Source organism: Terrapene carolina, unplaced genomic scaffold (genome assembly GCF_002925995.2).
Source record: "Terrapene carolina triunguis isolate 2854851 unplaced genomic scaffold, T_m_triunguis-2.0 Scaffold42, whole genome shotgun sequence".
In the NCBI taxonomy this organism is placed as follows: Eukaryota; Metazoa; Chordata; order Testudines; family Emydidae; genus Terrapene; species Terrapene triunguis.
Window position 1 is genome coordinate 26146390 of NW_020664393.1, and position 58767 is coordinate 26205156.

Consider the following 58767-nt stretch of genomic DNA (forward strand, 5'->3'; position numbering starts at 1 on the left):
GGGATATGCTAGATTTTGCTGCAGCTGGCTCCTGGACATACTTTATTCAATGCCTCAGTCGGTGCTGAAGCTCCACCTAGAGCATTTCAGTGCAACTGTATTCAGAGTATTGCATTAGGTTCTGAAGAGGGTTACAGAAGTAAATCATTGCTGAGCTTCTGCTTTTTGGCAATGACGGGCTTCAAGCCTTCAATCATAAGCTCCAATGTGTCCGCTCTCCCTGGCTAATGGACTATGGGGAGATGTAATGACACCACACAGGGTTAGCAATGGCAGGTAAGGATGGAAAGATGCATTAGGTTTAGGCCCTTCCTGCCTGGCCTGCAATGTAAGAATTCAGTGGAATTAACTGAAATAACAAGCCCCAGCTGGGAGAAGACTTAGCCATGTGGGAATGTGGCTGATCTAAGGAAGCAGTAATATACAGTCAGGGTGTGTTGAGCATGCTGCACAAGTCTATCTGTATTTCAAGTATTCTATAAGATGAGTATAAATTAGCTATATGAAAAACATAACTTGGTGGGGCGGGGGTAAAAAACAACAGCAGATATATAAAGCTTTGTGGCTGTGGCTTGCCACTCTTGGGATACTTGTCCCAGACAGTAATGTTTTAAGTCCTCAAAATTGATTACCCAAAATTGGGAGGTATTACCAATATGGAGAAGTCCCAGAATACCACACAAGAAGATCTGGATAACCTTCTAAACTGAAGTAATAGAAATGGGATGAAATTTAATAGTGCAAAGTGCCAGGTCATGCACTTAGGGACTAACAACAAGAACTTTTGGTATAAGCTGGAGACGTATCAGTTGGAAGTCACAGAGGAGGAGAAAGACCAGGGTGTATTGGTTGATTACAGGATGACTATGAGCCACCACTGTGATGCAGTCATGAAAAAGGCTAATGCAATCCTAGGATGCATCAGGTATTTCCAGTAGAGACAGGGAAGTGTTATTACTATCATACAAAGCACTGGTGAGACCTCATCTGGAATACTGTGTGCAATTCTGGTCTCCCTGTTTAAGAAAGATTAATTCAAACTGGAACAGGTGTCGAGAAGGGCTACTAGGATGATCAGAGGAATGGAAAACCTACATTATGAGAGGAGACTCAAATGGCTTGGCTAAAGAGTTTGACTTTAAAGAGCTTTGGGTCCAGCCCTAAGCGACTTGTCTGATGTGCCCTCACTGATAAATATTTATTTTGTGAATAAAGTATTTTCTACTTTGGACCTTATCCAAAGTTTGCTGGACATGTTAAAATCATGTTTACTTGTTATACTTAAACAGATCATGTTTAAGATAAGTTTGTATATCCATATTTGTCAATGGATTCTTCTCTGGCTAAGTGAAATTACTGCCTAATGGCCTAATCCTGATCCTGGTGCATTCCCAGTGTGGTGACTACCAAAGCTTCACAGCCAGGCCCCACTCCTCAGATATGCAAGCCTAATGGAATCCTGGGGTGGCTGTTTAAAATTCATAGTCACACAGCTTGTCCCTCTGGCCCAGGGAAGAGCCTGACTCTTCTACAGGGTGCTAAGGATAATATCCAAGAAGTACTAAGCATATTGTGATTCTCCTACAGTCCCAAAGAGAGTATGAGCCCCTCACTGACAAAAGGATCTCACACTGAAGTAGGAGGTAGGGAGAGGATTCAGAGTCCATCAGAGAAAAGATTTTCCCTTTTCACCAATGGCTACTAGCCCACGAGGGAGTAAGATAGAGGCCATCCATAGTGATTAACCTCCCTTCCAACTACTGGCTTTTATTTTTTCATTAAAAAGTTCAGGACCATATTCTGAATTTTCTCTCCCCAAGTCCTAAAACTGCAGATCCTAAACACATCTGGGACAAAAAGAGGGGGAGAATCAGTGGAGTGTCACAGGAGGAAAAAAGCAGCTCAATACCCAATCCCTTACTCCTGTATAGTGAGCAAGAATTCCCTCCAGCCAAGCTTCTTCCCTCCCACTTGTAGGGCAGGAAGATCATTCTCATGATAGTGCAACCTAGTAAGCAGACAGCATACATGACCACATGGGCTTATATTCCCCCTTAAAACTGCATACACACAGCCCTAGGATTTGGCCCTAAGGAGGAATATCTGAAATATTTCTTCCCTGTTGTTCTCTTCTGCTGCATTCCAGTGCTGGCTCAATCAATGTCTTTGCTTTGCTTAAGACTTTACAATGATTGATCTCATTATGTAGTAGGTCCTAAAAAGGGATCGATGGTTTCAGTTACAAAAGTGGAAAGAAAAAAAAAAAACCACCCATAAAACAAGCTACATCAATCAATACACAATATAGATACATCATATAAATAAAATGTTATCTTGGCTTTTACCATTAAGACAAATACAAAGTTAAATTATTACAGTTCCTGGAAATGGGAAGATGAGGTTGCTGGCTTAATGGTGTTTAATTCTGATAGAAGATTACAATAAAGTGATGTATAGATTGTAAGGCTTTACCACTGTATGTTATTGCCTTTTGAATTGCCACGTTACTAAATTACTGGATCAAGAAATAGAATAAAGAAGATGCTGTTGCCTCTTTTGACAAGCAGCTAGCCAAAAATTTGGGGTCTAGTAGGTTGTTCCAGTTAGAAGAAACTGGTGATAGGCAGGTATTTCTTTGATGCAGTTTTGTTTATTTACAAAGAATGTACAAAGTCCTGTGTCTCTGAATGCAGAAGGATTCAAATATATTAGAACCCTGTTTAACCAAACAACTAGTGCACACAGGTCCAGAAGCGGACAATCTCTCCTGTGGCCATTAGATGGCGCTTCAGTCTTGCACTTGCCCATTCTCCAGATTATCCAAATTTTTGATTATCCCATCTGGCCCTGGTCCTAATTAGATAAGATAAATGGGGTTCTGCTCACAGCACCAAGCGTATTTCTTTTCAGCCTGCACTCCTGACCCAAAAACTTCTTCCCAGGTTTCTTCCATGGTCAGCCACTGGTTGCTTTCAGCTGCTCCTTCAGGCTCTTTCTTTCCCAAGTTTTTATTTTGTGTTTGTTTTTTGGTCTGTTCTCCCTTCTTCCTTCCATGTATACCTACCCAAAATAATACTCAGCAAAAAGCTCCTGGGTGGGTTCACATACTCCTTTTGTCTTAGGTAGGGGCTTATGCTGAAGGATGAGTTCACACCTAGCAGTCTCAATGGTGTTTTAACTCAACCCTAACAAGGTTTCACCCAGGCATAGACGCCGACTTCTGCTCCCGCCGGTGGGTGCTCAACCCCCCACTGTCCCCGGCCCAGCCCTGACTCCACCCCTTCCAGGAAGCCCTGCCCCATCCTGCCCCCTCCCGGCCCCATTCCAACCCCTTTCCCAAAGTCCCCACTCTGCTCCCTCCCTGCCCCTATACCGACTCCTACCCCAAATCCCCGGCCCTGCCTCTTCCCCGCCTCCTCTCCTGAGCACTCCCACTCTTCCCCCTCCCTCCCAGAGCTTGCTACACCACCAAACAGCTGTTTGGCAGCAGCCTGGCAGGAAGTGCTGGAAGGAAAGTGGAGGAGCGGCGATGAGGCGTGCTCAGGGGGGAGGCAGAGGAGCAGGTGGGGGGGAGGGGAGCTTGGCTGCTGGTGGGTGTAGAGCATCCACTAATTTTTCCCCATGGATGCTCTAGCCCCGGAGCACCCACGGAGTTGGCTCCTATGTGCCCAGCTCAGAGTAATACATTTAAATCTGAATAAAGAGACATTGTAATAACAGGGCAACAGAAAAGCTTTCTGCCACATAAAGGAATTGGGCCAAATTTCTCCTTGGTGTAACACCCATTGCCTTCAAAGCAATTATACCACAGATGCATTTGACATGATCTCTTTACTCCAGCCTTTACACCAGTGATTCTCAACCAGGGGTACGTGTACCCCTGAGGATACACAGAGATCTTCCAGGAGGTACATCAGCTCATTTAGATATTTGCCTAGTTTTACAACAGGTTACATTAAAAGCACTAGTGAAGTCAATATAAACTAAAATTTCATATAGACAATTTGTTTATACTGCTCTATATACAATACACTGAAATGAAAGTACAATCTTTATGTTCCAAGTGATTTATTTTATAATTAAATGATAAAAATGAGAAAGTATGCAATTTTTAGGTAATAGTGTGCTCTGACACGTTTGTATTTTTATTTCCGATTGTGTAAGCAAGTAGTTTTTAAGTGAGGTGAAAGTTGAGGGTACACAAGACAAATCAGACTCCTGAAAGGGGTACAGTAGCCTGGAAAGGTTGAGAGCCACTGCTTTATCCCACTGATTTCTACATGGACAGAGCAACATGTATTTGGTAGCTCTGCAATAGAAATGAAAAGGTAAAATTCAAAAAGAATGGATGTTCAGAAGTAACTTCCCTTGTCACTGTACTAAAGGATGCCTGTAAGCTACTTGGTCATACCACTAGCATACCTTTTAAGTTATTTTTGGCAAAGGTTGTAAATATGAATAGTTGTGAACAAAATAAGAAGCTATAGATTACACACAAAAAAGCAAAAAACAAATTCACAGAGCTGGTATGTTTGTCTTCCAAGAATGATGGTGACTTACCTGTGTAAAAGTTATCAAAGACTGCTATTAGCAAATATCCTTATCCAATAGAAGACCACCAGGAAGAACATCCTGAAGAATCTGCATGAAACATGGCTACTAGAAAAAGAACATACTTCATTCAAATGCCTCCTTCAAACAATTCTTTTTAATCAAGTTTTTGCTACCACTCACTTCCTTCAGCATCTTTTTGGTGTATGAGATCATATTTGTTTTTTTTTTAAAACTGCCCATAAAAATCTCTCTCATGCCTCCATAACTAGTACCTGGCTTTGTTCTGTATCAATATGAATCTTGATTATACACACACATATAATATGAACTGCTTACGATTCACAATTGCAGAAATGGAATAGTTGCAGTATTCTCCACCACGAAGAAGTGTTAATTCATTGGTTTCCAAATTATATTCTTGTAAATGAGCAGCACCACTCTGCTTTTTACACTCACCCAGTGTATCTCAACAATCAAGTCTAATTAGGAGTTCAAAATCAGAACAGGTGAATTAAAAGAAAGATCTTGACAAATAAGTGAAAACTGAAATTGACAAGTGGTGTGAAATATATAAATGTTTTTAAACTGTATTTAAATTTTATTTCCTCAATCTTTCAACATTACAGAGACCTGGAAAATAGCAATTATTGAAAATAAGTCAGCATGAACAATGCCAAATATGCTTCTTTTGTACATCTTCAAGTTCAGTTCAGCTCACAGAAGCCTATTCTTTGTTGCCTGTTAATGATACAAAAGGAATGTCAGTAATGCCAGTAGCAATGATAATGCCATTGCAATCTGGAGGCTGCACAAGAAAATCCTGTTGCAGAAGCTGCAAATAGCCATAGGATGAAAGTTGACAACAATGGAAAGTCTAAAGAAAAATAAATGACAAATGATAAAAGGTAAGTGGTCAAATCTGAGAGGATGACTCAGAAGCACTTGAGAAAGGAAACAATGAAGAGATTTCAGGTCATCTTAGTGGGGCATGGGAGACAAGCTTGTGAGTGACCTTGGGTTTCTCACTTCTCAGGATGGTGACCAGGTGAGTCATGGAGGGGGGGAAAACACTCTGGACTGCAGTGACAGAGTGATTTACTTGGACTAAAGAGTTTACCATTTAAAAGGAGACCACAAATAGTTCCCATTGAATCAGATTGACTTTTAAAAACTTTATTTTTATTAGTATTTAAGACACTTTTATACATAGAGGGCAGTAAAACAAACAGAAAGTGAGTGATGTTTATGATTCATTGAAATGTTTCAACCATGCCAGACAATATTTCAACATACATTTTTTAACAAAAGAACCTGGTATCTAGAAAGTCTTCATGCCCAAATACAAAACTCTTAGGGCTGGATTCACAAAAGGATTCAGGTACCTCATTGACACTGTAGGGGCCTAAATCCCAGTATCAGGTCCCATTGGGATTCACAAAACCCGCACTCAGCTGCCTCCAAACACTAGGCATCTAAACTCACTCAGCACCTATATTTTTGCAGTAAAAGTTCCGTAGGCACCTATGTTTCTACAGACTGCAGCCCCACTCCGGGTGTCAAGACGCCCAAGCCCCAGAGCAAACCACAAACTGGAAGAAGATTGTGTTCTTCTATCTAAATTGCCTCTGGGGCCCAATCTGGTAAGCATGCTCAGAGCTCACCTACCAGATTGGGCCCTATAGACAAGCTTACCCCAAATAGCAAGAGCGGGGAGAACAACCTCCCTCATAACCTTGAGCCCAGCTTAGGGTATTCTCGTGGGATATGCAAGACCCCCAGTTCAAGTCCCCTTTCTGCTTGAGGAGAAGGGATTTGAACAGGGATTTCAGTTACATGCCCTAGCCACTGAGCTACAGGATATTCTGATACGGGGCTCCTTCAGTCTCTCCTGTTGAAGTTGTTTCACTGTGAATAAATAAAAAGGTCACTGAAGCAGGGTGACTGGACCCTGGGTCTCCCACTTCCCAAGCAAATGCTCTAATCACTAGGCTACAGAGTCAGTCTCTCTCTCGCCCAGTGATTCTTTCACTATTTATCCATAATGCCAAGAGAGGTTTTTCAACTGGGAATCCCAAGCAGAGGGAGGTGCCTCCCTGCAACTGGATTTAGACGACTAGCTTTGAGAGAGTGGGTGAGTCTTAGCACATACCCCCTTAGCTTGGCATCTCCCTTAGCTATTTTAGGTGAGCATGCTGGCTTATGTGAATCCCATTCTCAGGTCTGGCTTACATCTATGTAACACCCCTATGCACCCAGTTACCTCCTGTGACTGAGTGCATCCCTGTATTCACACCCTACTGTAATAATCTTTGTTCAAAACATGCCTTGTGAGGTATCATCTGAAAACTAATAACTTGCTGGTCAATATCATGGTGAAATTTATATAGCAACATTATATGTAAAGTTATGAACATAAGCTGAATTCATGACAGAAGTGTGTTTACCAGATAAGTCTGGGGACTGGGTAAACCTGTTTCTCAAAGACAAAGGACAAGTTGACATCTCTAGCCAAGAGTCATTGAAGCTGATGGGCCATCCTGTGGCAAAGAAGTGGGGGCGGAACAACCAGATCTGCATCTGAGCAAACAGAATGGGACCTCTTTCATCACCAGACTCTAGGTCTCCAACCTCAAAGTAAGATGGAACTTTATCTAGGGGTAACCTTCCGGAAAAAGCATTTCAAATAGTGACTGAATATAAAAGGAAGTGGTAAAAACACCCCAAGTTTTCTCTCCCTAGCCATCTCTCTTTTTCACTTAAGACAACAAAATAAACAGCCTATGCACTTTGAGAGCAGATCCTCATCTGAGAATTTGGTCAGCAATGTTACTGGGAACCTCTGGCAAGAATTTCACCTTGAACTAAGTCTAGTTTGTTAAGTTTAAAAAGTGTTTTCTCTTTTTTCTCTTGTAACCATTTCTGACTTTAATGCTTTATGCTTGTACTCACTTAAAATCTCTTTGTAGTTAAATGAACTTGTTTTATTCTTTAATCAAAATTAATCCAGTTTTGTGAGCTGTGTGGGTAACTCCATTTAGGGTAGCAAACTGTTGTATATTGATCCCTTTAGAGGGGCAAAAGACCTAATATACCTGGACTGTCCAGGAGAGGGCTGGGCAGTGCAGAACACATTTTTAGGGGGAAATTCAGGACTGGGAGTATGTTGGGGTCACCCTGCAAGTGGTAACCAAGGCTGGTGGAAGCCAAAGTGTGACTAGTGTTTGCTAACAGGCTGCTGAGGTCAGAGTTGCTGGACCAGGGGTTTGGCTACAGACAGACACTTAGGGTGTGAGTCCTGTATGCTGTCTGGTTGTTTGTGAGGAGCCCAGATTGGGAGCTACAGCAGCAAAGCATTGAGAGGCACCCCAGGGTTGCAGGGCAGGGGTGACAAAGCCCCTCACTGGTCCAGATTGTACCCCAGAATATCACACCTCCATTAATGCCAATCTCCTTATGGGTTTTGATGGACAGGCCTGGATTCATCTGGATCCCACCTTCAGCTCAACAGGGTGTAACTTCCTTATTCTCTTCCTATATGAATTTACTTCCACCTCTCTCACTCCTTCCCGGCAGAAGCACCAGGACAGTTTGGAAGAAAAATTCTAACCACAGGATGACTGAGTTACTTACCAGATAGGTGGAGACTCTCAATTAATAACACAAATACACAAAATATATTCAACAGAGCAATTGTATTAAATAGGAAGTAAATATAACATAATAGGGTAAAATACTACTCTCAGGGTCACCGGTGCCCTCCCCATGCTGATAATAACCATGAATTTCCCAAGTCACATGACCTTGTAATCACTTAAAATTTATCTTTCTATAGTCAATAAACTTGTCTTATTGTTTTATCGTAACTAGTGTGTGTTTGGATTAAAATATGTGGGAAACTCCATTTGGGATAACAAGGTTGGTACATAGATTATAGTCCAATGTCCAATATCATATTCAGGGTGTACCAGCATAACTGGGATTTCATCTTGCAACTCAAACTTCCCCTTATGAAGCTTAAGCAGATCTGAGATGAATAGGATCAGGACCCAAGGATCTTTTATACAATTTCATGTCTTCTTTAACAAGTTAGAGTCCCTTGGGGAACAAAAGATAATTAAGACTACTTTGAAGGAGGTCCATCACTGGTACTTAGCTATATAAATTAATATAAGGCAATTGGCTTGTTCCCCCACCATTCACAGATGATTTGCTATACATTTCAAAGAGAGATGAATACAGAGATAGTCCGTGTTTACAATTCATTTAAATTCTAGGATGTTCTTTTGATCTCTGAATTATCAGAATATAGCACAGACAGGGACTGTTGATTACATTGTTGACCATTATCATATACATGTAAATATGCAAAAACAAACATTATCCCCCCCACGTCTTTAAGGGTTGAATTTGAGTCATTCATCCTACAGGATGTTTAACCCTTTCTGGCTGTGCGTCACAACACCACTGCTCAACAGTCCTGATTGTGCCTTGGAGAATGTCACAGCATCTCACTGAGGATCTTCCTTTTTGCTCATGCTAGCTCTTCTTCCTGGGCTTTTACTTTTCAGTCATTTGACTCTACTCCCCTCCTTTTTCTAAAACACTGCTCCTCCTTTGAGTAGACGTGCTGGTGACCATCCACGCATACTTACTATCTCTGCCCTGCATATCATAGGGCCCCTATCATAAAAATAGTGTCTCTCCTCTCTCCCTTTTGCCTAGCAGACTGAGTTGGCCCTTGACCCCCCTTCCTCCCAGGGACAGTGTGCCTGTCCCTGAATTAATAGGGCACAGAGACCCAGGAACCAAGGTAAGCTCCTTGGGGGTTACATCTAACACATTGATCAACTTAGCTATGTCACTCGGGAATGTGAAAAATTCACATCCCTGTGAGTTGTAGTTAAGCCAACCTAAGCTCGGGTGCAGACACTGCTAGGTGGACAAGAATTCTTCCATCCACCTAGTTATTGCCTCTCAAGGGGGTAGATTTTCTGCAGCAACAGAAAAACCCCTTCTGTCAATGTAATAAGTGTCTACACTGCAGTGCTTCAACGGCATAGCTGTGCCACTGTAGTGCCTGTAATGTAGGCATACCATCAGGCTCCCATCTCTCCCAATTCATTGTATAGGAAGCCTCAGTAGCCAACCCAGGCTTAGTGAATCACAGTGATTTTCTAGGTGCCTAAATTTCTTTGTGACTATCCCTTAGTAACAATTGCAGGTACACCATTATTGCATAGGAGAGGGGAAGCAACTAGTTTACTTGATACTAGAGATCATAGGCCTGGTACAGAAAGTTTGTCATGTCTGGATATAGGGTTTTGGTTTAAGCCTATGTCTCTTTAATATGACTAGCGTTCTTGGAGTTGAACAAAAGTGCTCTGTAATAATGTACATGCAGGTTACACACCGATGGTTATCACTAGTGTTACATAAGTGTCTATGTGCTTTTTTGCAATATACAATTATCAGAAATTCCTGAGTTACATCTTGTGTTCAGGAAAAGAATACTGACCCAAGAAAATGGGGAGGCAAAGGGAGACAAAAATAGTCTTCTTGCTCGTTGTTTGAGTCCTTAGTAAGATTTTTATTATCCACTGATCTTTTGCAGAAGTTAAGTAGGCAGCTTTAAAATCTCAAAAAAGCTTAATCATCATGGTTCACTCACTGCTGGGTAGTAAACAGGGGCATCATCTCTGCTCCTTCATCCATATTGTTTTTCAACTGGAAAGTCCCCAATTCTACTTAAAGTTCTGGCATTCAAACCAATAAAATGAAGATTTCCCCCCTTCAGATTCAAGGGTTGTTTTTGTTCTGGTAGCTCAAGGAATCTGTGCTTTATCCATCACATTAGATACAGTCACTATTATAGTCCCTGCTGGTGTGCCACAGTCATTCCTATTGTGCAATGGAATTCTGCACCATTTTTCTGTGCATTGGGGATCTCCTTCAATATTTAGATACAGCAATAGAATAAGCAAGGTTTCCACAAATTTTAACAATTCTGGGAGCTCTCACTGCTGGTATGCCTTGGAATCTCAGATTCTATAACACTGTCACCTGATTTGGTTTTCCAATGTTTCCATTCAACTTCCTTATAATTTTTCTTTTTTTTTTTTTATCTCCTACTTTCAATTAAGATTTGGGGTTTGGAAGTGTTCCCTTTCAATGTATTAAAACAGTCTTTACCTCCTCCTTTAGCCCTGTAATGCAGTGCTTTGTTCCAAAACCTTTCCCATCCAGGTTTTGTATGCAAGAGGTAAAGGCTTCAATCTTCCTTCTCAGGGATATCAGAGGTCTGCAAAGCATGAAGTCTTGCTAATATTTATTTAAATAACTCACGCATTAGTTTGTCCTGCTCCAGGACAGGCATCAAGTTATACATCACTTACATAAATGGCACCAACAGCTCCCTTGACAAATTATCTGTATGTTTTAGACTTAAGCATTTTCAAAACATCCTCCAAACAGTTTCTATTTCAGTGTGGCAAAATCTCTGTGTTTGTTCCAGTTCAGCAGTTGATTTAACTGCAATAAAACTGTTGTAACTGGAAAGGCTGATGGAGCAGTCTGAATACAAGTCATTCAGTAACTAATGATTAATTATTTGCTAACAAATTCACAAATAGCTAACTAATGATAATTAATCCTTATCGGAGTGAAGTTCTCTTCTACATTTCAGAGTGATAGCCGTGTTCATCTGTATCAGCAGAAAGAACAAGGAGTACTTGTGGCACTTTAGAGACTAACACATTTATTTGGGCATAAGCTTTCATGGGCTAAAACCCACTTCATCGGATGCATGCAGTGGAAAATACAGTAGGAAGGTGTGTGTGTGTGTGTGTGTGTGTGTGTATACACACCCATTTTTTCATGTTGTGTGTGTGTGCGCGCACGCATATATACACACACACCATGAAAAAATGGGTGTTGCCATACCAACTCTAACGAGACTAATCAATTAAGGTGGGCTATTATCAGCAGGAGGAAAAAAAAAACATTTGTAAGAATAATCAGGATGGCCCATTTCCAACAGTTGACATGAAGGTGTGAGTAACAGTAGGGGGAAAATTAGCATGGGGAAATAGTTTTACTTTGTGTAATGACCCATCCACTCCTAGTCTTTATTCAAGCCTAATTTAATGGTGTCCAGTTTGCAGAATTGGAATTAATTTGCAGTTTCTTGTTGGAGTCTGTTTTTAAAGATTTTTGTTGGAGAATTGTGACTTTTAGGTCTGTAATTGAGTGACCAGGGAAGTTGAAGTGTTCTCCGACTGGTTTTTGAATGTTTTAATTCTTGACGTCTGATTTGTGTCCATTTATTCTTTTGCGGAGAAACTGTCCGGTTTGGCCAATGTACATGGCAGAGGGGCATTGCTGGCATATATCATATTGGTAGATGTGCAGGTGAACGAGCCTCTGATGGTGTGGCTGATGTGATTAGGTTCTATGATGGTGCATTTGCTCCAATCCCTCAGACAGAGATAAACACCTACAAGATCTCTATCAAGCGTTCTTAAAACTACAATACCCATCTGCTGAAATGAAGAAACAGATTGACAGAGGCAGAAGAATACCCAGAAGTCACCTCCTCCAGGACAGGCCCAACCAAGAAAGTAACAGAACGCCACTAGCTGTCACCTTCAGCCCCCAACTAAAACCTCTCCAGCGCATCATCAAGGATCTACGACCTATCCTGAAGGACAAGCCCTTCCTCTGACAGGTCTTGGGAGACAGGCCAGTCCTCGCTTACAGACAGGCCCCCAACCCAAAGCAAATACTCACCAGCAACCATACACCACACAACAAAAACTACTAGTCCAGGAACCTATCCCTGCAACAAAGCCTGTTGCCAACTCTGTCCACATATCTAGTCAAGGGACACCATCATAGGACCTAATCACATCTAGGCTACCACTCTGAAATCTGTCGATTTGAATAGTCCCTCCAAGATGTGCTAACTACCTTGTGGTCGTTACCCCAGAAGCAAACATTTGAAATCCAGGTATAGAGCCATATAGATGGATTTTGTTAGGGTCACCCCGCTCTGGGGCGGCTGGGAGCCAGGCTGCCTCGCTACTGAGGGCCACTGAGTCAGGGAACTAGCTGGGTGAGGCAGGAAATAGCCAAGGGCTCAGGCAGAGGCTGAGCAAATAGTTCCAGAACAAGCCTGGTCCCTGGGTCAGGGCAGGGTGGTAAACAAGCAGGGGCTGAGCAAATAGTTCAGGAACAAAAACCCAGACTCCCAGTTCTGGCATCTGGGGCAAGGGGGAGACTGCCACCCATAAGTGGGGTGGCAAGGGGACACAGGCCCACCCACTCCACTGCATCCCAGCCCAGGGCCCTAACAGCAGCAGGCAGCCTGCTGCTGTGTCAGCGGGGATCCTGGCCACAACACACTGACATCGGCTCTGGGTGTGCCGCAGCCAGACTAGGGTCAGCTGCCCCCAAGCTACTTCCTAGCTCCCCCTCTAGCAGTACCTGCATCTGGTCGGTGTCCTCCACAGAATCAAGCACCATGGGCTCCTCAGGGTACTCAGCAAGCAGCAGGCTTGGCAGCTCCTCTGGGTCACTTCTCTCCGGTAGGCTTAACAGCTTCTCCGGGGTCTGGTCATCATCCGGCCTTGACTGGTATGGCCAGTTCTCAAGTCAGTCACAGGCTGCAGACATCTCCCCAGTGGGAGCTAGGCCCCCAACATCTGGCTTCTCCAGCAGCCAGGCAGCTTCTAAGCTCTGGGGTGGGGCTTTTGTACTTCCTGTCCTGCGCTTTGACCTTTGGGGGGCGGGTACAGGCTCCAGTGGCTCTGCCCACTTTGGCATCCAGAGGGGCTCGTACCTCTCTGGGGCGGCTGGGAGCCAGGCCACCTCACTACAAGCCAATACTCATAACTTCAAATACAAAAATGCTACATGCATACAAATAGCAGAATTATATTCATTATAATATCACATAAGGGTGGCATGATCTCGCCGCGTGAAATCTGTTATTTTCTGTGCTTTTACCCTATATCAGGGGTCGGCAACGTTCGACATGCAGCTCGCCAGGGTAAGCACCCTAGCGGGTCGGGCCAGTTTATTTACCTGTTGACGTGGCAGGTTCGGCCGATCGCGGCCCCCACTCGCCGCGGTTCGCCGTCCCGGGCCAATGGGGGCGGCGGGAAGCGGCGCGGGCCGAGGGATGTGCTGGCCGCGGCTTCCCGCCGCCCCCATTGGCCCGGGACAGCGAACCGCGGCGAGTGGGGGCCGCGATCGGCCGAACCTGCCGCGTCAGCAGATAAATAAACTGGCCCGGCCCGCTAGGGTGCTTACCCTGGCGAGCCGCGTGCCGAACGTTGCTGACCCCTGCCCTATATTATACAGATTTCACAGGGGATACCAGTGTTTTTCAAATTGGGGGTCCTGATCCAAAAGGGAGTTGCAGGGTGGGGTCACAAGGTTATTTTAGGGGGGTTGCAATATTGCCACCCTCACTTCTGTGCTGCCTTCAGAGCTGGGTAGCTGGAGAGCGGCGGCTGTTGGCTGGGCGCCCAGCTCTGAAGGCAGTGCCCCCCCTAGCAGCAGCGCAGAAGTAAGGGTGGCAATACCATACCATGCCACCCATACTAATGCGCTGCTACCTTCCAAGCTGGGCGGCCGGAGAGTGGCGGCTGCTAACTGAGGGCCCAGTTCTGCAGGCAGCAGCGCAGAAGTAAGGGTGGCATGGTATGGTATTGCCACCCTTACTTCTGAGCTGCTGCTATGGGGGGCACTGCCTTCAGAGCTGGGCGCCCAGCCAACAGCCGCTGCTCTCTGGCTGCCCAGCTCACTGCAATTGAAAGATTAAACTGCAGCTGTTAAGCTTGTAAATGTGCTTTATCTGTTCTCTAACTTTTGTGTTGTTTTTAGATGTCCATGTGACATTTTGAGTTCTGGAGGGAGTTGCTTCACAACAATGACCTGGAGATTAGTATCAGAGGTCTGGGAGTTATATGGGGAGAGGGTACTATGTTTTTGTTTTGATTTAGTTTTTGGTATTTTAGGTCCAGCTCCTGGAAGGTTTTTAGGTGCCTAAGTGGGAGTTTAAAGTTTAAAGCACCTAAGTACGAACCTGAGCCTTAGTGCTTTTGTGGTGAAGGGCCTGTGTGACATGGTGCAGGAGTCTGGACATCAAATAAGGGACAGATATTCTCTTAATATACGGGAAGACTGAGGACTCGGCATTGTGCAGGGTAGGTGCTGGGCTTTTATCCCAGAGGGGGCGGTCTGCAGGCCAGGCGGGGGCTGATCACACTGGGCAGGTCTCCACAAAAGTTGTACTGGTGGATCAGGTCTGTCAGTCTGGCTTGTCTGCGGGGCAGCCCCACAGCGTCCGGGCGGGGGGGGCTGCTGTAGCCATGGTACAGCGGGGCAAGACTGGCAGGGGGGCTCCAGGACACCGCACTCGGCGCGGCGGATCGCACTCGACTCCTGCTCCCGGCCCGGCCCCAGTTTCCCTTCCCCGGCCATGCGCCCTTTTCTGCCCCCTCCCATTAAGGCCAGAGTTCACACTTCGAGGCTCTTGCACAATAGCCAATCAGCAGCCCCCCTTGCGCAGCCTCCACAAACCCCCGGCCAATAGGAAGGGCCCCTTCCACTCGCCCCGAAGCCAATCAGGAGCAGGGACTGGCTCTGCACTGTTGATTTGGCAGGACGGGCAGTCAATGGGTAGCTTCATATCCCGCTGCCCGCCCCGCCCATTCCCCGCCTCCCTCCTTGCTCCGTTGCCCTGGAACCCGCTGTAAATATCCCGAGACGGGCGGCGGCCCCTTTAAGCGCAGCGCAGGCCAGGCCCGCCAACCGCCTGGGGGGGTCGGCTTGGGAGGGGATGCGGCGTGGAGCCGGCGGCACTAGGTACCGGGCGGGGGCTGGGCAGAGCCTCGTATGGACCCGGCTTCATTGCAAGGGGCGGGGGCTGGGATTGGGGGGGTCATAGGGGAGGGGCTGGGAGTGTGGAGAGGGAGGGGTCGGTGAATGGGGTGTGGGGGATGGGAAGGGCTGGGAGTGGGGGAAGGAGTTTGGATTGGGGATGGAGCTTGAGGGGAAGAGGTAGGGGGTTGGGAGTGGGTGTGGGGAGGGGGCTGGGAGTGGGGAGAAGGGGTAAGGGGGCTTGAGGGGAGGGCGGGGCTTGGGGGTCAAGGCATAACAACCACTTCCTTGTGTTTCACGCCTGTCTGTCCTTTGCTGTGCCTAGAACTCTTCAGGCCTAGGTCGGCATTTACTGGTCATCAACTGTTTACAGAGGGTCTCCTCACTAATTTTTGTGTCTGGCATTAGTCTTGCAGAGTGTTACTATGAAAACAAAATGCCCCAAAGCCTGTGATCCTCAACTCTGGGTCTAAATTTTAAGAATTCTGTCATCAGTTTTGTGGTCCAAATATTACCTCTTTATAACTTTTTATAATGTGGAATGCTGAAATGCTTAAATCCACCATTTCATTGTTTTGGGTGGTGGGGAAGGGTGTTTTTGTGCGCAATACCCAAAAAGGCTATTGAGCAATTCCCAGAGTGATACCTATTCCTGTTGACATAATTGACGAGGCTGATACACAGACATGTTTGGCATGAGACCGTGGGAATCCTGAATTATCTTGCCCTTTTTGGGAGGTTTTCTGTGTGAAATCTAAAAGCTGAACCACTAAAATATTCTCAGTTCCTTTTTTTTAACTGTTGTAGAAAAATGCATTATGAATGATGGCCCCTGCTTGCTAAAATGAATGCCAAGAGCTCATGTTCTGAACATGAGGATAAAAAAGATTTGGAAAGGAGTCAACAGTTTTACCTCTAACTACTAAAAAGTTCTTGCCTGCCAAAATGAACATTCTTTGAGAAAAATCTGAAGAACAACTGTGATTTGAGAAATGGGAGAAAGAACAAGGAGCTTGGATTCTGACCATGACAGAACATCGGATGGTGATAAAAATAGCAACTCCTACTATTCAGATGAAGATAATGCATCTCATGCCTCTGACCGATCACTTACACTAAGCTCTCAGTCTACAAGCCATGGGAAAAAAGATCACAAAACAGAGACTTTGAGTAGCCTTGTGAATTACCAAGGTAAGTAGATCACAAAACATGGCACCCTGAAAGAGTCTGCTAGTGTCAGCTGTATTTTAAACTTTGAGGGAAGAAAATATAAATTATTTTATGTTTGGTAAGTGGTCTGTAACTTTTATTTTGATAACTGAAATGAGCCTTTGTCTATAACATTCTGCTAAACTTAATTTTAGAATTATTTTTTTTTCTGACAAGAAATAAAAAGACGTGAATTCTGCCCTGGTCCCATCCTCTAATTGAAACAGAACTTCAGATCTGCTTATGTTCCAAAGGTTGTCATTGGATTTCTTGAAGCAAACCCTTGTTATACAGTGTATATATAATACTTAAATCCAGGGAAGAATATTTATAATTTCTTAGACAAAATGTCCCAAAGATCTTTGTTATGGATATCTGTTTTACTAGACTTTCCACTGTAGTTATATATAGTGTGTTCTTTCTCAAAAGAAATATTCATATTTCCATCCTTGGAGCTTCAAAAACAAAAGTGCTTTAACTGATTATTCTCCAAAGTTAAAATTCATTCCACTCCCATCTCCCTTACCAACACCCCCTCCCCCCACCTCAATCCCCTTGGTAAACTGCTTTGCTGACTGGGATTGTGGAGGTAATGGAACTTACTCCCCACTAGGGTGACCAGACAGTAGGTGTGAAAAATCGGGTCGGGGGTAATAGGAGCCTATATAAGAAAAAGACCCCAAAAATCGGGACTGTCCCTATAAAATTGGGACATCTGGTCACCCTACTCCCCACCCAGCAAGAAGTGAGAAGAGAATAGCTCTGCGGCTCCTAAGGTGGATAATGACTGAACAGCCTCTATGCTGAGTTTTGGCTGCTTATACTGAGCCATCGCACACAACTTCCAGTTTAAGTTATAATATATCCTGTCTTTCTAAAAGATATACTCTATCTCAACCAGAAGTTATGAGTCTCACAGTTTCTTTGACCCCTCTGGTCTGCTCAAGGAGTGCCCTCTTAAGTCTCAGGACTCTAGCCTTCACGTCTCTCTGGGCAGAGACCTGCATCCCTCTCCCTTCTGACTGGGCTTTTAGGCTGCAACCCCCTGCACTTCACTGTGATTATTCCAGCAGGCCTGACTGGAATCCAGCACCTGTGCTTTGCTTTCTCTTAAAGGGGCTATGGACAGTGTATGCAAGTGGTTGCAAATAATGAAACAACTCTTCCAAAGCAAAGTACTTTTATTTAAGGACAAAAGCAATGCAGAGAAAACACAAAATAAAAGGTCTAAACACATACTTAAGCCTGCCTCAGTCATGTGCCGACCCTTGTCTCTCCAACCTTTCAGTACGGTTTGGACAAAGGTTCATGTCTGTTGATTGGATCAAAATCTCAATTCTCCCTAGCTGTGGTACTTCTTTCAAGTTGTTTACTTGTCCCAGGATTTGTAGTAATCACCCCCACACACACTGATTTTTAGTTCCTTGCGTTCGCAGATAATTTTTTATCAGTGATACAACAGTATCACAAAGATACAGATAACATTCTTAAAGTCAATATAATAGTCCCCAAATATACTGCATGTGGTACAGTGTTTGTCACAATGTGCTTGATGCAGGAATCACTCGGTGAAATTTTGTGACCTTTGTTATGCAAGAGGTCCGACTAGATCATAATGAGGCCTCAAATCAATGAAATGCTATGGATCATGGCCTCAACCCCTCTTTCTTTGTTGACCTATTTGGTGCTGACATGATGCTCAATTCAGCTGTGCTAAGGAGTGTCAAGTCCCCCTGCCTGTTTGTATGTTAGCTTCGCATGTAGGTCTCTGGGAAACAAAATTGCCATGGGTTTGTTGCAATGTGCTGTGGAGGAAAGAGGGTGGTTGTTCAGGTTTTGTGGCAAAAACTGAATGTATCTGTTGACATGAAGGCATACATGTCAAGTGTCTTTCAGAAATGGCAGGATCACCACACCAACCTTTCGTTCCCAGATTTATACAGATGGTCAAAAGTGCAAAACCATATGTGAGACTCTGGAGTGCTTGATATGGATTGGAAAATAAGATCTATATTGGTAGATTTATCTGAACCCATTAAATAGGTTGAAGCAGGGGGGGTAGCCCTGTGGTATAATTATTACCTAACCCTTTCATAGCTGAATGTAATGTGCCAAATCCTCTCTATATGAAAGGAAAACTGAGTATTGTATATGGTCAAGCTATGGAAAACTGAGTATCAGATAGAAATATTATTGGATGTGTGTGTGAAATGCTTAGGGGAAACTAAGAAAAGATTTAAAAGCTGCTGTTTTGCCATAGAATGCTGTCTGTAGAATAGAGGAGATACAGTAAGTGCCAAAAGGAAAATAGAGGAGATAGTGCATGCTCCCTCTTAGCTAATACCTGATTTGTGTACTGTAGTGTGTTTCTGCTATATACCAGTCTCATGATTCAGAAGCTGCAATGGCAGGTATAGGATGGCATCCAATATGTTGCTTCTAAAGGCTATTCTGCATTAGTTCAGTAATAACTGCATATGTTCAGTTCTCTAAATGGCAATTTTTCTATGGGTTATTTGCCTTATGCAGTATGATTATGGTTTGAGCTATGCAAAAAGACCAAAGATAAGCTTTTATTTATATATGTGTGTGTGTGTGTGTGTGTATAAATATACTAATTGTATTTTTATATATTAAAATTATATATATACCTACACTAATCCCAAATCACTTTAAAATATTATCTGTATGTTGTATATATGAAACACACATACAAATAATATTTTAAATTAATTGGGATTAGTATCTATTAATACTAAAATGAGGATGCTCCTTGGAAAATAACATGTGACAGAACTAAAATTTATCAGGGAAGAACAAATTTTCATAGGGTTTAGAACAGTGGTTCCCAAACTGGGGTTCGCGAAATGTTACAGGGGGTTCTCGGGAAAAAATTCACTAATGGCGGTCAGAGCCGTCCCTAGGGATCCTGGGCAGCAGGGGGCCAGCAGCCTGGAGCCGCTGGACTTCCAAGAGCTAAGCAGATCAAAGCAAACATAGCTATCACACTGAGGAGATTTAAACTTCAAGACTCCTTATAAGAAATGGAAAGGAAGGTGGATATTTTTTGCTATTTTTAAAATTAAATAGGCAGCTAGTATTGTTTTTAAAATTATTATGAACAATTTTAAGCTTTGTTGTAATGTGCATTGTTTGCCTGGACTGCTCAAGACCTGAATGCTTGTGTAGGAGGAACTCTTTGAGTTGGCTTCTTAAATGCCTTCATGCTGTTTCACATCGGATACTCCTTGATGAAACATAGGAGCCTTGTCTTATAACAGGCTTATTCAAAGTGATACAAGCTACGAAAGTGAGATCTTGGAAGAGTGTTGCCGTTTTCATAATGTAATAAAAATACTGTAATGATAACTAATAATTAATAATAAATAGTATGTAATAAGCATGTCATAAAAACAAATTTTATATTTCCAAGATCACGGCTTTTATAATTTATGCCCAGGTAAAGGAGAAAATCCCTGGAAATATTCATTTTTAGGAGGGGGTTCGCGAGACTTGACATTTTAGTGACAGGGGTTCACAGGTTGTTAAAGTTTGGGAACCACTGGTTTAGAACTTTGTTTCTAACTGCAGTGAACCCATTGTTGTCATCGTCTTTATAGCAAGTACAGTAGCAGGTTTCCCAGAAATACTATATATGTACTTTTGAATGTATCTAATAAAATTGCAGCATGCTTGCTACAAAACTAGCTGAAGCTCTGGTGATCACCCATTTTAAATGTGTACAGAGATACAGTATTTCTATTTAAAACACTTATAATGAAATCTGAAATTAATGAACAAAAATATAACTACTACAGATGATTACTTTATCATTTCATTCTGATGGTTACAAGCGGCATAATTGGTTTCAAAGTCAGAGTAAGAAGAAAATCAAAGTATATAACAGCTTTGCAGTGTATCATAAGCATAAATCTCTATCTTGTAGCAATGAAAATGAGAATAAACATTTTTGTGTTTGATTTCTCTAAAGAAAACCACCATGACATAGGTACTGTAAAAAAATCTCTCAGGCAAGAAGGGCTTTATTTCAAGGAAGATGCCTGCTTAAATAGAAAAAAAATAGCAATGGGCTTTGCTGAGTTCCTTACAGTAAAATCTGCTTTTTTTTTTAAGCCACTAAGAAACCAGTTTCCAAATATGCACCAGCCAAAAGAGGGAGAAGGTGGGGTTTTCGCTCCCAGAGCCTCAATAGGGATTCTCCTGCAAAAGATATAGATCTTGTTACAAAAAGGGTTCTTTCTGCCAGACTGCTAAAAATCAATGAGCTTCGGAATGAAGTAACTGAACTCCACATCAAACTAGATGAGCTGCAGAAAGAAAACAGGGCACTGAAGAGGCTTCAGTACAGGCAGGAGAAAGCCTTGAATAAGTTTGAAGATACAGAAAATGAAATCTCTCAGCTCCTCGCTCGACATAACAATGAGATTAGAATATTAAGGGAGCGCTTACGAAAATCTCAAGAGAGAGAACGCACAACTGAGAGAAGACTGAAAGAGTCAGAGGATGAACTGTACAGGACAAAAAATTCTTTGCAAAAACTGAAAAAGCTTTCTGAAGATAAGCACTTAGCTGAACGAGATGAACTGACAAAGAAGCTAGCCTCAGCAGAGAACAGACTGGATGAGAGTGAGAAAAGAATTAAGGTGAGATAAGTTTCCTCACCTCCCCCACCCACATTTTTTTAATTTAACGATTTAACCAATTGTGTAGGAATGCTTCTTTCCAGTATGAGCGTCATACATTAACTTGTATTATCCATTTTACAGCAGTAGGGTGAATGGAAAATGGTTTCTATTGCAAATAAGTAATACCACGTAAATTGTTTGTACATGACTATGCACAATCATTTTACAATCTGTGCAGTACACTGTATGTATGTGTTTATTAATAATGTTGATTACTGGTATGTTTTATCTTATGTATTTTATATTATAGACTTGGCATTTTTAACCTAGATGTTAATCAATTTAGCAATAACTTCCAGAAAGGTATGCAGCTAATTTAATTTTTCATAATCTAGTTTATGCTGCTTGACTAGGTAGTGTGTATAAGAGGAGGATCCTCTGGGATTTTAGAGGATATTATGCTGAAGTTCTACAAAATACATTATATTTTTAAAACAAATTCTCTTGAAAACTAATACAACTCAGCATCCATGCAATGTTTGGTTATTCTGTATAGGCTGGCTGCGGAGTCAGCCTCAAAGAATTATCATAATTTTGTTCAAAGTTATCTCATGGTATAGATACATGTATAGTAGGTATTTATTTTAGGAATTTTGTGCATAATGTTTGCATCCTAGTCAGCAAAACTATATAGCCATGGGAAAGAAAAAAAAGCCCTTTTTAAGTCAAAACTACTTTATATTGGGACTGTACCATTATAAGAGTAACTTAAGTGTCTAGCAATTGTGTGTGGTGTTTGTTTTTGTCTGGTATTTATAGTCATATTTGACTGTGTTAAGATGGAGTTAAGGTTGAGTGCCTACATAGGAAATTTAAGGTAAAAAAAATTACAGAGATGGTATAATTATTTTTTAAAAATCCCAAGCATTATAAACCTAGGAAATTCAAGACAGGTTAAATTTAAGTGAAATCCAAATATGTCAAGGTATGGAAATGTAGAGTTGGGAACCCAAACAGCATTAGTTCTGCACTGTAATATTACCATACTCTAACCAGATATTTTCCAGTTCTGGGCACCACATTTCAGGAAAGATGTGGACAAATTGGAGAAAGTCCAGAGATAAAAGATCAATACAAATGATTAAACTTGACCTGTGATGGAAGATTGAAAAAACTGGGTTTGTTTAGTCTGGAGAAGAGAAAGGGGGGACATGATAACAGTTTTCAAGTACAGAAAAGGTTGTTACAAGAAGGGAGAAAAATTCTTCTCGTTAATCTCTGAGAATAGGACAAGAAGCAATGGGCTTAAATTGCAGCAAGGGAGGTTTAGGTTGGACATTAGGAAAAACTTCCTAACTGTCAGGGAAGTTAGGCAATTCATTCCAGTGCTTAGGGAGGTTGTGGAATTTCCATCATTAGAGGTTTTTAAGAGCAGGTTAGACAAACACCCAGGGCCAGCTCCAGGGTTTTGGCCGCCCCAAGCAGCCAAAAAAAAAAAAAAAGCTGCGATCTGCGGCGGCAATTCGGCTGGAGGTCCTTCGCTCCAATCAGGAGTGAGGGACCGTCCGCCGAATTACCGCCGAATAGCTGGACGTGCCGCCCCCCTCCGGAGCGGCCGCCCCAAACACCTGCTTGCCAGGCTGGTGCCTGGAGCCGGCCCTGCAAACACCTGTCGGGGTGGTCTACATAATACTTAGTTCTGCCTTGAGTGCAGGGGACTGGACAAGATGACCTCTCGAGGTCCCTACAAGTCCGACGATTCTATGGTTTACAATTAAGGCATTTTAGCACTTGCGATCCCATGTGAGATAAAAGTGATTTTTTTTCTTAAAAAGCACTCTGGATATTTTTCTACTTCCTCACAGTGTCGTCATATGCTGTTCATGTTAAACAGCTATCACAAGGACAGGGTCCCCCAAAATTAAACCTTCACTAAAAATGGTTAAAGGAAAGTTGAGAAATCATTGTGAGGATGTCTTCTCCTCCTCCCCCTCCTTATTCTTATCCCAGTTTTTCATGGGGATGTTCTTTTATTTCTAATACGCCAGTTTGAGAGCCCTCTGTTGAGTCACATGGCCTCTGTGTCCAATAGCATACAGAATCCGGGAGGTATTGTGAATGCCCAGTGCCTCCTCAGAGTTATCTCCCTGTATGTAGGTGAGGTGAGGTTGGGCACCAACCAAACCTGGTGTGGCTGGCCCCCCTGGTTAACATCTGGATTTGATCAAGTTGCTGTGGACACAAAGTCAAATGGCCTCTGTACCACAGTAGAGGCGGAGTCAGGTTTGACCCTCAACTAGTATTTGTATATATTTTGTTTGTTTATTTTAAAAAGTTGCTGCTTTTCTAAACATTCTATTATCATATGAACTGCAGGATTTGGAGAAAAATCTTGAGCTGAATAACAGCAGTTTCCAGCGACAATTGCAATCTGAGAAAAAAAAGGTACATGAGGCCCAAGAAGAAAATAAAGCTCTCCAAGAAGAGCTTCAACAACTAAATCAAAAGCTAAAGGTAAAAATCATGTACTGTAATATTAAAATCCAGCCATTTTAAGGCATTTTTAGCTGTGGGAGTACTTTATTATTGAAATATTTCAAGTTTATTTTAATCATTCCTTGCAAAATTAACTTCATTTTTCTCCATATGGGTTCACTCTCTTTTTAAATTTAATCTCCTAAACTCTGATTCTGGAATACCTGTATGAAAGGGAATGTGTTAATGTCAGTCATCCTTATTTATTATTTGCATTAGGTAGGAAAAGGATAGGTCAAATACACAATCAGAAATCCCTGCTAAACTGTAAGCTGTACAGAAAACTAAGGACTGGGTTTTTAAAATTATACCTGCAAATAAGTACATGCAATTAATATGCCTAAATTGCATATGCAATTACTGTAGCTGTGCACATAGATTGAGTAATTGCACATGCATACTGGCAATTGGCATGCATTGTTACTTTATCTGCACAAGCAATTACTTGCTCATTTTAGGCGTACAAGTTCTAAAATTAGGCTAAAAGAATCATTGTTTTAAAAATCATAATGCATGGTATTATTTAGTACTACCTTAGTCAGTACTTCCTGAAAGAGAAGCTGTCAGTTCAGATCTGGACCAAAATATAGATTGTGTAAAAAGGTTTCACGAAACCTACAGTTGATAGAAATGTTTCCATGACTTTTAGTTCCACTGGAAGAAGTTGTTTTTAAACCGCTAAACACCATGGGAGGATATAAAAGTGAAACCGATTTAAGTAATGTTAACTGCCCAATCTGAGAGAAATTCAAAGTAACTGGCATGTGCTGTGAAAAGTAAATAGGATTTTTAAAACTTTCATTTTCAGTAATCTAAAGTGCTACAAGTAAAGTTAAATAAACTTGCTAGTTTCAAATAAATGGGTCTTAAGTTGACAGTGTTCCTTTAAAGAAGACTAGGATACCTTGAAAAATACATTCATGATCAGAAGAATCCCAGCACTGTTTATTAACTAAATTCAGTATTCCTGGTTAGGCAACATTTATTTCTATGTTCTTTTTAGTAAGAGCCATGTGAGAAGAATATATCCCTGTATTGTATATGGCTCAAGGCAAAAAAAAAATGGCATTTTTCTCACAACTGCATCAATTTTAATCTCTGCATTGCTCCAAAGATATTCTTTATGGCTCCAATTCAGCAAGATATTTAAGCACTGAAGTCAAAGGGACTACTCATATACTTACTTGCATAAGCATGTACTAACTATTTTGTTGAAACAGGGCCTATATCCCCAAGGCTGACCATCACACAAATTATGGTACAGTAACTCCTCACTTAAAGTCATCCCAATTAACGTTGTTACGTTGCTGATCAATTAGAGAACATGCTCGTTTAAAGTTGTGCAATGCTCCCTTATAATGTTGTTTGGCAGCTGCCTGCTTTGTCCACTGCTTGCAGAAAGAGCAGCCCGTTGGAGCTAGCTGGTGGGGGCTTGGAACCAGGGTGGACCAACAGCCCCCCATCAGCTCCCCGTTCCTCTAAGTTCCCTGTGCGGCAGCCACCCAGCAGGCTATCAATTGCCGGCAGTTCAGGTGTCCCTCCCCCCACTGCCATGTGCTGCTCCTGCCCTCAGCCTTGGAGCTGCTCTCAGGAGCCTCCTGCTTGCTGTGCCGGGGGGGGGGGGGGGTATCAGGGGGTCCCTCCCCCCCCTGCTCCTGCCCCCTGCTTACCCCATTTCCATAGAGCGGGGGGGTGGGGGGGGGGATGGACACGACAGGGCTCAGGACGGAGGGAGCGTGCTGGCAGCAGCTGCTGTCTCCACTTCCTGGCCTACTTAAAAAGGCAATCTACCTAGAGTGGTTCAGCGTACTTAAAGGGGTAATGCGCATCGCTCTCTCTCACACACAGGGTGTGTGTCTGTCTCTGTCTGCCATGCTTCTCCCCTCCCTCCATTCGTGCTGCTTTGTAGCGTATGAGGCTACATTAACAACAATGTGTTAACCCTTGAGGGCTCAGCCGAGTTCTAGTTCATCATTTAGCAGTAAGGCAGTCCCTGGGAAATATCCCACCCTCTGACTTCACCACCTCAACCAAGCTTCACAATCATCATTGCTGTGTACAGTATTAAATTGTTTGTTTAAAACGGTGTGTGTGTGTGTGTGTGTGTGTGTGTGTATAGATAGATAGATAGATCAATAGAAAAAATATAGTCTTTTGTCTGGTGAAAAAAATTTCCCTGGAACGTAACCCCCCCATTTACATTAATTCTTATGGGGAAATTGGATTCGCTTAACATCGTTTCGCTTAAAGCCGCATTTTTCAGGAACATAACTACAAAGTTAAGCGAGGAGTTACTGTACTTGCATTTTCCATGTCCTCTGCTGTGTTCTCTTTCTGAACAATACACCCAGGGCCAATTCTGACAGTGCTGCCAAAGCTGTAATATAGCAGATCCTGCTTGTCAGAGTTACTGCCTGGTCCACTAGCAGGTAGTAATGCTAATGTTATTTTTTTTTTACTAGTATAATACAGAAAATTAACATGGTAGGCACATGCATCTATAATTTAGATTTCTAAAATTTTAAGCACCTTTGTATGAAAATTTTGATCTTCAGTTTTATCTTAGCTAAGTTCAAAGATACAATACTAAATGTGAGAGAATATTTTGGCAATCAGCTGATTTTTGAGAGGGGAGGAAACCATGTACTAGAAATGTGATTTAAAGAATTGAACATTCTCTTTAAACATTGTGCTGAATAATCAAGGACCTTATTCAATGAAGACTGAACAAAATATATATAATTTTCCTTTAAACTACATAGGTGCTTAGCCTTGCCACAATTTATTTCAATGGCTGTTAAATATAAGTTGATGTAACTTTATTAATTTAACTCTACTGTCTCTACCTCATTCATTATCAGGAAAAAGAGAGAGAACTTGATGCAAAAAATATATATGCTAACCGTATGTTGAAGCCATCACCTAAAAAAGACACAGATGTTACACAAAGAAAAAAAGGTAATTTTAAAAAAAGGATATAAACAGAAAAGCTACTACCAAATAGACTCTATTATTTTTTCAGTGTTCAAGCCATTAAGTGTTTGTTTCGTTTTGACCCTTCCAGGTCCTGTCCCAGGCTGTGGAGTTCTTCACTCTCTGTAAAACACAGCAGTCAAAACAACCAATGACATGCATTGTAATTTTTATTTGACTGTCCCCCTAATAATAGTACAATGAAACCACCATACCCCAACAAAACAACTAGGGCTGTCTGCTCTCAATTCAGCAGTTTACATTTATCCCAAATGTTCATGGGGGGAGGGGGAAAGGGCTTTGTTTAGAAATAGTTTGCTATTAAATCACAACTAGTAATCAAGCAGGTAGCTTGATTATAACTAGACCCATTGGAAATATGCACCATTGTCATTCCACATGACTGTCTGGATTTAGGGATTTCTCTGGATGTTTGTAGAGCAGAATTTAAGTATGCATTGAAAAAAGTAGTATAATCCATCTGACTGAAGATAATTTTTCAAATGCAAATCAGTGTACTGATATCTTCCTGAATCTGCAGGCAGACTGAAAACTTGTTTTACTTGTGTATATAGGGCCAGATCCAGTCATACTGAATCAGTAAGATTACTCACCAGGAGTACGGCAAGCAGTCTTTTCTGTGGCATTTTAAGCAGGCTTTGATGTCAATACTTTAAACTATTTCATGGCTGATCCCTTTAATGGAAATATCTTGCTGTTATGCATCATCCAGTGTACTTGGGTTAATTTGAAAGGTCATTCCACAGAGACAAGGTTGCAAGTCTCAAAAATCCTAGCAATAGACTATCCTATAATATTAAAGTTGGTCTTTTTGTTTCTCTAGAAGGATCACCTGTGAAGGAGGGGAAATAGACAAAATTTAGACCATTGGCAGATTGTGGGGGGAAAGTATCCAAGAGGGATATTTTTAGACAATTTAGTAGATTTAAATAACGCACTATGTGGATATATTAAAAATATCTTCAGACTTTTTCAAACACTTCCCCAGAATCTCGGGAAAGCTCCTTAGAATTTGGCAATATTTCCCACAGGTTCCCATTGGCCCTAATTATGAAGTACACCTCTACCCTGATATAACATGACCCGATATAACATGAATTCAGATATAACACGGTAAAGCAGTGCTCGGGGGGGGGGAGCGGGGCTGCGCACTCCAGTGGATCAAAGCAAGTTCAATATAACGCGGTTTCACCTATAACGCAGTAAGATTTTTTGGCTCCCGAAGACAGCGTTATATAGGGGTAGCGGTGTACTTTGACTTTAAGATACTTTCAGAAACATGTAACGCTTTGTTTTGTGTGGATTTATTTTTTGTCCTTTCAAGTAATTGTTTTTGCTCCAAAATTTCATCAAAATGGATATAGAATTTTCTTCCTTTCTTTTTTTTCTTAAATAGAGATCAGCCACAATTTAAAAAAAAACCTGCTGATCCTCACTAGATCAGGATGCTTTTATGTATTCTTCTAAGTTATAGGAATACTATTAACTCCTAGGTATAAATTCATGAGAAGCAAAGATGACAATTTTTTTTTTTTTTAAATTTTGGTGTTCTTTTTATTTGGGAATATTCTGAATTACACACAAAAATATGTGACTTGCTTTGTTTTTGTATATATTTATTACAGCCACTAGCCAGAATACTAAAAAAGGAATCCAGACTACAAAAGGAGTACAGACTAGTGGGTACTTCTCACCAATAGAATTTCCTCCACCACCAGAGTTTGTTTCTGTTTATGTAACAGATCAGAAAGAAGAGGAGACACTTCTCAGAATGGTGAGTTATTTTATAGTTCCAAATAATCCACCTAAGAAGCTAAATTTCCTAAGGACTAATTTATATTTTAGGAAAGACATCCTCATATCTTAGGGAAATGATTAGGCTCTCAGATAGACCAAATTACGGTTTTACATGACCCTGTTTAAATTTCACGTTCCTCTGAATCCTGTTGACTATCATTAACTTGCTCTGCTTCTTTTATTACCTTTTATCATTTCACTGTAATCCCTACTGATTTGACATTTTGGTTTCTTTCTCCTTCTCTATTTCTAGTCTAGATATTTGAGCAGTCTCTTGTTCTCAGTATTTTTGCTGAGCCTTAATTATGGTTTACTTTTAACTTATTCATAGATTCTAGGACTGGAAGGGACCTCGAGAGGTCATCGAGTCCAGTCCCCTGCCCCTGCCCTCTACCATCCCTGATAGACATTTATCTAACCTACTCTTAAATATCTCCAGAGATGGAGATTCCACAACCTCCCTAGACAGTTTATTCCAGTGTTTAACCACCCTGACAGTTAGGAACTTTTTCCTAATGTCCAACCTAAACCTCCCTTGCTGCAGTTTAAGCCCATTGCTTCTTGTTCTATCCTTAGAGGCTAAGGTGAACAAGTTTTCTCCCTCCTCCTTATGACACCCTTTTAGATACCTGAAAACTGCTATCATGTCCCCTCTCAGTCTTCTCTTTTCCAAACCAAACAAACCCAATTCTTTCAGCCTTCCTTCATAGGTCATGTTCTCAAGACCTTTAATCATTCTTGTTGCTCTTCTCTGGACCCTCTCCAATTTCTCCACATCTTTCTTGAAATGCGGTGCCCAGAACTGGACACAATACTCCAGTTGAGGCCTAACCAGCGCAGAGTAGAGCGGAAGAATGACTTCTCGTGTCTTGCTCACAACACACCTGTTAATACATCCCAGAATCATGTTTGCTTTTTTTTGCAACAGCATCATACTGTTGACTCATATTTAGCTTGTGGTCCACTATAACCCCTAGATCCCTTTCTGCCGTATTCCTTCCTAGACAGTCTCTTCCCATTCCGTATGTGTGAAACTGATTGTTCCTTCCTAAGTGGAGCACTTTGCATTTGTCTTTGTTAAACTTCATCCTGTTTACCTCAGACCACTTCTCCAATTTGTCCAGATCATTTTGAATTATGACCTTGTCCTCCAAAGCAGTTGCAATCCCTCCCAGTTTAGTATCATCCGCAAACTTAATAAGCGTACTTTCTATGCCAATATCTAAGTCGTTAATGAAGATATTGAACAGAGCCGGTCCCAAAACAGACCCTTGCGGAACCCCACTCGTTATGCCTTTCCAGCAGGATTGGGAACCATTAATAACAACTCTCTGAGTACGGTTATCCAGCCAGTTATGCACCCACCTTATAGTAGCCCCATCTAAATTGTATTTGCCTAGTTTATCGATAAGAATATCATGCGAGACCGTATCAAATGCCTTACTAAAGTCTATGTATACCACATCCACAGCTTCTCCCTTATCCACAAGGATCATTATCCTATCAAAGAAAGCTATCAGATTAGTTTGACATGATTTGTTCTTTACAAATCCATGCTGGCTATTCCCTATCACCTTACCACCTTCCAAGTGTTTGCAGATGATTTCCTTAATTACTTGCTCCATTATCTTCCCTGGCACAGAAGTTAAACTAACTGGTCTGTAGTTTCCTGGGTTGTTTTTAGTTCCCTTTTTATAGGTGGGCACTATATTTGCCCATTTCCAGTCTTCTGGAATCTCTCCCGTCTCCCATGATTTTCCAAAGATAATAGCTAGAGGCTCAGATACCTCCTCTATTAGCTCCTTGAGTATTCTAGGATGCATTTCATCAGGCCCTGGTGACTTGCAGGCATCTAACTTTTCTAAGTGATTTTTAACTTGTTCTTTTTTTATTTTATCTGCTAAACCTACCCCCTTCCCATTAGCATTCACTAGGATAGGCATTCCTTCAGACTTCTCGGTGAAGACCGAAACAAAGAAGTCATTAAGCATCTCTGCCATTTCCAAGTTTCCTGTTACTGTTTCTCCCTCTTCACTGAGCAATGGGCCCACCCTGTCTTTGGTCTTCCTCTTGCTTCTAATGTATTGATAAAAAGTCTTCTTGTTTCCCTTTATTCCCGTAGCTAATTTGAGCTCATTTTGTGCCTTTGCCTTTCTAATCTTGCCCCTGTATTCCTGTGTTGTTTGCCTATATTCATCCTTTGTAATCTGTCCTAGTTTCCATTTTTTATGTGACTCCTTTTTATTTTTTAGATCATGCAAGATCTCGTGGTTAAGCCAAGGTGGTCTTTTGCCACATTTTCTATCTTTCCTAACCAGCGGAATAGCTTGCTTTTGGGCCCTTAATAGTGTCCCTTTGAAAAACTGCCAGCTCTCCTCAGTTGTTTTTCCCCTCAGTCTTGATTCCCATGGGACCTTACCTATCAGCTCTCTGAGCTTACCAAAATCCGCCTTCCTGAAATCCATTGTCTCTATTTTGCTGTTCTCCCTTCTACCCTTCCTTAGAATTTCAAACTCTATGATTTCATGATCACTTTCACCCAAGCTGCCTTCTACTTTCAAATTCTCAACGAGTTCCTCCCTATTTGTTAAAATCAAGTCTAGAACAGCTTCACCCCTAGTAGCTTTTTCAACCTTCTGAAATAAAAAGTTGTCTGCAATGCAGTCCAAGAATTTGTTGGATAGTCTGTGCCCCGCTGTGTTATTTTCCCAACATATATCCGGATAGTTGAAGTCCCCCATCACCACCAAATCTTGGGCTTTGGATGATTTTGTTAGTTGTTTAAAAAAAGCCTCATCCACCTCTTCCACCTGGTTAGGTGGCCTGTAGTAGACTCCTAGCATGACATCACCCTTGTTTTTTACCCCTTTTAGCCTAACCCAGAGACTCTCAACACTTCCGTCTCCTATGTCCATCTCTACCTCAGTCCAAGTGTGTACATTTTTAATATATAAGGCAACACCTCCTCCCTTTTTCCCCTGTCTATCCTTCCTGAGCAAGCTGTATCCATCCACACCAACATTCCAATCATGTGTATTATCCCACCAAGTTTCAGTGATGCCAACAATGTCATAGTTGTATTTATTTATTAGCACTTCCAGTTCTTCCTGCTTATTACCCATACTTCTCGCATTTGTATATAGGCATCTAAGATACTGGTTTGATCTTTCCTCCCGGTTTTGTCCTGACCCTCCTTTCTCTCTGCCAATATAGCCCACACTCCCTCTCGTCTCCGACCCATCTCCCAGGTCTCCATGTTCCCCACTTACCTGCGGGCTTTGCTCACCTGTCCCCGTCGAACCTAGTTTAAAGCCCTCCTCACTAGGTTAGCCAGTCTGTGTCCAAATAGGGTCTTTCCCCTCCTCGAAAGGTGAACACCATCTCTGCCTAGCAGTCCTTCCTCAAATAGCATCCCGTGGTCTAGGAAGCCAAAGCCCTCCTGGCGACACCATCTTCGCAGCCAGGCATTCACCTCCATGATGCATCTGTCTCTGCCCGGGCCCCTACCTTTGACAGGAAGAATCGAAGAGAATACCACCTGCGCTCCAAACTCCTTCACCCGTACTCCCAGAGCCCTGTAGTCACTCTTGATCCGCTCAGTGTCACACCTCGCAGTATCATTTGTGCCCACATGGATGAGTAGCATGGGGTAGTAGTCAGAGGGCTGGATAATCCTCGACAATGCCATCGTAACATTTCAGATACGGGCCCCCGGCAGGCAGCATACCTCCCTAGATGAAATGTCAGGGCGACAGATGGGCGCCTCCGTCCCCCTCAGCAGAGAGTCTCCGACCACCACTACCCTACGTTTCCTATTCGCAGTGGTGGCAGCAGACCTCCCAGCCTTAGGGGTACGAGGCTTCTCCTCCTTTACTGTAGGGGGTGATTCCTTCTCTCCTGTCTCAAGAAGAGCATAACGGTTACCTATTACCACGGCGGGAGGGTTCGGAGCAGGGGTGGAGCACTGCCTGCTGCCAGAAGTAACCAGCTGCCAGTGTCCACCCTGAGCCATCTCCTCCTCCACCAGTGGTGTATCAGCAGTCCTGTGTACTGGGACAGCTACCTCAGCTGTCTCCACATGGACACTGTCCAGGAATTGCTCGTGGATTCGGATGCTCCTCAACCTAGCCACCTCCTCCTGTAGCTCTCCCACCTGCTGCCTGAGAGATTTCACCAGCAGGCACCTTTCACATTGGATGGTCCCCCCAGCCTGGATATCAGTAAGTGGAAATTGCAAGTTATAGTCTCTGCAAAACCACACCAGGATCTGGGTAGAAGCATCCATGCTCAGGCGCTCTGTCTTTCTACAGGCGCAGGTGGAGGAGACAGAAGCAGTGCTGGCACAGGTGTTGCGGGTCTTCCTAACATTGTAAGCCTCCCTCTGTCAAACTCTCTCTCAAACTCCCCTGTCTGCAGCCCCCTGTCCGCTGAAAGGGTTGTTTAAGCAAGAAGTTTTGAGTGTAGTTGGTTTATAGGTTTTAAGGGGAATAAAGGGAAAACAGATAGAACCGGCAAGGGACCCTCGCCCACTTCCTAAACTCCCTTGCGAAACTCCCTGTTAGCAGCCCCTGTTCGCAAAAGCTCCCTGGTCACTTGTGCGCTGCTTTATAAAGCCCTGGCCTGGCCTGTATGAATGCCCCGCTCACTGATTAAGGCTCAGCCAATTACCAGAGGCTTCTAGCTTTCAGACCTTCCTTTGAAGCTCACAGCTTCCAACTGCCAGCCACAGCACACGGTCCTTCAAACAAACAAACAGACTGACAAACACAAGCTCAGCACACAGCAAGTAACCCCCAAACACAAACAAACACACACTACAGATAGTCACTTACCCCAAGGGTGCTGTATTGCTCCTCCTTCACCTGGAGAACTCCCCTGTGAAACTCCCTGTTAGCAGCCCCTGGTCGCAAAAACTTCCAGCCTTCTTCCACAATCATGGATTTTAGTGCTTTGTCCCATTGCACTAGTGTCCAAATCCTGCTCCCCTATGTAAAGAGTGAAATATTTCTGTTATCTTTATCCCAATGTTTTTTGCTGTTAACATCTTCATTATAAAATAGTATCTCACTGATTTTTTTAATACTTTTGAGCCATAAGACCAAAATTCAAGTGAAGTGTAAGGTGATATTAGTTCACCTCCTTAGATCTACTTGCACTCACTGTACAAATGTTTAAAGGGTATGAGAATTGTAACTTATGCACAGCGGAGCTGCAAGAAAGTGTACGTTAAGTAAGGTAGAGACTACCAAGTCTGCTGTAAATTCAATAGCTGTAGAATCATGGAATACATTGGACTTTTCTTAAAAGTGAAATATCCACAAGGATCTCCTGTTTGTTTCCCTCCCTACATTGGTAATATTTTCTTTCTAATTGTGGGGAAACTAAGCTTAAAAAAAAGTGTAACTTTTAGCTTAGGAAGCATTGAGATTCATGGTCATTCTGATCTCTGCCCGAAGGAAATTCCATATTTGGAAAGCCTTGTTTCCTCATTCACAGGTTTTTATCCTTGTGGTTGACCATTCTGTTAGTTCAGAAGAAAGTCATGATTTAGGAAGTCATGATGTCAGAAAGAGAAGTGGTTCCCTAAAGTTGCTTGGATCAATTTCAAGGAGGAGTTTTGATTACCAGGACTGAAATCTTGAATATGTCTCTCTGTACATCTGGGAATCAGTTCAGCAGGTAGAGCATTAGGGTGGTGCTCTTGGGAGGCCTGTGTTGCTGTTTTCTATAACAGCTGAAGCTTTTTCAGGGTTTGCAGTTTGATTCCTAGGTCTTCAGTTCTAAAATCTTCTTCTCCGTTATCTATAATCTTTGGTGCATGAGTCCTTTAAAATGTAGTAGATTTGGGTGATCTGCCTTGGCCAGGGGTTGGCAACCTTCGGCACGTGGCCCATCAGGATAATCCGCTGGCAGGCCGCCATACGTTTTGTTTACGTTGACCGTCTGTAGGCACTGCCCCCGCAGCTCCCAGTGGCCGGGGTTCGCCGTTCCCGGCCAATGGACCAGGACTTCATTGTGCTAGGCACTATACAAACACAGAACAAATACATTTTAGTATGAAGCATTACAGGATGCAGTTTCTATTAAAGATGCCATACAAAATCAAGTTGATGATTTGCAAGTACCTAAGACCATGTTAGGTCTGATAAATGTTTTAGGGCCATTTCCCCAGCTGAGGTAAATTGGAGTGGCTTCATTGAAGTCCTTAATATCATTCCGATTCAGAAGACTTTGTGTTTAACAATAAACAAAAAAAGCTGTTGCAGAAATTTTCTATCACACTTTCTTTTATCAATTTACATCAGGAACAGGAAACTCAGAAAAAAGAATGGAAAGAACAAGCAGAGCATCTAAGTCAAGAACGGAACAGGGAGAGAGAGGAGAAAATGAAACATGACCAAGAACTGCAGGCTTTAGAGGAGAAAGCCCAGAAACTATGTGACGGTAAGAAAACTGTGGCTACTGCCAAGCTGGAAAATCTAGACAAAACAAAATACCAATCAAATGAGGCCTATAACACTTCTCTTGAAAACAACAAATTGATTCTGGAAAAGGAAAACCACTAAAAAGAATAAATGATTTAACATGAACAAGGTCAAAACAGAAAATATTAAGGGATACAAAGTAACCTCCTTCCTGTGCCCTGCTGTTACTGCCCCAAGACAAGGCTTCAAAGCCAAATACCAACTGTGGAGAACCACAGCTGAAAAAAATATCCATGAAAAAAGTCAATGGATAGTTTGCACCGACTGAGAATCTGCCCTTTGGTGTCTTGGGGTAAAATAGTCCTAATATTAGCACTCTCGTCCACCTTACTGTAAAAATAAGATTTTTTTTTCCCTAGCATTCCTCACTGAAATTCAGCTGCCTACTTCTCCTTCATAGTGGAGATGCTATGCCATATATAGATGAAAAATATTAACTGTTGCAGTTTGTTTTCATAAGCTTGGTATAAAGTACAGTACAAGTACAAATTGTTGTCAGTGCTGTCACCACCTAGGTCCATGTCCCAGCTCTTCAGAGAGGATTCCTGATCGGGGGGATCCATTCTGTACACATGTATCAGGTTGTTCTTGTTCAAATCTGAACCTACCTTAAAACTTTATATTCAGACAGGAAAATTATTTTTTGAATGGGTAAATATTCAGAAAATCGCCTTTTTGTGTGTGCATGCAACTTTGTGTGTACAATCACTTGGCCACAAACTCTTGAATCCATTGTGTATGCAGTTCATATGTGGAAGGACCTGATTTTCACCTCCTTACACCTCATGTAGCCATTTATACCTGTGAAAAGTGGTGGGTGCTGTTTTTGCAAATAATCATTTATGTTCACTTGATGGTGCACGGAAAGCTTGTGCAGAGGTCTTTTCAACACACACTATGGCCTGCAGATACACAAATGAAGAAGAGGTAATATTTTAAATTGCTCCCTACTGTAGGAAAACTTAAAAACAAACCATTGAAAATTATTACTCATTTTGTATTTTGTTATCCAGTTGGCTTTGCAGTAGCACTTCATAAAACAAGTGTATTCCAAAGTTGTCTTGAAGTCAGTGATGTTGACAGAGAAATATAAAGCACACTGTCAATCAGAGTTATTAAAATCAATGATGTTATATTCATCTCTGTTCAAACACAGGGCAAGGATAAAATCAGTAGAATATGAAACTACTAAAAGAGATGAATAATGCAACTACACTACAAAATTGGCAGTGTTGTTTTAAGTTAGGATAGAAGATTTAGCCTGTGTCTAATTGTAATTGTTTATGAAAAATGACTTCTTTAAAAAATAAACCAGTGCTAGTTGCAAGAATTGTAAAAGCTCTGTTTTTGTATATGACTTAAAAAAATAAAAATTCCTTTAAATATTAGAAAATGTCAAATAACTTTTTAAAAAATTCCATGCAGAGTGGAAAAAAGAAGCATTTGACAGAAGGAAAAAAGAAAATAACTTTTTATTGGCTAAAGAAGAAGAGGCAAGAATTGAGTCAGAAATATATAAAATTGAAAATGAGACCCACAACACTGAAAAACTAGAAGAAGACCGACAAAAAAAAGAGTTGCTGCTGGCTAAAATGTATAAAATTGACAGAGAAACTCAAAACACTATTAGTATGAAACTTGCTTCGCAAGCACACCTCACAGATACAGAATCAAAATCTGACTCCCTAGAGAAAAATGAGAAAACCTACCAGTTCTTAGAGACCACAGAGAAATTGTTTAATGGATTTCCAGTATATGACAGCCATGATGTTACTACAAAAGCAGAAGGACAGAAGCGGCAAAATGTTAGAACCACAGATTCAAGTAATGATTTGACATTTGGTAGTTACGTACCTTCCTTTGGGAAAGGATCCGGGAGGCCAAGTTGGCTTAATCAAAAAAGTATTGTCTTAGAAGAAAATACTAAAGAAAATACAGATTTCAATACTAAGAAAGAGAAAAAGTCTAATTTAATGGAGCAACTTTTTGGAACTAGTGCCAACACCATCGCTCCACCTAAAAGCAGTGACTCAAGTCCTTTGGAAGCTGACTATGATTCCGGCAGTGCTCTTCCTCCAGGCAAAAGCAATAAAGTTAAAGTTAAAGATGATGATGATTTTTTTTTCAGTGAAGGAAGAAATTTTAACCCAAATAGGCACCGTTTACAGCACACAACAAGCAGGCCAGCAGTTAAGGCTGTTGATTCTTTCGAAGATGAAATTGAAGAAGTAATCCTGTGATGACCACCTTTCATATAACTTGTGTGTGAAAATGCTATCCAAATATTTTAATACAGTATTTATTATATACAGATTTGTAAAGTTTCAGATATTAAAAAGCCTTATGAAGGGATGATTTCAATAGATAAATATATGTATAGAGGAAACATACACTGCACATTCAGATAGACCGGTCTGGCCTACTCTGACCAGTCTGGCTCCTTGTGCAGTTATATTTTTTTTAATGTATCTTTCCTAATACAGTCCATGAAGATAAAGAGTTGCAGTGATTATTTTTTATATACCACAGCCAATAATCTCGAGGGAATTTCCTGACAGTTTCCCATATAATGCAACTGAGTTTGGATATTTGCTCACCTCTTCATTCAGGAGGTGATACTATTTCTACCCTACTCATTTTCCAGTCTACTCTTTGTATGTGCATTTGCCACTATCAAATCTGTGCAACTGCCAGGGCAAATTGGTGGTATTCCAAAAGACTACCACTAATGCTCTTTCGTGGATTTGAATGGGAGGGAAAGTAGTTGGGGAACACTTTTACCTGCTTTTCTAGAGCCAAACATGACCTGCGTCATTTTTCTCACTAGTCTCTGCCTGTGGCAGTGGAAAGGTCCCATGATACTTTCCACACCCTTGTCTCCTGCCAGGCTGTGCAATGTCATTATTCCACTGGGCTGTTCAAACACTTCAAAGCAGATTCAGTGCAGTTAATGCAGGTCCTATATATAGCTGCTGGGTTTTGGTTGTTTGTTTGCTTTCCCCAATTGAATTAAAAATAATAGAGATAATGAGGGGAGGAAGGATAATTCAGCCTACAGTTTGGAAGGCCATGAGTTCTGGCCCCATCAACCTTTTTGTTATAAGCTAGCTTTGCATGGCACATTTAAATACTATTCTGGGAAAACCTATGCCATAGTCACACCTCTCCTAATTGAAGTGGGTTTGAACTCCCCACTGAAAATAAAACACATGAACTGCTGAGAATTTAAATAATGAGTTAAGAGGAAGTTAATCAGTATATTTTAAAATAATTTCCAGAAATATTGCAAAATCTGACTATCTCCAAGTCATACAAACATTTTTTTTTAAATTGAGATGAGAACAGTGCGCATTGCTAAATATAACCTACCCAAATATTTGTGTGAGATGGCAGAAAGTTACTGAAACTGATAGCATGGATTTATAGAATTTGAGGTTGAGTGATTGCAGAATCTGAGAAGGTGCTCTGACATATTGGGACAAATGTGCTATAAATGAGATCCGGAATGCCTTAAATATAGAAGATTCTTATAATTTGGAGTTGTTGCTTGTTCTCCCTTCACAGAAACATGTTGCCTACTGCCTATTAGAGAACTGATGCTGGAGAAACCCATAGAAGTTCTCAGTTAGTTAGCCCATTGCCTCTCCCTCTCTCCTTCCTAATTAAATAATTCCAGTTGGGTTTACAATGTGATTTAGCCCTGTGTGGTATGTACTAGTACAGTATATATTTGTTTTATCTTCTAGGCCGGACCCCTGCTGTTGATCTAGTTTCCATGTAAAAAAAAAAATTATAATTGGACAGAAATAATTTCTTGAAAATTATAAATGTTCAGAACTGCTAATAGGTCATCTTGTGAGTTTGTATACTTGGCTTTGTGTTTTTTCTTAAGTTTTTTTCAACTCTAGTAATGGACTCTGTAGTTTGATGCATAAAGCATAGTACTGTACTGTTCACAGGGAGCTTTATTATTTAATGTAAAATGCATAGAAATATAAGCACAGGAGTTGGCTAATGGTGCAATGTGCTGTTATGCGAGAGAGCCTGCATTCGGGAGCAACCACTGGACTCCCACATCAGCCAGCTGACTTAGGAAAATGGTGTGGAATATGGTGTTTTATCTGAAGGCAGCTAGTAGTGTGTTACCCTTGATGTGGAGTACCTCCCTTTGGCTATTGACATTTGCTGTCAGTGATACATTCAGAGTGCCTCCTTGTGATGTTAGGGGAAGGCACATGTAAGTTCATCTTTATGAAAAGGAACATGTAGTAAGCAGGGAACGACAGGCCGTCACCTAGAATAAAGGAATAGGTGAAAAGAGAATGTAAAAGGCACTCATGCTATAGTGAGTCACAGAAGACCCTACATAGAAAACAAGTATCTCAGGATCAGCAGCTTTTTTCACATCTTAACAGAAGTTCTTGTCATGCAAGAAGTTGTTTGGTCCCAGATATATCAGGCTAGAATAGATCTCTAATTGTGTCAGACTTGTGCTCAGCATAGCTGAGGAGAGAGGGAGACAAAGGTGGCTTTAAGCCACCTTTATGCTTCCCTCATCCTCTTGGCAGCCAGGGACTAGTCTGGCTGCAGAGCTATCTAAATTTAGTTAGTTTTGTAAGAGCCCCAAGGGACTGCTACGCTGCCCCGGGATCACAGGAGCACAGTGTGCTCTGGTCATCCTGTCTCCCTCAACCATGCTGCTGGTACGCCCCCTTCCCAAGGGGTGCCAGGAGGGTGTATCGGAGAGTCAGCTATGCTGTCTCAGCACCAGGCTAGCATTCTTCTTGCCAGTGGAACTCTGACCTGCCCATTCAGAATAACTTCACACCCCTTTTTCAATACTGCAGCAACACAAAGGACTAACATGGGCCAGAATCTGGCCTGTTATCCCCAGCTGTGCATACATAGGGCTGTTGATTTATAATCTTCAATTCCAGCTGCCATACATAATTTTGGAGAGAACAACATTTCTTCATGAATGTCTCCAACCAAACACTTACAAAAGGTCCATGATGGATGATGAGCACATCTGCCAGCTTCTTGTGGCATGCTCAGAGGGCTGATGGAGAGGGCCATGCTCAGATGCCTGGACCCTCATACCATGAAAAAGCAGCTTTTAACATTTTTAGTGCAAGAATAAATAATTAGTATGTGTTCGTTTAACACAAAGCAAAGAGGATTTTATAATTGAGATGTTAAATTAACATGCCATAGAGATAATCATTTTTAATGTTTATAAAGAGATGCTGTAGTACTGTTCTCATATGTATTAATTCCAGTTATATTTATTATGTAATGTCAGTTGCTTTTGTAACTTCTGATTCATTTTCTGTATAAAAATTCCAATCATAACAATGTTGATTTTTAACAAAATGGTTTTTATTAAAGAATTTGATTAAAGTTTTTGTATGGAGATGACCTTTAGCAAACCAGTTTTTTTGACTTGTGATTTTCATGAATCCTTATGCTGATTTTCTTTGTAGCAAAATTACCAGTCATGCTTATTTATTGCATAATGTGTGTGTTTTTCAAATCTAAAGCACACACTTTACCGAATTAAACACAAAGCTAAGTAACATATACCTGAAAATAAACCAAAGGTCAAAACTTACATTGAAATCCAGGGAAAGATTCCCATTATTTCAGTGAGCCTTGGATCAGGACCTATATGAACAATTCTCTGTGCAGGGTAGCTTTTCTGAAAACAGAATCTGGTATTGAATTATGAAATAACTATTTTTTTTATTTCCTATTCAGAAAGTAAGTTACCCACAGAGCTAGACCATGCTTGATTTCCTTCTCACTAACCAACTACCTTAGAGCCCAAATCTGCTCCATTGACTTTAATGGTGCAGGATTAGGCCTTTAGTTTGCACATCCATTTACACAGCTGCTCAGAATGTCAGGAAAATTCTAACTGGCTGATAGAGGTAGTCAGTTTCTGTCCTGAATAACATTCCATTGTGGTGTGTGCATTGGAATCTTGTCAGGTCTTATGAGAGTTGGTTCTTCTCAGTAGTTGGATGGGAGTTGCAAGAAATGATCTTGGAGAGTGAATAGGAGTACCTCTTACCTCTAGGTGAGTACTGACGGTATCTGCATGCTGTTAGAAGGCACTGTGCTGCAGATGTTGGTTTACAACTAAGACCTAAAACAATGATGTAACTGCTGTGAGCATTTAAAGAGCATATGGAACTTTTTGCTAATCCTTGGCCAATTCTAAGTCTGTAATTATATGCTGCTGAACTGAATTTGCCTGCCATTTCAGTTGGATATCTGTGGTTCCTTTCCATGTTGGAGATCACTTCTTAAGATTATGAACCTTTCGTAGACATTCCCCTCTCTATTCTGAGACAAAACTGGTGCTTAATTACACGAAAAAGTATTTTACATCTATTTTAAGAAGATGAAAATACTGTACCCAGTACACTAAGGTGAGTCGCTTAATAACATTTCCCTTCTTCCTCCTGCCCACTTTGTAGCTAAGGTTCTTCCTCTTTCCATGTTACACCTTCCAATTTTAGTGTTACCTGCAAAGAAATTTGATTACAGTTGAAAGATAAGAAGCAGCTACTGAGGGTGCAGAGAGGGCTTTTATTTTTAATTGACCAAAAATGTCTCTGGAAACCCTAAAAGGTGCCTTGGCTACCACCAAGCAAGAAGTATCATTGTTTGAAGACTATCAGATGATCTACTACTGTAACAGAAACAGCTCTGCCGGGTCCATAGAGGGGCTTTATGGAACATAATATTGTGTACCAGTGGTTCTCATTCTCATCTTCCCTTCATGGCTCATCTACTGCGTAATGTTGCTGTGCTGTCCTAATCAGAAACTGGGTGTCACTTTAGAGATGGCTGCATTTCACTGGTGGTGAAGTGATTGCTCTGCATATTATTTTAAGTTTGTAAAGCATTTTGATATATTTTGGGATAAAAAGCACTATATCAATGTAAGTTGTTAGTAGGACAGGGGATAGCCTTTGTTTAAATAGACAAAAAACAATACAGAGATAAACACACAATGTAAATGATTGTGGACAAATTGGAGAGAGTCCAGTGGAGGGCAATGAAAATGATTGGGGGCTGGGGCACATAACTTACAAGGAGAGGCTGAGGGAACTGGGCTTGTTTAGTCTGCAGAAGAGAAGAGTGAGGGGGGATTTGATAGCAGCCTTCAATTACCTGAAGGGGGGTTCCAAAGAGGATGGAGCTCAGCTGTTCTCAGTGATACCAGACGACAGAACAAGGAGCAATGGCCTCAAGTTGCAGTGGGGGAGGTCTAGGTTGGATATTAGGAAACACAATTTCACTAGGAGGGTGGTGAAGCACTGGAATGGGTTACCTAGGGAGGTGGTGGAATCTCCATCCTTAGAGGTTTTTAAGGCCCGGCTTGACAAAGCCCTGGCTGGGATGATTTAGTTGGAGTTGGTCCTGCTTTGAGCAGGGGGTTGGACTAGATGACCTCCTGAGGTCTCTTCCAACCCTAATCTTCTATGATTCTTCTATCATTTCAGATAGGTCTTTGGTGGTACCTGTGTTTCAGTGTGTGGCTTGGGTCGTCCTGTGTTTAAAAAATAATTTTTAAAAATTACTCTCTCATTCTGCAGCAAAGTTCTAAAACGGAGAGCTGGCAATGTGGAACCACAGAGTTTTGCACAGTACAATTGTTCTGTCTATTTTTATAACGGTAGGTTTTGTTGCCAGAATTATTTGACCTTCACTTTGTGCTGTTCCGACCTGTTCCTGTCCTGAGATGATGGCTCTGACCATAAGAAGTGTCCTGGTGATGTAATTCACATAAAATTCCCCTTTGTTAGCTCAAATTTAACTTGGTCTCATGTTTCAAATTATCTTCTTGATTAACTGCAAAGTTTTGATGACTGCACAAATAGAACAATCACATCAGTGTACACTGTCAGCTGGGACTTTCCCTGGCTGTTTGGGAAGTTGCTAGGATACTCTTAAAGTTACAATTCACTTGATTAACTGCAAACCCATTTTGCATAAGAAATGCTTTTATATATTGTTTTGTACCAACATAGCTCAGCTATTTACATTCAGAGCAATCTACAGGTTAACTTCAAACTAGTTTTGCCCATTTTTGGTATGCTATTCAGCTCACATTTTTGCAAATATAGCAGCAAAAATTAAGGTAACTTATCTGATGAGCACTAGTCCTTGTTTGCAATAGGAAGAGGCTGTCCCCAGTTCTCCACTGTAGCCAAGCTGTGTTTGGATATAGTAGAGAGGAGCAGCTGTAGAGAAGTGGTTGAGTTTCTCTGAACCTTGGCTGCCTACCCCCAGGATACACTAGATCAGGAGGGAGCCTATGCCAACTTCCGCCACTGGCCTAAGGTCTGTGGAGATGCAGTGGAATTCTGCTTCACTATACCTATGTTCTGCCCCTCGAAGACCACTGACATACCAGCTCCATCCCCTTATGCCGGCCATTTTGTGCTACTTGCTCAGCAGAAAGTGACCTTAATGGAGTGGAGAATCCAGTCCTCCCTTTGGGTTATCTTCTGCTTCATAGTCCTCCTTAAAATTAACTTTATCCCTAAATGCCTCCTATGTTTATTTCCTCACCATTAAGCTCTCTACACCCTTCCCCTCCCAGTTTTGTTGTGCTGTGCTTCTTCTCATCCATGTTATATTGTAAGACTTTTGGGGGGATTGATAATGTGGTCTTCTGTGTTCTGCAAATTTTATAGAAACTGGTGGCACTATGTTTGCTTAATAATCAGCCTCATAATTTCACACGAGGACATATAACAGTTGCTGTTCTTCATTAGAGATCAGCTAATTGTTAGTTCTGAGTGTGCAAAAATTGTGTCTGGATTGGCAAGTGTCTGAGCTTCCTATCACCATATAACAACCGCCAGGATCCAAACTCTCAAATTACTTAAATGAGTGCACGACTGAGACTAAATTGGCTGAGTAGGGATGGGTCTAACTTCCAGGACTTCAGGTTTAGGCCCTTGTGGAGGAGTTTTTATTTGACTGACAATTGTCACTTTGGTGGCTTCTAATTTTGCTGCTTTAATGATTGTATGCTGGAGACATATTTTCCATACCTAAATAATCTGTCCCAAAGGTCACCACAACTTTAAATAAATAATAATACTTAGGTTTTATAGAGCCTGTTTCATCTCCAAGTGCATGGTAAATGATTTCCCCATTTCACCGAAGGCTATTTTGAAGCACAGAGCAGTGCAGTGACTTTCCTCATAGTGAGAGATGTGGGAATAGAACCCTCCTGATTTGTAGTCCAGAGTTCCATCCACTGGACAACATGCTTTCCTGTGAAAATATATCCGACATCCCAGTGGGGAATTCATTCAACCAATCTTAAATCCCATAATACACTGCAATTTGCAGTATTGCCTCTAGAGGAGAGAAGCTTCATAAGAAAAAGCATGCATGAAAACAGTATGCATTTATCAGTACTTAAAGCAAACCAGACTCTTTAGCAGAAAATAAGTACTGTAATTATAAAATACATCCCACATATTTCATCCCAATTTTTTGCAGGTAGAGATTTCGTATTAAAATTGATATGGTATGTCCCCCTAAGAATGCCTTACTATTTCTAACCACTGTTTTCTAAAAGCCATGTCTCTTTTAATTTGTTCAGATTGATAAACCACGTCTAGTTACACTGGCACAGGATCTAACCTTGCTTTGAGCAATATGCCACTTTAGCTGATAAAACATGTCATCTTGATGATACTCTACCGGCAGTCAGGGGAATATCAAAAGGGTACAGGTTACTAAAACAACATTAAAAATACACCTTTTAGTTAAAGTGTTTTAAATTTTATAAACTTTTGTAAGTGTTCAAGTTCTTTTTGCTTTCTTTTTAACTGTTCTGTTTCCTTCAGAAATCCATATTTCCAAATATCAGTACATAAATTAGCATCAAAATCCAGACCTGATGCAAGCCCCGTCTAAGTCAGTGGTAAGACTCCCCATTGGGGATTGGATCAGGCCCTCTATACCAAAATAATTGGCGTGAGCAGCACCCGCCACAGCTCCTATTGGATTAGGAGAAGAATAATCTGTATGAGTAGCAGAGCTGTTTGTAAGACTCCTGCTAAGACGAATATACATGCTCATTAGTGCTGCTTTGGTGGGGTAAATGTGCACCTACTTTTGTGGTCAACAGTGTATTTCAAGGATTTGGCCCAGTGCCTGCAATTTGGCGAATGGAATCAATGACAGCTCACACCTCTGGGGAACAGTCCCTTAAGTATACAATATAGGAGTACCTTTAAAACTTGTTAATGTAAGGGTAGATCAGTCTATCAATTTTTCAAGCAGAACTCCAACTGAAGTTAATGGGGAGTTCTGCTTAAAAACAAACTGTGTGGTTGGGGTCTATGATACCTTAAGTGACATTTCTCAAAAGAAAATATGCTGAAGTCTATTAATGCATTGTAAAGTAACTGCAGCCTTTTGTTATGTCAGAACTGTTCCTTTTGAGACAAAAGAGACAAAATAGTTATAAATAAATGATTAGATTAGTATGTATTCATTCATCCATTATTCTTTTTGAGGCTGGTATATTATGCTACGCCAATCTATTTATACCTCATACAAGTTATGTATTATCTAACTCTGGGATACAGTTTTATGAAAGATGTCATACAAAGTAAGGGCTTAACAATGCTTCATGCGTGTAGTCCTTTAGGTTGATAATATTGCAGTTTTTCTATATCATAATTAAGTATTTAAATGATCTTCCATGACAAAAATGCTGTATAGCTTGGGGTAGGAATATTTTATTACTTAACCAATAATCTTTTGACAAAGCCTATGTAGAGCTCAGATATTTTTTCTCAAATTTGGATGAAGAGTAAATAGTCTGTATTTTACACACTAACTAATTATTTAAATGAGTTTTCATAGATCAGGTTCTTTTGAGGATGCTAATTTTAAACAGAACAATCTGGAATAATTTTCCATAATGGAGTCTCTTTTTCAGTATTAGTTTATGGGCTGTACAGTATCTTGACAGTAAGAACAATAGCTGTCAAGTGTCCTGTATAACATACTAGTTTCCTTTAGAGGGCACCATTGATTTCCTTGAAAACTCTTTAACCATTTGATCGTGCTGTAAGGTTTATTATCCACATCTTGCTATTTTAAATGTGTTTATTTTATGTTGTGTCAAAAAGCTATAGTGCTTTGGGCTAATGTGCATTCTATATTGTACGCAGGTACTTCCCATACCTCTTACCATGTATATCAGGGTGGCCAACCTGTGGCGCTGGAGCTACATGCGGCTTTTCAGAAGCACCGACTCGGGCTGGAGCTACAGGCGCCAACTTTCCAATGTGCCGGTGGGTGCTCACTGCTCAATTCCGGGCTCTGCCACAGGCTCAGGTTGGCCACTCCTGCTGTATATGATCTCTTGGGGATTAGTTGCAATGACATTCTTTCCCATCACATGCTCCAAGGGCCAAACCCTCGGAAAAAGTGGACAGGCCACATCACTGGGCTGGGCACTCAGATAAAAGAGTTCAACAGAATTAGAAGGCTCAACTTCAACCTGTAGAAGTGTTGTGCACCTGGGCCCTCATTTCCACTACAAAATATGGGGGAATTGCGGGTTCTTCCACCCTACCTGGAGAGCTAGTGACTCCATACAGTGCACAGATACACGGGACAACCCCTATCACTTCCCCAACCTGTGCACTATGGATACAACTATGGGGTGGGAGGGGAATAAGGGGATCTGTTCCCCTGCCTTCTCTCTCCCCTCAACTCCCCCCCCCCTTTTTTTTTAAAGTGTTGCACCACTGCTGATCACACTACTCCCCCATGCACAGACGGCTGCCCTGGAGCTTGTGCAGAGTCCTTCTGCATGGACTTTCTCCTCTCTGTCTGGGCCAAATAGAATCATAGGACTGGAAGGGACCTCAAGAGGTCATCTAGTCCAGTCCCCTGCACTCACGGCAGGACTAAGTATTATCTAGACCATCCCTCACAGGTGTTTGTTTAACCTGCTCTTAAAAATCTCCAATGATGGAGATTCCACAACCTTCCTAGGCAGCCTCGCTAGGCAATAGTATTTCCCCCAGTGGCCTTGGGTTTGCCTCCAAATTAGATATGAGCAAAATGGTTAGGATGCATTAAAAAGCTTCCCTTATCCTGAGTCCTTGTTCAAAATTCACACTGAGCCTGAACTCAACCGTCTCTGAGATCTGAAAACTTTGAATTTTTCTTTTCACTTCTACATGCTGCTGTATTTCCAAGTGCTGGACAGGCCCAGTGGAAATCTTGTGAGAGGTCTAGTCCTGCCTGCAAGATTAATAAGCGCCCAACACTTTGAATCTGAACTATCCCAACCTCTTGTTCCCCTGTACACCAAGATTAAGAGCATTTAACGTCACTTTGCCTTTCTAAAAGAGCAGTTTTGGCAGGAGAATGGGCAAAACGATATTGTTTTCAAAAGTGAGTAGAGCCTCTTTTTGAATCCCTTAATCAAATTATTTTTTCATTTTTTAAATTGTATTCTTTTCATGTGGTGATGTAACTATTATATTGCTGTAGCTATGCACAGTACTCTGGCTGTAAGAAATATGGACCAGGTTTTCAGAAGAGAGTGCACAAAATTGTGTGCCCATTTATTAACCTAATTTGTCCATACAGTTATTGCCACTGACAGCTGATTAAAATAATGCCCAAGAAAAAGTCCAGTTAGGTGTCTGTCACTTACTTCACATTCATCATGGTTGCTCGTGCATTTTCCTATATGCAACTGCATAGATAAATCCCTGATAATCTGGATTTATATTTTAAACACCTATTTTACTGACTGTAACGTTGTCTTGCTAGATCCAATACTCCATGCAGGGATAGTTCAGCACATCTGCGCCCCACCCCCCACCTAGTAGAACCGCTTGTTTGTAATTAAAATCGCATGTTCTGTTATCTTGTTTTGAAAAATCCATACCACACAGAGTTAGGACAGGATGAGATGGGACAGGCAAAGGGGATATGGGACAGGTGGGGAAGGAAGATAGAGATGGGCACAGCCTAGCTGAGGGCTAGGGGAAAGGGATGCAGCATGAAGCAACCAAGAGGAAGCCCTGGTCGGGAGAAACCACAGCTAGAAGAGGAAGAGGCCTGGTGGAAGCTCCCAACTGGGAAGGTGGGAGAACACTGACTCCCACCAAACCAAACCATCAACTATCCCTGCCCCGCCCTTGCTTCCTCATGTCTGCTGAGGGAGGTTTTCACCACTCTCAAATTTATCTAAATAGATCTAAACTTTTGGCATGGGGGTATCAATAGACTTTGATTCCATGAGTACAGCACAGGCTTTTCTCACACTGGTGTATGGCCTGGATGTTCCCTTTAGATGTCTGTCCCCCAAAGCTTACATTCACACTAATGCAATATATTAAGATACAAAATGGCATTTCTTCTAGAACTTTGCATACAGACAGTTAACTTGGCTTGATTTTAAAGTCTCAGTTAAAAAAGCCAAGTTTGAAGAAAATTGGTTTAATAGTATTTTAAGGTATGAATGTTTTTCATTTGTATCACCCTGAACCTCAGGAAGCTGCAAATTTGAGACAAAATCTCAGTGTTGCCAAGTCTCACAATATTTGTCGTTTGTCTTAAAGCTTCAGCCCCTCCAGTCATGGGATTACATAAAACTCCCTGCTTTAATTTTAAAAAGTAAGGTTTTAGTACTCATGGAAGTGGAGAAAAGCTTGAAAATGTAAAATCTCTAAAGGCTCAAAACCCAGGTGGCAAATAAACCCCCCCAAATATATATTTTTGAATTCTCATGTTTTTTAAAGCAATCTTGTGATTTTTGTGGGTCCTGCCTCCTGATTTTGGAATACTTGAGGTTGGCAGTAATGTGATTCTTAACTTCTAGATGATCACGAGCTTGAGACTGGCCTGTTTGTAAACTGAACACCTTATTTTGATTTAACAAAAGATCTGTGGGGTGGGTACTCCAGAGGAGTGGGCAAATATTATTATCCTCCTTTATCAGATAGAAAAAATAACATACAGGGCCTGATTTCTTCACTCATGCTGAGCATTTCTAGCTCCGAGAGACCTCACTGGGAGTTGTGGGTGTTAAGCTGTTCCGACAACGTATCCAGAAGAGATGTAGAGCTGTGCTCTAGGGCATTCAGCATAGGATTAGGAGATATGAGTTCTAGTCTTAATTCCGATGCTGACCTGCTGTGTGATCTTGGACAAATGTCTCTGTACCCCACTTTCTCCATCTGTTAAAGTGGTGATGACACTGACCTACTGCACAGAAGTGTCGGTTAGCTTGTTAATATTTGTTAAGCACTCGGAGATTCTCAAGTGGAAGAAACTAAATGAATATAATTCTTTTTATAAAGACACCTCAGAATTAAGTTAATTCCAGCTGATGACAAGCCACAATAGAAGAAAATCAGTTCAATTATGGACAATTAGGGCCTCCAAGCCAGAATGTTGTCATTCAGTCTGTTTCAGATCCACTTGGTAAAACACGTTGCTCAGAGGCTCTTAGCACTTTCTCAGGGGAGAAGGGACAGGGCTGGCGGGAGTGGGATCTGGAACAGGGCACACTTTGGCCACTGACACCGTACCCATACTGAATGCTTACCTGACAAGTTCATTGACTGTGGTGCTTCTTCAGGAGAGCAGCGGGAGCCTACTGGAGAGAACCAAGCTCAGCAAAGGAGATGCCAAGGGTCAGATGTAAATTAAACTTACTTCCAGGTTCCTGCTGAGCCTTGGGCCAGTCCCCAGACTGGCTCTATGTTAATAGCAGAAATGTTATATTCCTGAGCTACAGGTAGGGGACCCAGCACAAAGGAGAGGAAATCCAAGGGACGGGACTTATAGCCACCGCACAAAGGAGAAGAGGGAGGGCTGTAGGCAAGGATAGCGCTGAGCAGAGGCTTAGCCCAGGCTTCTCACCTCATTGCTGATGAGAGAGAGAGAAAGGCCTTCAGAAGGATGAGGAGCAAACTTTTCTTTACTAGGTGCAGTCATGCTCTGGTCCCTTCTGCTGCTGGAAGATTTGTATAAAATATAGTGACACTTCACCTGCTGCAGTCCCCAGGCAGCTCCATTCCAATATGTCACAGGCTGTAAGGGACAGTCTGTTCCCTGTGCTTGCTACATATTTTGTCAGCCACTGGTATGTGTTGCTAATACACAGAACTGTAAATGACAGTCAGTCCTGTGATTGTTGCCTAATCGTCCTGATGTCTTTCTTTTGAAATGCTGGCATTAATCAGCAGTGGGCTGTGATCCACTCAGGTTCAATGCTTTGAAACTGTTTTCCTGTCACTGTGGCCACTGCAAACTCCAGAATATTCATAATTTTATTTTTAAAGCTGACTTTCCCTACCCGAAAGACAAAATCCCTGCCCTGCAACCGTTCAAACACATTTCAGCCTTTAATGGTAAGATTTAGTTGATTCAGCATCAGACACGGCAGAGGGAGAACATTGAGTGAGCACCTAATGTTATCAGTGCCATACTGGCCCCTGATTAATCCAACTCGGTGTCTGCTTATTCTAATATTTTGTTTTGATGTTTTTATTGTCATTGTTTATTACAATTATTAAATATTAACAGTTAGTGCAGAGCCCTGACTGCTTATAATGGGGCTTTTGTCTAATATTATTAATAAAAGTGATCTTCTCTTGTTTCAGCCCTCTACTCCACCTGTGATGGCCAATTTATCTTGTTCACCCACTGCTGTGTCTGGTGCCTTTTTCCTCCTTGCACTGTACTCAGGGAAAGACCTCCCCCTCCTAATTCACCAAACCACTGGCTTTCCCACTATCAAACATAGAAATAAGTTAGTTCTCTGTACTGCCATACTCTCCAGTTGCTGTGGCAGAGTTTAGCTGATGTAGTTAGCCCTGTGCTGGGTAGTATTCTGTACACTTTTCTGAGGACTGAAGTTCTTTCAAACACATTTATGTTGCCACATTTTGCTTCTAGTATATGTAAATATTTATGTTAGGAGATAAACTCCAGTTGAATTTGTCTGTACCTTTAAAAGGTTCACCATTTCCTTGGTGTATTTCCAGTATCCCATCCTTTTCTCTTTTCAGATTATTCTTCTCCTTCTCTCTCTCTTCATCACTTTGGAAATCTTCCAATGAACCTCAGTCCTAATCTGAATCACCCCGCTACTCTAGACTTGAGCGCTAACACAGTCAAGTAATGCACCTCACTCATGACTTGCAAAACCTCATGATATTCCAGTCTCCTGACCTTACACAGCTCTTTCAATGCACTTCCTTCCAATCTATTTCTAGGCCATCTATCACTCAAATACACCTCAACCCTAACCTGTAACATCCCATATTATTTCAGTACTTGTACCCTCCCAGTTTGTATGTGGCCTTGTTAAAGCCTCTGTAGCTGCTAAGACACACACAAGTAAAATGATTTGTTAGAATCATTACTAAAGATTGGGCTGAGCTACTGAGTTCAAATACAGATCTGGATCTGAGATCCTCAAAGTTCAGTGGGCTAGGACCCCGTGTTCTGGTTTGTGCCATCTCAATTATTTACTATTGATGACTGCCAGTGTGCTCAAAACATACATGAAAATGTGATCACAGTTCTAAGTACCTGACAAATTGATGGGATCGTCCTTAAATTTTTATGACAATTCAAAAATATTTCAAAATGAAATTTGTCATCAAATTTATAGCTGCTAACTAACAGGACCTATGAGTAAAAATGTGTGCATGTATAGGAACTCTCCTAGAATCCCTCACATTCACGAACTAACTTCCCCTGAGATTTCTAATCCAAGGTTTTTCCTATTAATTACTTTAAAAATCCTTCAGGTCTCCTCAACATGAAAAAAAAATGAACTGATTTGCAGATGGGACAAATTCCCATTACTTCTCTTAGTCCAAGCTCGACTCTCGAGCTTGGGAGGTGGATGTGACTGGGTCCTGGCCAAAGTGTTAATTACCTGAGAGAGGTGTGAATTGGCTGTGGATGCAGGGTATAAACAAACTCAGTGTTGCAGTCGAGAGAGAGAAGTATTATTGCTACTACCCCCACCACTGGATTTTGCTCCTGTACTTGGCAGTGGGTGAGACAATTTATTTTTAATCCTTGGGATTTCTCTTCCAGTTGGAGTGTAGATCCTTTGCTAAGGGCACACAGTAGCCACAGCTACTAATTGAGATTAAAGCCCACCCAATGATTGTTAACTAGGGGGAAGATGCCATGGTCCTCTGGACAGATCAAGGGATAGTCCCAATTTCCTGTCCACTACTATTGCTCATGTGCAACCAATTTTAATTTCTTCCTGAGAACCATTACTGAGCGCACACGGGCTGCTGCCTGCCAAAATGATCTCTTGGTAGCTAATTCACTGACAAAAGGCACTTCAGAAAACCAAATTCTGATTCTACCTCAACTACCAGTGATCCTCAATTCCCAACTATGAGCAGAGTCTGTTTCAGATGGATATACCGAGGCTGTGCTCAAACACATCAAGTGTGTCCAAAAGAGGGATTGCTAAACATATCCTAATGAGAGGTATCCCACCTCCAGCCTTACCAAAGTACTCATTTGAAAAGAAATGGCTGTAGATGCAGCTTTCTAACCAGCCAGTATTCCTTCAGGGTCCCCACTGAATAGAGCGTCATCCATAACTCAAGCTACAAATCAAAAGATGTTTTGTGCCAGTAAAGGCATGTGGCTGCTGAACTACAGCAGAGAGCCTGCAATACTCTGAGGACAGAACAGCCTGATGAATTATGAGTATCAAAAGCTTTAGCTACGGTCTACCACAGTATTCTTGCCAGCAAGTTAAAGAAGTATGGATTGGATGAATGGACTTTAAGGTGGATAGAAAGCTGGCTAGATCGTCGGGCTCAGTGGGTAGTGATCAACAGCTCAATGTCTAGTTGGCAGCCAGTATCAAGTGGAGTGCCCCGGGGTCGGTCCTGGGGCCAGTTTTGTTCAACATCTTCATTAATGATCTGGATGATGGGATGAATTGCACCCTCAGCAAGTTCGCGGATGACACTAAGCTGTGCGGAGAAGTAGATACGCTGGAGGGTAGGGATAGGGTCCAGAGTGACCTAGACAAATTGGAGGATTGGGCCAAAAGAAATCTGATGAGGTTCAGCAAGGACAAGTGCAGAGTCCTGCACTTAGGACTGAAGAATCCCATGTACTGCTACAGACTGGGGACCGACTGGCTAAGCGGCAGTTCTGCAGAAAAGGACCTGGGGATTACAGTGGAAGAGAAGCTGGATATGAGTCAACAGTGTGCCCTTGTTGCCAAGAAAGCTAATGGCATATTGGGCTGCATTAGGGAGCATTGCCAGCAGATCGAGGGAAGTGATTATTCCCCTCTGTTTGGCACTGGTGAGGCCACATCTGGAGTATTTCATCCAGTTTTGGGCCCCCCACTACAGAAAGGATGTGGACAAATTGGAGAGTCCCACCGAGGGCAACGAAAATGATTAGGGGGCTGGGGCACATGACTTATGAGGAGAGGCTGAGGGAACTGGGCTTGTTTAATCTGTAGAAGAGAAGAGTGAGGGGGGATTTGATAGCAGCCTTCAACTACCTGAAGGGGGGTTCCAAAGAGGATGGAGCTACGCTGTTCTCAATGGTGGCAGATAACAGAACAAGGAGCAATGGTCTCAAGTTGCAGTGGAGGAGATCTAGGTTGGATATTAGGAAAAAATATTTCACTAGGAGGGTGGTGAGGCACTGGAATGTGTTACCTAGGGAGGTGGTGGAATCTCCATCCTTAGAGGTTTTTAAGGCCCAACTTAACAAAGCCCTGGCTGGGATGATTTAGTTGGGGTTGGTCCTGCTTTGAGCAGGGGTTTGGACTAGATTACCTCCTGAGGTCTCTTCCAACCCTAATCTTCTATGATTCTATGTGATCCTGATAGTGTACAAAAAATGTGAGCACACATTTCTGCACTGAATCCTGGGTATGTTTCGTTCCTTTTGTTTAAGGACCACTGGGCATGTTAATCTGTGCAGAAAGGTCTAAAAGAGTGAGACCACATCCTTGTTGCTGGATGGAGAGAGGATACTCCAGGAACTGAGAGAAGGTGAGGGCTCAACAGCATCTGATACGGCATTGCCACATAAACTCTTCTTCTATAATTCCTCCCCTTTTCTTAACCTTAAGGGTAGGGCTCAGAGAGAGTTCAGACAAAACAAGAGCCAACCTGAACCTTCATGCTTTGAAAAGATTTAATTATACATTAACTCATGTTATTTGTTGTTGAGGAAGTGCTCACACATTGGTCTCATGCTATTGCTGGCTGTTCACAAATTGTATGAAAGCCTGTTTTCAGGAGAGTTCTAACTTTTCCTTTTTTTTTTTTTTTTTTTTTTTTTAAGACAAGAGGTTTGGACAATCATTTGAAAATGTAGGCATCTATCACAGCCATTTGAAGCTTTCACCATAATTTCTGTTGGTTACTTCCATAGTCCTGGGTCATAACTTACCATGTGGTCCACTAGTTCATATCTATTCTCAGGGATTCTGTTTGAAATGTCTCAAAGTCTGGGTCTATAGGACTATATTAGATCCCAGTTAACTTGTTGAGGGATCTGTGCAGCTGAGGATCAGAAAATTCTGGTATGATGTGACAGCCATGGAATTTCGAAGTGTGTATAATGCCTCTGATGATATTTTAAGGCAGTGGTTCCAGTAGTAGCTCATTCAGGAGCTGTAACCTATTTCTGGCACCTATTATACCATGAACCTTCCCTCTCCCTAGGGATATGGTACAGTTCATTATGTGAAGATCAGCAGGAAACATTCTCCCACACCTACATTTGTGTGTTTCCTCGTGGTGGGGTCAGGCTTTTCCTCACTTACTCCTCTGCCTACCTACTTGGAAGCTAATGCCTGAGCTGGGCAGTGTAGGTTAGCATGCTTTGAGCTCTCGTCCAATGAAGCCTACCTCTCTGGTTTCATCCCACATCCCCACTTCAGCCTATCAGAAGCCTCCTTTTATTCATGCCCCTCAGTAGACAGAGGCACATTGTCTGAGTCTGTATTACTGTCATGTTTTTAATCACTCAGACTGGGCATAGGAGTGACATGGCCACTAAACCTTTTTCTTCTCTTTCCACTCCTCTTCCTTAAACTAGTCCTCTGAGCTCCCGAAAGCAAAGTGATAAAAGACAAGCTCTATTGCTGTAAATCCATTTCCTGCCATCCCTCCAGTTTGGATTGGGATGAGACTAACAAACTCCTATTCTCAATGGATCCTCAATGGTATTTAGGTGCCTACTTCCCCTTGACTCATTGACTTCAATGGGAGGTAGAAGCCTAAATACTTTTAAGGAGCTGGGCTTAGAGTACGGCTATACTGTAGTTAGACACTCATGGCTGGCCCATGCCAGCGGACTGAGGCTCCTGGGGCTCAGATTCACTGGACTGTTTAATTATGGTGTAGATGTTTGGGCTCAGGCTGGAGGAACCTATAAGGTGGGAGGCTCCAGTGCTTAGGCTGCAGCCAGAACCGGTATGTCTATACCGCAATTAAACAGTCCCTTGCCCACGCTGGCGAGCCTGAGTCAGCTGTCATGGGCCAGCCACGGGTGTCTAATTGCAGTGTAGGCATACCCTTAGAGGCATCTCTAGCTGGGATGAACTATTCACATGCATCTGGTTTATCCTCTTCCAAAAGTGTCCTTTCAACAATGAGATCACTATCTTATTTTCATTTGGCCACTTCATTATGATCTTTGTGACCTCCCTCTTGGGCTGATCCTTCTCCATACAGAGGGTCTCTTCTTTTTCATTGGTTCTGACTTGCAGATGAGCTCGCCTCCCGAACCAGTTCTCAGCAGGCTTCTCACTCATGACAGAGTGGGAGAGTTGGTTCACTCTCTTGAGGTCTTGTTTATTTTGGCAAGATCCATATGGTTTATTTGAGGATAGATCTGGCTCCCTTTGCTTTTCTCAGTGACCCAAAATGAGGTTCTGCTAAGGCCATTAGAGTATAAGCACAACAAGCTGATACCTTAGAGCTATTGTAACTTCAGTGTTCTTGGCCTGTTGCTGCTCTAACACTGCCTGCACCAGGGAGAGTGCTTTAAGTTTCTTCCTCTTCAGCCAGCAACCTAGCTTTATAGCATGTGAGGTTAATGAGGTAGGTTAACACTCACACACCAAGCTATATGCTCATAGGTGATGTGGCCCTACATTTGTGTGAAATACTGGCCCAATCTGTCTCTGATTCTAGCCCCTGGAGTTGGGCCAGTTGCTAAGCATGGCCGAGAGCAAGACAGGTCAGTGCTCTCTGAATCCATTATCCATGCCCTTCCATAGAACAGTGCTCAGGCATGTGCATGCAATAATCAGCACTTAACTTCTCTGAAAAAAAAATGCCTCCAGCTGCGTTAAGAGAGTTGAGGTGAGTCTTCTGTGGCACATGTGTGTGCTGTCAAGGCACTAATGAAGGCTCCCTTTGAATAAGGTTGTGAAACTCCCCACCCACATGAAGGTTACAGCTATTTGTCTGGAATCTTTCTGCTGCTATATACAGTAAGAAGGGTATGTAGCTTCATACCTTTGCTATATGTGTAGACATCTTCCCTCTGTTTACAGTCAACTGACCTCATTGAAATCCCCTTTCTGCTTTCAAATCCTGCTTTATTTATTAACATTACCTCTAAAATTCCAGCCTATGTATACTAGTTTTAAATTTCTTCCATTAACTCTACTAAGTACATTTTAAAAAAAACCAACCTCTTTCTACCATGTTCCCTGGCATCATTTTTGGAGAAAATCCACTGTTCACTGCCCCTGAGTTTAGTTCTTTAATCATAGTGTTGGTGTCACTAGGCATAGCTACCAGGTAACTCAGGGGAGTGGAAGGCCAGAAGTGCCGATGAAGCTCTTCTGCTCTGGGTCTAAGTGAGCCACAGTGACTCCATTTTGTGAACTTTCACCTACCTCTATGCTAACTGCTTACATGCTGAAGCAGAAATGTACTGGTCAGCTTTTCTAGCAGACAGCTGCTGTTTTGCTCGCACTAACAGAAACGTAGTGATAAGACGGGGGAAGACTGCCGCACAGGCCTTGCAAGGTCAAAGATAAGCATGCTAATGGGAAAGTTTCTAACATGCGCAATGTGCACCTGCTGTAACTGTTGTCTGGGAGGGAGGGGTAAGAGGGAGTAACAGAACAAAGGCTTACACAGAAACAGCTTGTAGTATAAAAAGGGAAACTTGTTTGTATGTGCTGCACTTGATTTGAGACATGTTGGTCTCCTAGTGCCTATTCAGAGCTCTTGAATAAAGTGGTTTTGCTTCTCCACACCTGGTGTGATTATTGGCGTGAAGCACACCAGGCAACGAACCTCGCTGTTTGCCTCCTCGGGCCCTTTTGGGCTGGCAACAATAGCGAGAGTATATTAACCTCTTGCTAGGACTAACAACATTTTTCCTTTAACACTCTAAAATGCACAAGTGGTCTTAGCCACAGGATCCCCTCTGTGATGATGTCATAAAGTGGCTGTTCTGTTTCCCTATCAACCGATTAAAAACAAACACTTAGAAGAGATCTAGAAGGTTCTGTGCTCTTCCTCCTCAGCACTCCCTCACATCCTGTTGATGCGGGTCTGGTAGGTGAGTTTCCCACATCCTAGCTGTCCTCAGGCCTAGATATTTGTCAGGGTGCATCTTTCTTTCCCTTGGGGTAATGAGGGGACTTAGGGTAAAAATGTCAAAGATATTTTTATTACCAACTAAGCTAGCTTTCAGAGTAGCAGCCGTGTTAGTCTGTATCCGCAAAAAGAACAGGAGTACTCTAAGGTGCCACAAGTACTCCTGTTCTTTAAACTAGCTTTGTATACCCCGCCTACCTGACTGGGAATCACAGCTCTGTCTGAGAAGATGTTGCCCTAGTCGTTGTTACTGCTGAGCTCCTGCTCTCTATTAAGCACTACTACAGCCCAAGGTTACATTTTTCAGTGTTCAATGTTTGGCATACATTTTTGTTCATATCTCCATGTCAATGCCCCCCAACAAATCCAGAGTTCCTACATTTAAGAGTATTTCCATGAGGCTATTGACTCATGAACCTAAGTAATTTCTTATTTATACCAATAACTAATGTTGTGCCATTTACACATTCCCAACTTGTTCCCTTTTCTTCTTTCCTTTTATTAAGAATTTTTATTAAAGATTTGGGCCCAAGAAGTCTGTGAGGTAACACCCCAGTAACTCACTTACCAAGTAATAGGTGACTCTTAGAGACTCCTAGAAGCCACTGGGTGGGTGTACCTGAAAAGGGATTAGGACGGACTTTTCTTCATGTGCATATGTGACTTATGAGAGTGATTAGAACTAGGGACTCTCTTTTGGCTCAGGGATGCCTATAGCATAGTAATGTAACTTTGGCGTTTTTTCATTTCATTGACACAGAACACTGTTTGTCTGTGGTCTAAGAGCACTGCCTTTGAACTGACACAAGCTGATTTTATTGCCATTGTTTTTATGTGTTTCCTGCTCTCATTGCATTTAAGCTGTGTCCTAAGGACAACTGCTGTCGGAGTTGTGCTCTGTTTGTGGAGTCTGTACAAGGCCAGCTCCAGGCACCAGCCCAGCAAGCAGGTGCTTGGGGCGGCCAAGGGGAAGGAGCGGCACGTCGGGCTGTTCGGCGG

At 42.0% G+C, this 58767-nt stretch overlaps 1 protein-coding gene across 2 annotated transcripts; it reads left to right on the top strand.

Annotated features, from left to right (window-relative positions):
- The first annotated feature begins 15325 nt into the window (after positions 1-15325).
- LCA5 (lebercilin LCA5) lies at positions 15326-40442 on the top strand. Of its 2 annotated transcripts, XM_026654535.2 has the most exons (8): positions 15326-15423; positions 16246-16629; positions 20782-21311; positions 23670-23807; positions 26690-26786; positions 28448-28596; positions 34925-35063; positions 36530-40442. In XM_026654535.2, the coding sequence occupies exons 2-8, from the start codon at positions 16431-16433 to the stop codon at positions 37342-37344; spliced, it is 2067 nt and encodes a 688-aa protein (XP_026510320.1). In that variant the 5' UTR covers positions 15326-15423; positions 16246-16430; the 3' UTR covers positions 37345-40442. The 2 variants fall into 2 exon arrangements, with proteins under 2 accessions (XP_026510320.1, XP_029768249.1); XM_029912389.1 differs by lacking the exon at positions 15326-15423 and having other exon boundaries at positions 16057-16629.
- The last annotated feature ends 18325 nt before the right edge of the window (positions 40443-58767 follow it).

Bases quoted from the DNA above. Each gene is read 5' to 3' on its own strand.
- LCA5 (XM_026654535.2), top strand. From the start codon at position 16,431: ATGGGAGAAAGAACAAGGAGCTTGGATTCTGACCATGACAGAACATCG. The intron at 23,808-26,689 runs GTAAAAATCATG...ATTCATTATCAG, and splicing joins AACTAAATCAAAAGCTAAAG to GAAAAAGAGAGAGAACTTGA. The intron at 35,064-36,529 runs GTAAGAAAACTG...AATTCCATGCAG, and splicing joins AGCCCAGAAACTATGTGACG to AGTGGAAAAAAGAAGCATTT.